We start from the raw sequence: 71,516 nt of genomic DNA, 5'->3' as shown, positions 1-71,516 counted from the left end.
ACCTTGGAACTAACTTCAGGATGAACCTGTCCGGAACCCTTGAGCTCAAGTCGGAGCCCAACCTGCCCAGTGCAGGTGTCCTGGGAGTGCAGTCTCAAGATTCTGACACCCTTCCTGGCAGGCAGATCACCTGGGAAATGAGGAGCCTGATGAGGAAATTGGCTGAGTGGGCTCTAGGAAGTGGCTCTGGTGAATGTCCTGGGAACCTCTTCCAATCAGCATCCCCCAGACCTCACCCTGAGATTATCGGTCCTCTTCCTCAATAAATGGGACTTAGTTTTCTTGGAAAAAGCTCCTCCTGGTAGGGGATTTTCAAGGACCTCTCACTGCAAAAGACAGGGACTTGTCAAGGGTGTCAGATGCAGAAGGCCTTGTCTGATCATGACTTATTGAAAACATCTGACAAGCTGGGCTTCAGGAAAAAGAGGAAGAGCAAGCACACTGGTTTTGAGTGTATCAAGGATGTAATTCCTGGGTGAGACTCATGGTAGAGTCCAAAGACGTCCTCTGTCCTGCGGCGCCCCCTGCTGTCCGAATCCATGAATGGCGTCCAGTAGCGCTCAGGCCTCCACTGTGAGGACAGGGAGACTCGGAGGGCAGACGTAGAATTGCTCTGCCCTTTGGGACTGAGAGCTTCCAGGTCCGCCAGGCAGTCCTCCCCAACATGGGCAGGTAGCGTCCCAGTGGAGGGGGCACCCAACTGCTGACCACAGAAATGTGTGCCTGACATTTTCTCCTTTCCCTCTTCAACGGGCAAGGGTGGCAAGGGACGTGCCAGGTTCCAGGCTGGACCCACCACAGAATGACTGGGACTCTCTTCATTATCTGCCCATCTGCGAGATGGGATTCACACATCTGCCGGCTACACAGGGTTGTCTGAGGCAGGGCATCACAGTTGTACGTAATTCACCAAGTGCTTCTGTAAGTGTTAATTGAGACGGTGCTCACACCATACCCTGTGGGAGCCATGTACATCTTAAATGTGTTGATGTGGCTCAGGTGAACCCCCCTACCATGAGAGCTTTTCTACAGTGAAAGTCTATGATGTTGCTCTCCTGAGGCCCCCATTGCCTCGGGGGGAGTCCCATGCCCAAGGGGCTCTCAAGACTTCAAGACCTGGGACAGCCCTTACCAGCTGCCTCATTTATTATTCCCCAGTAAGAACCAGTCGCTGTCCCTGCCACAACCTCCCTCCCCAATGCCCAGCTGCCTCATGGCTGCCCTGGCCTCACCAACTACCCCCTCCTCATCCCTGTCCCAGCTTAGCCTGAATATTACCTCGCCAGGAAGCCCGCTGACCTTCCATCAGGGCTGGCCAGTCCAGGGTTCTGTAGTCTGGGGATTCCCTCCGTCCTGCCTGTCGTAATTGTCAGCAGCTGGCCCTGATACCCTCACCAGAGTGTGAGCCCCTCCAGGGAGGGGCCCCACCCCCAGCACCGGCACAAGGCCTGGCACTCAGGACGGCTCAGCAGGGGCGTGGGGGTGAAGGAAGCAGGCGGTCCTCAGGAACCCAGCAAGGACAGCGTCTGCCAGGCCGTCTCCTGGGTGGAGGCCACCCATCTTATCTGTGAGAGCTGTGGTCGGAGGTGTCCCTCCCGGGGGAACTGTCTCTGGATTTATTCATTCACACATGTGAGTGCCAGTGGGCCTGGGGCCTGGTCAGCGCTTCCCACTGGCTGCCCCTCCCCAGAGAGATACTGAAGGGACCCCTCCCACATGACTGTGAAGGCAGGGACTGGGACCCAGCAACGGCCAGGGGCTATACCCTGCATTCACTCATTCACTTATTTATTTTTCAGTGAACTTCAATCATCTGTGTTGATGTATAATTCACATGCAATATAGTTTACCCACTTAATATAGTTTGAGAAGTTTTGACAAAGTGTAACCACCACCCCACAAAACATAGGGCATTTCCATCAGCCCCAGAAGTTCCCTGGGGACCATTTGCAACTGATCCCCTCCCCTCCCCCAGCTCTGGCCCCATAGATCCCTCTAACTCTCTATCCCTGTAGCTTTGCCTTTTCCAGAATATCAAGGAAATGGAATCATACAGTGTGTATCCTTCTGAGATTGGCTTCTTTCACTTAGTATATTGAATTTGAGATTCATCTCTGCTGTCGCATGTGTTGGTGGTTCCCTCCTACTTACTGAGTAGTGTTCCGTGATGAGGATGTACCACAGTTGGTTTAATCCAGGCCCCAGTTGACGGACACCCCCTTTATTTTTTAAGGGAGAACAATTAAAGGTCCTAAAGAACTGTGTGGATGTGGTTCTGGGAGAAAAGAGGTGGCAGAGCCCCTTCCAGAGGGGACAGTCAGGACAAGCCCCTCCCAAGGGCTCCTCTAACCGGGTCACTGTCACCATTCCCAGCGGGGCTGTGGAAATGAGTTTTTCCTGGCTGCCTTCCCAGATCTGATCAAGAGCTTTCCCCAACCAAAGTCTTTTGAGCAGCGCATTCATCTAATTTTCTCTGTGTGGATGTTCTTTTTTTCAATGGGCAGGTATTAAAGGTTACGGAGAAGCTGTATCCACTCTCCTGGATTATGCCAGCGCCTCCTGAGCAGGGCAGAGAAGGTGGGGCATCAGCTGGGCCAGTCGACACGTGAGGACCCCTCCTGTCCAAATGGGAGGTGGCTTCTTTCCCTGGCATGGGCAGCTGTGGTGAGAAAGCCCCTCCATCCACAGCCTGGCCCTGTGGGAGTCAGGTCCCTGAGGATGAGACAAAAGGACAGGATCAGAGAGACAGAGAGACACAGAGCCCTGGCTCTGGCCAGCTGTGCCCTCAGCAAGAGCCTTCGCCTCACAGTTCTTAGCTGTAGGTGAAGCTAGCTCCCAGAAGACCGGAGTTCAAGGCCTAGCTTGGACCCATCGCAGGGCCCTGGTCAAGTTGTTTAGCTCCTCTGGACTTAGTTTCCTCATCTGTAAAGTGTGAGGTCACTCAGATGTCCTGTGAGCAGAAATATGGAGTCACCCTTGTCTCCTGCTTGGCCCTGCCCTTTTCCAAACCTCATTAAAACCGTCATAATATGCATCCTGTGCACACACTGGTTGAGTGCCCCCAGTCCTTTACCCTTTTAGGGATTAGGAAGCCAATATCTCAAAAATCAAAATCTTAGATGACTGATCCATTAACAAGAATACCCCACTATTGATTCTTCTTGCCTGCATCTCAACTCCCTCTCCCGCCGCAACCCCGCATGCAAGACTTTGAGCAAAGGACTTACCCTCTCTATGCCTCAGTTTTCTCATCTGTAATATAGAGATAACAATAGTACTAACCCCCGTGAGGATTAAACAAGAAAGCCTTGAGAGATGGGAAGTGTTTCAAACATTGCCTAGCACAAGGTAAGCACTCAATACAGGCTTGCTGCTGTGATGGTGATGGTGGTGGTGGTGGTGGTGGTGGTGATGGTGATAATGTGGTTTTGCTGGTGATGGTGATGGTGATGGTGGTGATAATAATGGTGGTGATGGTGGTGATGATAGTGAGGAGTTTATCTTTCTGCAACCTGATTAGATCCAAGTTGGGGGCCTGTCCCATTGTTCAAATACCTACACCTGGGCTGCTGTGCGAGACTGGCGGACTGGCCACCAGCCACCATGCCACTGTATCTTGATTTGTCATTGCCCTGGGTGCAGCCTCTGAGGGCACCCCACCTTCCAGCTGGTCTCTGCCTCTGCAGGGAATGGCAGTGTTGACAGAATCAGGCCCTCCAAAATCAAAAGGACTGTGGGATGTATTCAAAAAGTTAAAAACTCAACTAACAAAACACGTTCTTAATGTCTTACTCCCTCAATGTCATGCTCTCCTTTGCTCTGGATCAAGACTGATTTTCTTTCTTTTCAAACGCAGGGCTAAATCTCCTTTCAAATATATATTTTGTTATACTGTGTTTATTGTTGCACTCCGCCCTCAAAATGTATGTTCAAAACACTTTTCAAACAGTAAAAATTTGTTTGACTGTAAGAAATGAGAAAAGGCTTCCCTCCCCTGGGGGATCCCAAAACAATTTCTGGAAAGCTGGTGAGGCTGGATCTCGGGCTGGACTCAGGAATAAAAGAGACCTGAAAACTCTATGCCCGGCGGTGTCTTGTTTTCTCTCCCATCCACACACGCAGGGGCCATGTCTTTCCTCCCAGGATCCTGGTTGCCAGGTAATACACGGCACACATGTTCTTGGAGAAAGTGTGAGGAATAACTCTTTTCTCCTCGTTACCGGCTGCGGAGGCACTACTTTGTCATGAACACCTCACACATATTACCTCTCATCCTCACAACACCAACTCGTGCGTGTGACTAGCCTCATTTCACAGTTATTATCCTCATTTTGCAGAAAACAGGCTCAAAGCCCAAACCCAAGTCGCCAAGTTACAACCACAGGCACGGACGGACAGGGCGAGAACTCAGGAGAAGTTTGAATTCCAGAATCCACTGCAACTGAGTAACTCTGTGCGGGAATGAATGACAGGATGATCTGCCTCTGCCCACCTGCCGTGTGCCTTTCCATTGTATGCCTCGACCCCTTGTGCCAAACCTTGTACACTCGACCTCATTAATAGATTTCTTAAACCTAGAATCTTCTTTGAACTTTTTTGGTATGCAGTTTGATGTTTTGGCCTATGTGTAACCTCTGTGAAACCATCTCCCATCAAGAAAGTGAATTTATCTATCACCACCAAAAGTTACCTCGTGCCCCTTTGAAATTGCTTCCTCTTGGCCCCTTCCGGGCAGCCCCTTCCTCCAAGCAGCCACCGGTCTGTTTGCTGTCACCGTTGATTAGTTCGCACTTTCTAGAGTTTCCTGTGTTCTTTTGTTTTGTCTGGCTTCTTTCACTCAGAGTAATGATTTTGAGATTCATCCATGGTGTGGTGTAAATCAGTGGTTCTTTTCTTGGAATCTTCCTAGAATTCATTCTGTGATAAGCCCTATGTGGTCATGGCCTATTATTCTTTGAATACTCTTGGTTTGCTAATAGTTTATTTACAACTTAAGCATCTGTATTCCTTACTGAGGGTAGTCAACCAAAGTTTGGACCCGGAATAGACCCACCAGATAGCCAAGAGCAGCCTAGAAAAAACCTGGTAGAATCTTCAGGGCACCAGCAAGGAGAATTCAGGGAATGACATGATTGCTTGAGCTTGTATCCGTGTGCAAAGCCACGTGGCCCACGACGGGCACCAGTTAACAAGGGACCAGCCGTTGTCCCCTCCCTGGGCACGGAGTGGACTTGTGCTGAATTAACTGACCTGTTTGGGGCTTCCTTAGAAGGAGGAAACAACCAGTCTTTTTTTTTTTTTCCAACTTTACTAATTCCAGAGAGAATTCAGAAGGGTGAAAAGCCAAATAATTATTATAAAATGCTTGAAAAAAGCAGACCCAATCCATGACAAGTTTGGGAAAGAAAGCCATTGTGTGCTCACTGGAGCAAAGTAGAGACTCAGGATTTTTATAACAACTGAGAACATTCTTCCTGCTCATCATGTCTGAGAAAAAATTATGTCCTCTGGGCAGACACCTGAGCGAGGAGAGTGGGGTGGGAGGGGGCCGGGATGAGGAGACGGGGACGTGAGGGGAGAGGGAGGCAGGGCAGAGAGACAAAAACCTGGGAGGACACGAGAGAGGCAGTGGGGAGAAAAGAGCAAAGAGACCAAGAGAGGGAGAGCAAAGAGAAAGAGAAAGATGTTAGGCATTTAAGCAAGCATCAACTCAGGGAAGCCAGGCAGCATCCTCCCTGAGCCTTTAAGCAAAGTACTTGAGCTCTGAAGGCAGGAAGGCAGAGGCATAAGGGGCTGTGTTGACCTGTGTCCTTCAAAAAGATATGTTCAAGTCCTACCTCCCAGTACCTGTGAATGGGATCTTACATGGAAATAGGTTCTTTGCGGGTATAATCAGTTGCGGTCATACTAGATTAGAGGAGGCCTCATAACAAGAGAGAAGTTGGACACAGACACACAGAGGAGAAGGCCACACGAAGACAGAGACAGAGATTGGAGCAACGTGTCTGCAAGACAAGGACTGCTGACCACAGACAGAAGACACCACAAGCTGAAGAAGCAAAGACGAACCTCTTGGAGAGCCTTCGAAGAGACAGTGTTGCCCACCAACACCTTAATTTCAGACTTCTAGCCTCCAGAGAAAATCAATGTTGTTGTCTTAAGCCCTCCAGTGGTAACTGGGGGGTGGTAACTGTGGTCACTGTACCAGCAGCCCTGGGAAACCAGCACAGGGTCCCTATCAACTTAAGTACCAGCAGCCCCATTCAGCTACAGGCTGAACTGCATCCTCCCAGATTTGTGTGTTGAAGTTCTAACCCTCAGTACCTCAGAATATGACTGTATTTGGAGATAAAGTCTTTAAAGAAGTGACTGAGTTAAATGAGGGCATTAGAGTGAGCACTAATCCACCTTATAAGAGGAGGGTATCTGGACACAGACATTTGGAGGGAAAACCTTGTGCAGACAGAAGAAGAAGGCAACATCCACAAACCAAGGACCAAAGAAACCAACCCTGCCCACACCTTGATCTCAGACTTCTAGCCTCCAGAACTGAGATACACTTCTGGTGTTGAACACACGCCATCTGTGGTGCCTGGTGATGACAGTCCTAGCAAACAATACACCCCGAATCCTCAACGTCCATCAGCCCGATGGTGGGGCCAGCTGGAGCTCTTTCCGGCGGATTCCAGGGCCAGCCTCAGTGGCTCAGGCTGGGGCGGGAGGCACTGAGCTGTGCAGGGGGCTCCACCTGGCACCTGGCCAGCGCTTTCAGGAGCACAGTCCTCCTCTAGCGCCCCAGTAACCAGAGGCCACCCCAGAACAGCCCGACTTCTCAGGCTACTCCTATACCTGTCTCCCTGTAGTGCCCTGGCCTGGACCCCTCCTCCAGTGACCCAGAGCTTCCACGTGCGGCTTTGGACACCTCCTGGCTGCCAGCATGATGCGAAAGCTGGAGCTGGAGCACCACAAGGGACAAGGTAATAATGGTCACAATTGGGGGCTCCACACCTGGGTAGAATGTTTATATGTTTCAAGTCTGTCCTTAAGCCTTCATCTCCTGCCAGGTCTGGGAATTCATCTTTCAGAGCTGCCTGCTATAGAGTGGACTCATATTCCTGAGGAGAATGTCAGAGCAGAAAGATTCAACTTCCTTGTGTATTGTTTTTGTTTTGTTTGAACACCTGAGAAACCTAAGGCCCAGAGTGGGGAAGGGGCATGTCCCAGGTCACACAGCTATTTGGGGTTGAACTGAATGCAGAACATCAGGCTCCTGAAGCCAGCCAACCCCTCAGCTTGCTAAACACAAGTGCCTCGTGAGCTCTCCGACAACCCACTTGGGTCACTATTTTTTTCTGCCTAACAGTCATATTAAGATTTGGGGTGGGCGCAGTATTTTTTTTCCAACATTTAAAAGCACTTCAGCGTCTTATTTATTACGGCAAAATCCAGTTCACATCCCTGTTAATAAAACAGTGATTCAACAAAGAGCTTTTATTACACAAATAAATTTCAGTAATAACTGCTCAACCAGACAACTCTGCAATTAAAAATAAAACTGTGCAGTAAAGAGAAATGCAACTCACAATAAACTAAGTTGTTCCCTCTTCCTGCCCTCCGTCCACCGGGGATCCACAAAATTGCTTCCCAATTTCAAACCATTTGCTGGCATTAGGCTGTTTAGTACTGCTCTGTTCTCCAAATAATGGGACAATTTCATATTTTCAGCTCAGGACCGATTCTCCAACAGATAGTCACACATCCTTTCAATCCATGCCAACTAGATCCACCAAGAAAATAGAGACTGGCAATACTCAGCCCCACCAGCCTGTCAAAGGCAATAACCTCCCTGCTTACATAGCCACGGAATATGTCTCTTTGCTTAACGTAATCCTAAATTTTGATCTCATCACTGCCTAAGGTGAAAGCTCAGGGTGTAGGAACCCCATTGTATTAGTCTGTTCAGGTTGCCGTAACAAAACATCATAGACTAGGGGGCTTAAACGTCAGATGCTTCTTATTTTCCCACAGTTCTTGGGACTGTAAGTTCGAGATTGGGGTGCCAGGATGGCCAGTTTCTGGAGAGGACTCTCTTCCTGGCTCACAGACAGCTGCTTTCTCATTGTGTCCTCCCTCACATGGCAGGGAGAGAGGAAGCAAGCTGTCTGATGTCTCTTCTTATAAAGGCACTAATCCCTTCGTGAAGGCTCCACCCTCCTGACCTCATCTAAATTTAATTATCTCCCAAAGGCCCCATCTCCAAATACCATCACTTCGCAGGTTAGGGCTTCAACATATGAGTTTGGGAGGGGACACAATTCAGTCCACATACCCATCTACTAAAACGGCTGACTGGTTATTTGCAGAGTGCTCCTGTGCAAATCTGTGCTTGAATCATGTTAGTGAGAATCCTTTTTTCTCTTGCACGTCTCCCAGGCAAAAACGTTTTTTTCCTCCAAGCAATTTCCCCTTGGTATGCTGGTGAGGACAATTGAAAAGGAATGAACTATGTTTGAATCCCATTTGTTAAAAGCAAATGGAAGGGTTAATTGCTGTTCACAGCTCTGGAACTGCTCTTTTTAGCTGCAGAAGCTCTGAACTACTCCCAGTAGGAGACCCCAGGGATCTCTGATAATTTCCCCCTGATTATTGCTGTAATAATTCCTCACTCCTCCAACCTTTCTGTAGTTTATAGGTAAAATAGCTCTTAAAGAAGTGAAGAAATTAGGCAAAGGCTTTTGATCGTAAGTGCAGATAATGCACATCCTACAGACTCTCTTTTGTGGGGGGTTTTCTATACATATTGACACAGCTAATCTTTGCTTCTGCAGCATGTACATAAATATTAACCAAGATGACTGGCATATGGTACTGTTATGTGTCTTTTAAGAAAATCTCTAGCCGAATCCAATATTTCCCATGTGGCACCTGATACACTGTGGGGGTGGGATATTTATAGAGCAGTAATAATGGTATTTGAAAACACTGTGATGTCTAAAGTCTATATTTCCCTGCAAATTTCATCTAGAAGGCTGCATTTTGCAGACATAAGCTTCTGCCAGCCCTTCACGGGGATTGCTGGAATGCTGAGCTTTGTTGGGATTCACAAATGGCCACTTTCCGTTTTGAGCATCACTGCCTTGGAACCCTTCAGAAGGAGAGTCCCCTTCTCATGTGGGAAATATTTGTAGGTAGGGACTTGCCACCTGACTTGGCCTTCCACTTCAACAAAATTAAGTTTTGGATGCATCTCCCCTTCAAAATCTCAGTAGAGCCTCAGGCTACACGCAGTAGCTCATGAAATTGTCAAATCAAAGAATCTTAGGATCGGATGATCTGTGATCTAGGAGTGAACCTAGTTACCATTTTAACCAAATCTTCCCTTTTTTAAACCAAGGAGAACATTGGTTTGGTGATGGGGGTTTGGTTGAACGGGGGTCTTTTTGTTCCTATCCCAGTGCTTACCCATCACCCCTGGATTCTGGAGCTAATGTAATAATGTATCTTATCAGATTCAGTCCTATTCCGTTTCATTTTAAAACGTTTACAAACAAGCCCGCTGGGATAATAGCTCCCACTTCTAAGGTGGCAATGCAGGAGCTGGATCTGGAAGGATGGTGAGGAGTCAGCCAGCTAAAGAAGGGGGCTGGGAAGGGAAGTAGGCCTGCTAGGCAGGAGACCTGCAGGGAGAGGGAGCCAGGAAATCAGAGGGGTAGAGGGGGAGAACCTGAGCTAGAGTGATTGGCAGAGACCAGATCACAGAGGGCTATGATGTATTGTCAAAGCCAGCGCTAGACTCCACCAAGAAGATCAGGGGAGCACTGAAGGTCATGGATAGAGACAGATGTCTGACTTGCACAGACAACACTTTCAGTGCAGAGGAAGGACTAGAGGAGGGCTCAGGCTGGGGGCAGGGTGCCGTGCAGGCAAGTGTAGGAGCCCAGACCAAAGGTGACTATGGCCTGAACTAGGGTGACCATGGGAACTAAGAGAAGGTAGGTCATCAAGACCTGTTCAGAAGAGAGAATAGACAGCCCGTGGGCAGGGAGAGAGGAACCAAGGTGACTCCCAGGTCTTAAGCTGGTACAGGAGGATGTGGTAGGTGGTGCCAGCAGCTTAGCCCAGGAACATAGAGGTTGAGATTTCCCAGGGAGAGTTGGAGCCAGGAGACGGGGGCTTGGACAGAGGGCTGAGAAGAGGAGTGAGGGCTTGAGTTGGAGTTGGGTGAAATGGGGAGAATGACAGCTCTGAACATCCGGAAGTGCTGAGAGCTAGCAGTGCTCAGCTGCCCAGGTAGGCATGGAGGAGGGGAACCGTTGGGCTGTCCTGGGTCTGGTTTGCCAGGAGGGTGCAGGGAAGATCTAGGGCACAGGTATGAGGCTAGAATCTGGGCCTGGTGAGAAGGGGGGATGGGCCAGGACCTGCTCATAGGCTACAAACTTTGTAGGATTTGAAGAAAGCAGTCAATGCTTGTGTCGTTTAAGTCTCTAGACAGTAACTCTTGGTGCCACGATGACCCGTGTTCAAATTTCTAGGCGGCTCCCCAGTCAACAGGGGCCAGTCCACGAACAGCTGCTTTAAGCACAGCATTTGCTGCTCCCCTTCCTTCCTGAGAGAGGCTGGCTGTGTTGCTGGATCAGCAGGAGCAGCACATCCGATCAAGTGTTTCCCAGGGCAACCACACTTCAGGACACGCATGCCCAGGGCTGCGTGGAGAGCAGAAGGAGCACTGGACCAGGAGTCCAGGGATATCCCAACCTCTGCCACTGCCCTTGTTACCCCATCTGTGACGATCACTACAGCCCCTGCTGGCTCTCTGAAGCCATTAATGCCAACTATGAAAGGAGCATACACAACAGGAGAGGAATTTTGAGAGAAGCAGTCATAGGGCAGATTGCAAGCTCGCTCACAGGGCAAGCTAAGCAAACCCATGACGGAGTTTAGGGCCACACGTCAGGGCCTGGCTGGAGTTTGAATACTGTTGGAAAGCTCAGAGCAAGGAGATTTCCCCATGCACTCTGGAGCAAGGGAGGCCTTTCTCCCTGATGGCCATCTCTGTTTCTGATCTTAGGACGGCCTCTTAAATGCCACACGGGCTGCCTCTTTAAAGATCTTGACAATAAACAAGTCCAGTAAATAGGACACCTGGAGTGTGCCAAGTGCCATGCTGGGTGCTGCACCTGTGCACTTCTCAGCTTCAGAACCACCTCTGGAGGTGAGTATTATTGTCCCCACTTTTCCTATAAGGAAATTGAGGTTAGGATTGGTCAAGGACCTCGCCCAGGGGGCTGTGCTGGAAAGGGAACCCACAGCTGCCTGATCCAGATCTGTCTGCTTCACAGGGAGGCCCAGGGACCGTCAGCCTGTCCAGGCAGAAAAAAAGATCACTGCTATTAGACCACAGAGGCTTCAGTGGATGCATGAGATATTTAATTCACCCTGATGAGCCAGGGAGGTACCCCCAAGAAACTTACAGTGTGAGCAGGACCTTACAGAAGTTTTAGGGAAACTGCTTTTATGGAGTTTAGGCCCTTGGGAGAGGCAAGCCCCTAAACAACCAGCAGCAGGGCCAGGCTTGCGGCTGCTGATAGACTGCCACCCTCCCCTAGAAACACGCCCCACTGCGGCAGCGTCTGGGCGGTCTGACCACACACACATCTGCTGGCCGATCTGCTGCTGACAACAGGATGTGACAGATCAGCCGGAGGGCGTGCAAACTGACGCGTCTAGGAGGAGAGGCAGCGTTTGCTGTGGGGATGCCTCCTTTCCTCCTGTGGGCCCCCGGCGCCCGAGCGCGGACCTCCATCTGTGCGGGCATCGCTCATTACTAATGCAGCCTGGCAGGTGCTCTGCTGAGGGGGAGCGGGATGAGGGTCTGGCTGTAACCCTGACTCATTTTTGTGGCAGGAGATTGATGAGATGTTCAAGGGTGCCTGGATGTGCCCTGGTTCGCCGCCTTCAGGAAAGGATCAAGCTGGTGGAAACAAATTCAGTCATTCTGATTTAGGGATGGGCGTCTTGAGGCCTTTCTCTTCCTTTTTGTGTCACTCATAGAGTCTTAAATCCTAAATTGCTTTTTATTCAAAACAAATTTATTTCTTAAGTATTGGTGCATTGTCATTTCAAAAACTTTACTCAGAGTTGAGTTTAAGGAGCTGGTCGGGTAACTTCTAACCACAACATGGGCTTCAAAGTGCTGTGTACTGCTGTATTCTGTTTTTAGAAGGATAGCTTTAATGTATAGACTGTCTGACTGCCGTGCCTACTACAATTATGGTAATTATTATGTCTTGCTGATATATCACAGTGGAACATGAGCTGTGCAGAAGAAGACAAACTGACACGTTCCCACCTGGCAGATTCAGAATCTAAATAGTTGTATTTAGATTTCAGTGACGGCATGAACTATCAAGAATTCTCTGATGCTGTTTGTGTGGTGTGTTTGGGAGTGGGGGGTGGTCACTAAAAATACTTCTAAAGAAAAAAGACCTTTTCCCAACAGTGCCAGTGGAGGTGATCTATAATCTAAAAGGAGGTAAGATGGGGGAAATAAGTGACTAAAAAATTAGGATATTGTAAGACTGAAAACGAGGCTTTGTTTGTAACATATTCACAAAGAGAATGTCAATTTTTCAGTAAAGGCTGCAATTACCAGAATGACAGGCTTCTGGTTCTCATTCCTTAATACAGCAAATATTGATCAAGTGCCACCATGTACCAGATTCCAAGGATGCCAATTTTTAAAAATAATAGAAAATGCTCAATGTCAAAATCTATTGCTATACGTGTTACAATCACTCACTGATAAGACAAAATTCTTTTAAAAATTAGGAACATTAGATTTGTAAAGGTTAATATGTCTTTTTATTCATATCCTAGAACAGACCCTCATAAGGACAAACTGATTTTAAGAGTATAGTAAACGTGGAGGAATTCATTGTGTAGAATTAATCCTGGCTTTTGACGTCCTGGTGCATTTCCAATGTGGGCCACGTACTCTTTGAAACCGGGGCTAAATAAGGGAGGGGTCCTGCACAGACAGACAGGGGTAAGGAGCTGGGTGAGAGCCTGGATAGACATGGTGGGCAAGGGAGCAGGTAGGCCTGGAAGCAAAACAAAATACAGGAAGGAGAGCAGGTTAGAGGTGCAGAACGGGTGAGCCGACCAATATGATAGGCTCCTCTCAGTTGACGTTTACACATAGCTTTCCAGAGCCTCTATGGACAGAGCCTGATTCTGTCCAAACCCCCACAGTGAGGCTTGACTCACAGTTCTGTGGCTTCCCAGCTGCATGACTTCATCATCTTAGTTTCTCGGGCCTCAATTTCTCCTTTGTAAAATGGAGCCCTTTCTTGTGGACCTGTTGTGAGGACGCAGTGAGTTAATCCATCTCAAGGGCCTGATGCTGTGCTCAGAAAGTGTTAGCTATTATTATTCAGAGGAGTGAGTGGGTATTGTTCATTGTTTGAGTACCTGACATCCAAATCTCTTTCTCTTGTGTGGGTCCTTGTAGGGGGCAGGGCTTACCCTGAACAAAGGAGGCAGAAGGTGGGCCTGGTGGCAGCCAAATGCATGCCCCTTCCTGGGATTTCAGTCCTGAGGGAGTCAGACAAAGGTTCAGACCATTTGCAGAGCTGGCGGCCATGAAGAAGGGGTGGCTGGGCCAACATGATGGGTAAGTTGGCATGTCCTAGGCTGTCCAGCCTCTCTTGCTGCTGCCCACACTACTCTTGCAATAAATTCCTTTTCTGCTGGGTTAGCCTGGGGTTGTCCTATGGTTTGCAGCAAGAACTCTGTGAGGAGCCATGCTCAAGGGTGTTGTCAAATACCACTGGCCCCTGAGACTGGGGGAGGGAGCACTGCCTTCTGGAAACCACACAAACCACAGAGAGAAGATAGCCCTAAAATCCACCAAGAACCCAGGATGACCTCAGAGCTGCCCATCAAGACCCCAGGACAGAAATCCTCAGGAGGGAGATCTTGGCAGAGTGCCCCAAAGGGCCGGAAGCATCATGGCGGAAGCCTCAGGAAGGCACGACTAGGAGAAACCTCTGAACTTGGAAACGGCAGGGGGCTGGGAAGCCTGGGGGGGAGGGGAATGGGGAGATGAGCAAACATTTACTTGGGACCTAAACCGTGGCTTTTTGGTCTCTAATCCTTTATTACTGTTTTTCTGCCAACTGCTTCCTTGCAGGGAGCATGAGAGTTTTCTGCAAGTGGGGCAAGGGTATGTTTATCAGCTTGTTGCAAATTACATGGTAAACACCATCCCCCTGGTTGAGGCAGTTACTGAGTCTCTTTGTTAGATTAATAAGATTACAACAATCTGGGCAGACTTTCAAGTGTTTATTTTCCAACCTTACTTCAGAGGGTGGTAGTAACATAGTACCAGGCCTTTCTGGATTCTGCGCAATTCTGTTCTAAGAGTTTCTCTCCACATATGGAGAGGAGGTCATTAATCCTCAACCTCTGACAATTTATAGTCAGTATCCTACAGCCCGTCTTGTGATCAACGAGTTAATGTTTATTTTAACACCTCCATGGTTGTCACCTTTGTCCCACAGATTTAAAGGTCAGAATGAATTTACTTCAGTTTGTAACTATATGTATCTCAGCAAAATTGACTTAAGGTCGAATTCTGTAACACAGCCCTATTTCCCTGTTGACTTGTATTGCTACATTATGGATGTGGCAGCTCCTTGGCAAAAACAGGCCACCTCTACCCTCAGTGCCATGGGGGAGGGTTCTGGGGGACATGGGGGCACAGCGGGGGTCGGGGCTGGGGTGGCTCTCCTTGCAGCACTTTGGAATGTCCCATCACCACTCGCCCTCCAGACTCGCGTGCTGCAAGGACTGTAGGGGAAGAAGGGGTGACCGAAAGCCATCTCTGCCTTCAAAGCGGTTCCCCGACACCCTAAGCAGTCTCATGCCCCCTGGCCCAGGCTGATCCAGACCCAAGCACAGGGCTGCTCTTCACGAACTCGCCCCTAAGCCCTCAGCCTTCCCAGATTCCACGTTCATATTGTCTCAAGGCTCCCCACCTGGTTTTAGACGTGACTGCTTTCTTCCATAAGGCTTGTGCTCTTTCGGGACATTTCAAATTTCATCTTTATACCCTTCATGCTGAGCTTATGATGTACCAATTATTGGGAATTTAGTAAATGTTAAATGAGTAAATGGATGAATGAGTGGAAAAAAAATGAGTGAGTACCTTAATGGAGATACAAATAGTAATTAGCTTTATCTAAAGGAATTTCATACTCATCAGCTTATATGATCCTCAAGGCAAATTACAAAGGTAGTTAACTATTGTTTGAATTTCATAAAGAAGTTAAATTGTAACAATAATAATAACTCTAATGCCTGAGGACTGACTGTGTGTCAGGCACTCAAAAAACATGCTCTGTTAATCCTGAAACAACTGTGCAAAGTGAACAGTCATCTTTTACAGTTGGGGAAACTGAGTCTCAGAAACTTGTCCAAAGTCAGAGCCAGGATTGGAGCTCACATCTTGGGGCTCCAAAACCTGTTTAATTTCTACTGGCAGAGGGTGGAGCCGATTTAGCCAGACAGAGGGAGTGTGAGCTGACTCTTGAAGGACTGAAGTGAAGATCAGTGAGGGATGGACACCCTGGTCAGGAGGACTGACATGGGCCAAGGATCAGTACTAGTGGCCAGGAAGGACCGAGCTATAACAGGCCTCAGGTGCTCTGGGGTAAGGTGCTTGGCTTTATTTTGTTCTCAGTGGTACCCATGTGGGTGGGATGAATACTGCAGGGCCTCTGAAGTATTCTTTAACATTAGTGGGGGAAGAAACTGGAGACAACAAGACCAGTTACAGGCTATGGTAATAATTTGGATAAGCCATAAGGTGACTTTGCATGCACGGGTAGTGGAGTAGAAATACAAAGCGAGGAACAGATACGTGAGATGTTGAAAATATTTTCCATACCTCTCCCCTTTCTCTGTTCTTAAGCAAAGAAATTTCTCCGATGAGGGACTTCCCCATCTGTTGCTGGTTCAGGCCTCTGTGCCTTTGTACTTACTATTCCCTCTGCCTCAGTGCTTCCCCCCGACACACGCACACCTCTACCCACCTGCAGAACACCTATCAGCTTTCAAAACCTTGCTCAGATAGAACTCCTCCAAAAAGTGTTTCCTCACTGCAAGAGTGATGGAGTTAACAATCCCATCTTTGTGCCACCTTTATACCTTGCACATCATTCTGTTGGGGAATCAATGCCAATGCAGTTTGTTTCCACATCTGCCTCTTCTGACAGACAGTGAACTCAATGGTTGGGACTATTCTCATCTTTGTGTTCCTGTGTGTAGGGCAATGCCTGACACACGCTAAGCACGATGTTGAATGAATGAATGAACGCACACACACCTGAAAGCATGGATGAGTAAACGAGTGAGTGAAGACATTATTCTCTGCTTCTCTTCCAGCCATTAGTGATGTCCGATAGAAGTAAGCTACACCTGTCATTCTTTCTCAGATGAGTTATTTTGTTTTAAAAAATGCTTTTCATTTAAGCTTTGTTTTTGTAAAATTAATGAGTGTCTCATTCAGCAAGTTTGAAACACCCAAAACAAGCAAAAAATGGTTGGGGGAAAGAGAAGGAAAGAAGAGGAGAGAAGGGAAGCCTGGTGGGGCCGCTGGCCTGCAGTTGCTGTTTCCCCTGCGCACCCAGACCTGGGGGCAGTCCTCTGTTACAAATGACCTCAGACAAAGGTTTCATTTCACCTCCTTCCATTAGCTCACAAGACGAGCCAATAGCAAAAGACTTTGAAAATGGTGAGGCACGCCAGGAAAGAGACGTATTATTATTCTGCCTGGGTAGTCAAATACGGCCTTGGGAATGGAGTGCTAGCTTTCCACGCTCACCCAAAGAAAAAGATGACTTTAATGTTAAATGTATTCCTTTCACTTACTAAGACACATATTAATTAGGGAGAAGACATTTTATAAAATATAAACTTAAATCTGTTAATAAGCACAGATCTTCACAGAAAAGTAGAAAGTACGTGGAGACTAGCACCTAACCTCAGACGGGAAGCCATCTGTGACTTTAGAACAAGCATTTTTACTAACTGGAGGTGGTACACTGTTGTGAAATGCTAAACTAATACCACTAAACATTATTATGGCTTCAAAAAGTAGTTACAGGCTTCAATAAGCACACTTTTATCTCAAGAACACACAATCTAAGGCCAAAATAGTTCGGCTTAATGTGCCAAAAATGTGCTCACCCCATACATTGTTAGAAAGAGCAGTAGGAAAAGAAATCTGAAATTTGCCTAATTCATTTGATGGCAGCCAACGTCTCCTATCTTCCTTGGCAAGAAGGCCATTTTTCTATGCTGTATTTTGCACACAGAAATCTGCATAAAGTGATTTGCATACCAAAAACACACTTGTAAAAGAAACTGTTTGCCTAGAAGCCAGGGAGGGATGGGGTTGCCACTGTTGGCTTCTGTACACACCACACCCCCAGGCTATTGGCTTTTCGTTTCCCTACACACTGCATTTCCCACAAAGGGCTATGTACTTGATGATGCATTAAAAATTAAAGCAAATCTATCCTGTCTATAACCAAGAACAACCATAACAACAGTACAACACAACACAGGCTAAATCTTTCCATGCTAATAGCCTTCAACTTTTTACTAAGGGGCTGGTAATAATAAGTGCTATAATCTATTGAGTTTTTATTTTACACCATATGTTTCACATGAATTATTGCTAATTCTCACAGTCATCAAAGGTAGGTGCTGTGGTTCCTTGTTTTTCATATGAGGAAACTGAGGCTTGGGGAGGTAAGGTCACTTGTCAAAGCCATGAAAAGCCAGTGGTGAAGCCAGGTTTGGAAGCCTGGTCTGATTGCTCAGCCCTTTCCTGCCACCACCAGCCCCCACTGCCTGCCTCCCCCTAGTTTTGTCACAGACCATGGTTCCACTTCTGAGGGCCGAGTCTACCAGTCTGGGGTAGTGAGGAGTCATGCTGGGAGAGGTATACCACTTTGGTTTCCTGCTATTTTTTTCTGACTGGAGCCTGGAAGCAGCACAGCCAGTCTCAAGGCTCAGAGAAGGTGCTCAGTAAACTAGCTCAGTGACAGACACGGGGTAGGGGGAATGGGCAATGGCCTGTGATTCAGGAGGTCTGTAGGGAGAGAGGCAGATTGGTCGCTGCACAAAGAAGGTACATGGTTGTTGAGATGCAGTGGAACCCCCTGGCTCGGTGACCGTGCGCCATCACCAATTCAGTGCCAGCCCAGCTGTATTCCTAGAGACACAGACTGGTTTTGTGTGTGCTTAATTATCATGCTACTTACAGAGAATTTATCAGCAGCAAATCAGATGCTTAGTACATTTCTTAAGGAAAAAAATTGGTAGTGGCTCTGAAATTTGCTCATCTGATGAAGCCTCTGGATTCTTCCAGTATGCAGCATTTGAAAGAAATCGGCCATTTTTGGAAAGTCAATGGGGGGAAAGTGCATAATAAAAAGACTGAGGATGACTGCAAAAAAGGTTTATAAATATTTGCCTTCTTTTAAGATGTCACTGTGTGTGTTTTTATTTTTATTTTTCCACACCTGGTTTCTCTTTTTCAGGGCATGATAGCAAAATTTAGATCTAATCATATCCCATCATCCATGGATTGCCACTGTGCAGATTCCTGGCTTTGAGACTTCATTATGGATTAGTCACTGTTGGAAAGCAGTTTTCTTGACACTTTCAGGAATAAATTCCTTGTGATATGATCTATAGTACCTCTGCCTCATAGCAAGTTCCAGGCTCAAGCAAGTAATGTGACAACAAACTGCTCTGGAGGCAGACAAATGTGGTTTGAACCCTGGCTTTTTGTCTCTATGGTTTTACCTAACTGACTCAATCTCTCTGAGCCTCAGTTTCCTTGTTTGTTTAAAAGGGAAAAGAATATAAGGGCAGACCCTGGTTGCCTACCCAACAGCCATTTACCTCTTCTTCCTTGCTAACATTGACAACAAAAAATCTTGGTTTTGTTTGGGTCCCCATGTGCCTAATCCCTGCAGACGTGTCACATCGATCTAAGGCCCCCAGTCCTTTGTCAGTGATTGCTTTATGGGGGCTACAGGAGAACATGCAACCTAATTCTTGCCTTTGAGGCCAAAGGGGAAATCTGCCCCAAGCTTCTGAGAAAGATTTACCTCCCTGATAAGAGAGACACTGACGAAAAAGCCCAGCTGCCTTTTGCCTGCCTTGCTTCCTGATCTGGATACTGTTGCTGAGACGTGATGTTTGGTGTTGTGGCAGCCATCTCTTGAACATGAGGGGAGACATCACAGACACCCTACAGATGGCAGAGCGGAAGGACTGAAAGAACCTAGGTCTTTGGGGACAACACCTATCCATTGAACCAACCTTGGTCCACCTGTCTCCAGATCTCTTGTTAAAAATCAATGCCTTTATGGTTTAACCTGTTGTGTATTAGGGTTTATGTTGCTTGCAGCCAAAACATATACAAGTAACTTATATAAGTAACAAACTCACAAGATGGTTGTAAATAAATGATACCTTGTATATAATGTATTTGCCACAATACTTGGCACCATAAATGGTTGCTATAAATATTAGTAACAACATTTATCAGACAAAGGTAATGATCTAAAAAGAGCAAAAGTTTCAAAACACAATACAGACAAATAAGATGAATGATACTGATTTAGCACAACAAAAAAGCTTTATATTCTTGGTAAGGGAGACATTAAGGTATAAGACAATGATTACAGGGACAAATCCTCATATCTGGGAGTAAGATGTAACTACAGCCAGAAAGCGAATGCTATTAGAGATGAAAGGACTGTGGTTTTTGCCAGGTTTCCATTCACCCTCTTAAAAATGGACAATCATCCTGTCAGCAGCTCTGATTCATGTCGGAAGACTAACAATTACGTGTATGTGAATTACCAGCCTCTCAAGGGGGCAGAGTTCTTTCAACCCACAAAAGCTCTTTTCAGAATACCAAATTTTACTAGTATTTTCTGAAAACATGTTCTATTTCTTTATGGCAGGAAAGATAGGCTGATATGCATATATTTAAAATATAATAATTTAGAAATACCATTTCCTTAGAAATAGCCTATCATTATGGAGTACTGTGTTAACTCACAGGACTACATATAATTTAGATATGAAATCACCAACTTTCCAAGCAACCTACTAGAACACAATGTAAGAAATCAGTAAAATAACATGTGAAAGTACCTGGCTAATAGAGATAATGTCATATAGATATGCCATAAATAATCTTGGAGTAAAACAGATTTTTTTCCTTCACTCTATGTTTTGGCAAAGAGGCAGATGACAAGATTTCAAATGAACACTGAGGATTAAACACACACTGATAGTCACATCCATATCCATTTATGTCTTGAGTCTGTGTACATCCATCCAAAAGCCCTATACTTTCTATTGGTATTCAACAAGCACTGATTTTCATTACTGATGGCCCAGGAGGCCTTACAAGCCCCTACATTATTAATCATATTCAGCATATTTTAAAAGAGAAATTAATCAAGAATTGTAAATAAAAGGGGATTTTTAAATTCCTGAATGGGTTTGGTTAACTGGGATTTTCCTGGATACTATAAACACACCTGCTTTTCTCAAAATCCATCTGCTCCTTTTCTTATGATAAAGGGCAAAATCGTTGGTGGCTCAACTCCTCACATTGTGAAGTGATTTTCCAAAATTAATGATCTCCTTATCATTAGAGATTAAGATATTATTCATTCCTTAGAGGCAATTTCCAGCCTTTACAACATGGTGGATTTTTTTTTTCCCTATTCATTTGTAAGAATTTACCATGACAACGTCACAGTCAGCAGTTTACTTTTGCAGCTGTAGTCTTAACTTGATTGAGGAAGACAGAGATAAGGGCTGTACCTTAGGGAAGAAATAGATATTAAAGGTGCATTTTACAGTCTCGTAATATTTTTATAACAGCTTTATGGAGATATAATTCACATACCATGAAATTCACCCTTTGAAAGTGTGTAATTCAGTGATTTTTACGGCATTCACAAAATTGTGCAACTATTACCACTAATTCCACAACATTTTTATCACTCCAAAAAGAAACCCTGTGCCCATTAGTAGCCACTCTCCATTCCTCCCTTCCGTCTCTCAACCCCTACCCTAGCTCCTGGCAACTACTAATCTACTTTCTATGGGTTTGACCACTCTGGACATTTCATATAAATGGAATCATACAACATGTGGCTATGTCTGGCTTCTTTCACTTAGCATAATGATTTCAAGGTTCATCCATGTTGTAGCATGTATTCTATTCCTCCATTTCTTAAATGGCAAATGGTACTTTAATCCTTTTTTTAAATGATGAAAACATTCCATTCTATGGGATATACATTTTTATTCATTCATCAGTTGATGGGCATTTGGGTTGCTTCCACTTTGGGGCTATTACGAATAAAGTATCTAATGATAGCTTCATATTATTTTTTAGATGAAATTCATTTAACACACAATTAGCCATTTAAAAGTATAAAATTTAGTGGCATTTAGTGTTTTCACAATGTTCAACCACCACCTCTCTCTGCTTTCAGAACGTTTTCATCACCAGGAAAAAATACTCCATATTCATTAAATAAGCGCTTCCCAGTCCCTTCACCCCAACCCCAGGTCATCACTGATCTGCTTTCTGTTGCTATAAATTTGCCTATTTTTGATATATTATATAAAAGGAATCATACAATATGTGACAGTTTGTGTCTGACTGCTTTCACTTGGCATAATGTTTCTGAGGTTCATCCAAGTTGTAACATGTATCAGTACTTCATTCCTTTTTATGGTTGAATAATACTCCATTGTATGTATAGACCACAATCTGTTTATCCATTCTTCTGTTGATGGACATTTGGGTTGTTTCCACCTTTTGGCTTCTCACAGTATTTTAACATCCCACTTGTCATCATCCTGTCCAGGCTACCATTCTCTCACCAGGATTACAGCAACATTTAAACTAACCTCTCCCCTTCCACTCCATTTCTTCCCACACAGCAGCTTGAAGGTCATTTTATGCTTAGTCCTTCACGGGATTTCCCAATGGCTCTAAGAACACTCTAAGTTCGAATCTTCAAGAACTACAGAGCCTGCAGTGACTGTCTTCCTAAACAGTTTTCCTATTACATTTCATACCACTCTGTGCAGCTGAAGGGCTCCAGCCAAAGTGAACTTCTCTAATCCCTCAAAACCGTGATGAGTCTTTCCCTTTCTTCAGGGCAGGTGCACATACCATGCCCACTGCCATGTTTCTTCTTCTCTTTGCAACTCTAACTCCTACATATCCTCTGGGTATCATCTCAAATGTCACTTCGATGTACAATCTTACAACACACTCTACTTCTTTGCAGCATTGGCATAATTATAAATTATTTTTCTTATTAGGCTGTAAGCTCCACAAGGACAGGGATCATGTATTATGCTCCTCATGAAAACCCTTCTGCTTAGCACGATGTTTGGCACATGGTAGATGTTGATCAATAGTGTTACAGCCTGGGACATGAGCATAATTACCAAACTGCCTCTAAACTTGTGGATACTCTATCACTGAAGGTCTCAAAATATGTTAACTAAAATGGATAGCCACAAAAACAAATTTTACTTATAATTACATTGTTAGTACTCTCTCTACTCACCTCCCACCCAAATAGCAATCAGGAAAATAAGACAAAGCTTTCCAAATAATATTGAAATTAAAATTTCCTTTCAAACAGTTCTTTGTTCATGATTAAAAAATAATTGATCTTTAAGACCACATAAAACAAGCATGCTACAATTGAATGGTTGCCTATCAAAATGTGATCTTCTGACTTCAGTGATAATGCTTGCCTTTGAAAGGATCAAAAGAAAAACTTTCTAAAGACACACTTGCATAGCAAGGAAAAATGCATAACATTAATACTTTGATTCTTTCCAATCTTTACCAGAGTGGTTTAACATGTAAATATGGCCTTTGTTTTTCAAGATCTTACCTACTCTCTTTATTCACTTCTCAAAGGACAGATCAATAGATGAGATTACAGCTCCCTATGATATAATTAATAAATTAATATCATACACTTGAAAAAGCTACTTTTAATCACCACCTGGGGGGAAAGATAAAGAGCCTAAGCCAGGTTTTTTTAGCTGTAGGAACTAAAGATTAGAGGGAAAAATTAGAGAATGTGATAGAATAAATTCTCCTGTTGAAACTGCAGTACCACATATTTTTTTAAAAATTAAAAACATAAATGTTTTTATGATCATCAGTCCCTTCAAGTTAGGACTGAGGAAATGACTTGGTGTAGGAAATGATTTAAATATTAAAATTAAATGTATTTAAGTATTTTGCAGTTTGATTACTTCTAAGTAATTAGGCCATAGGTTTTTCACAACTGAGACACATTACAAACTTTCCACTAGTGCAAAATTAGGAGTTATGTAGTATATACAAGTAGAAGATTTTAAAAATATATTTTTGAAGTACTATAAAGAGCAATTTATGAAAAGGATAGTCATTGGTTATGTCAAGGTACTGAGCTAGAGTAGTGAAAATGTGGACTCTGATTCAGACTACATCATTCATTAGCTTTATGAGCAAGTCACCTAGTTTCTGAGTCTTGTTTCTTTACATAGAAAATGGACTAATTCAAGGATTGAGATTATGTGAAAACGAATATAAAATGTCTAACAACACCAGATACACTGTGGCTTTTCTAACAGACATGCACAATATCAGAGGGCTAATTACAGATGAGGTGAAACACTGACCAGAAGTTTAAATTGTTCCAAAGGAATAGTAACTAGAAAAAAATGCCTAATGACTTTGGACTCATATTATCTTTCTTAAATTACATTTTTTCTTCATTGGTAGCTACCAAGGCCTATTTATTCAGACATTTGTAAACTATCACAAACAAAATAAGGCAAATAGAAATCTAGGGACTGAATACAAAAACTGCTGACCCAAACAAAGCAAATCAATCCTCTTGACCATGCCCATGGTAGTCAGATTCATGCCAAACAGTTCTCCTTAGATTATCCTTGTCTAAACATTGTATATTACAGGAATTATCTGGTGTCATCAACAGATCATGAAATACCACAGACCAGAACAAGGGGTCTCTTACTATCTTGAAACTCCATAGATTTTGCAGCAATTCCTTAAATTATGGTAGAAAATAATTTACTTAATAAATTGTTGACCAAAGAAACTTCCTACACACATTTTATAAGACAACAGTAATCAGAAGTTTATTTTTATTAAAATTTTGCAAAAACGGGGCAGGGGGAAGGTATAGCTCAGTGGTCAATTGAATGCTTAGCATGCATGAGGTCCTGGGCTCAATCCCCAGTACCTCCATTTAAAAAAAAACCTAATTACCTCCCTCCCCCAAAAAAATTTTGCAAAAATGAACCTGCACAATTTAGTGCCTCAAAATTTATCATTTGCCTTCCCTGAGAACTTTTCTTTTCAACAAATCTGGACACTAACTGCCTAAGAAAATTCAAACTGTCTTAAAAATACATAATCATCCTTTCTCTGTATCCTCCCTAACAAAAGAGAGGCACTAAATGTAATTTCATTGCATCTCATTCACAAGTTCTGACTTTTTTTCCAAGCTCTTTTATTATCCAATCAAGACAGTTCAAACATACATGGACACTTTAAAACTTTTGTTAACCACTAAACATTTTACTATTACATAGTTAAAACATTAATATATTCTGAGTTTGTGACTTTTAATACAAGTTGTTAAGGCAATCATGTAACATTTTGGTAAACCATATCAAATAACATATTGAAGTTCATTTCTTATTCACATTCTACAAACATCTCTAATTCACAGAATTTCACTAATTTTAGAGTTTCCTGAATTAGAGATGTGAAGGCTACAGAAAACTGAAAAAGTGCCTTATAACCTCAATATATTTTATGAACCTCAAGCATTGTAAAGATTACTGAAAAATCTACCAAATGAAATGAATGGCATTTGTTACATTAAAAGTGAAATTTTCCTTCCAAAGTCACCAAAACCATTCCTTAATATCCAACCAAAAATTGTTGTAATTTGTAGGGTGTGTGTGTGTGTGTGTGTGTGTGTGTGTGTGTGTGCGTGCGCGCGCACGCGCTAAATGTCACGGTGGTATAATCTTCTTTGGATGTATGGCTGTTGAAAGCTGAGTTGTACAAAAGAAATCTTTAGAGAACAGAGGCTTTTCTTTACATATTTATTCCCAGAGCCTGCCCTTCATCTCATTTTGGTTTTCCACACTGATCCAATTGTAGCACTTCCTGGAGCGAGCTATGTTCTAATCAGCAACATCAGGAAGAGAATCGGACAAAGCCAAATGAGAAAATGCAGATCTCATGTCATGCTCTTTGAAAACAGTGAAAGCTTTCTCAGCTATCAGGCAATATTAAGTCACAATTTAACTTTTAATAATTTTTACCTGTAATGGCCATGAACAGGAAATATGGAATGAGTCCTTCATCTATTCAAAGGGGCACGATTTCTATTGAGATGAGCACCATGTAGCAGAATTCCACTTTGTTCTCTGTCCTATATAGTTGCACTGACCTTAAAACCTCATTAGAAGGCTATTCAGTAGTGATGCTTGGGTATCTCCATGGAATGGTGAATCAAAGGACATACAACCTAGAGGCACTAAATCACCTAACATTACTTCCTGTTAAGAATTTTTTCCTTATAATTGTTGAAAAGCTACTGAGTTAAAGCAACCATGCTGACTCCCCAAAGATAATGGTTCAAACCCCCAAATGAAACAGTTGCAATCTTCTTGAATTGCCAAAAAGAAAAAAAAAAAAATCAATCACTTAAAGACAACTCGGACCGCATGTTAAGTCACCTCTCCAAAAACATTAACATCCTACATACTAGTTTTGTCCGAATCACCCACCGGATCGAAATACTGGCAGGGGTGGCTGCAGGAGCCGTCCCATCCATACCGACTTCCTTTTCTTTAGGGATTCGGGCGCTTGCGTGACCGGAGGGCGAGGCAGCTTGAAATAGACCTTGACCGAGTCATAGATGAACCACTGCAGCGCAGTCAGGGTGCCAATCATGATGATGCGGGCGAACAGGCCCTTCCACACGCCCCCGAGCCCCAGTTTGTGGAGAACCGCGAAGGCTGTGCTGCCTTTCTCCTTGTTTAAAACGGACACGACGGAATCGGCGGGGTGGGACACGACGGCGCAGAAGGCGCCAGCGATGTAGCCGGCCACGAAGGTCACAGCCAGCTGCTGGGCTTTGGTGCACTGGCTCTGGGGCTTGGGCACGACGTACTTGTAGAGCGCCTCGACGGTACGCTCAAAGCAGGCGAACTTCATCATGGTGTAGGGGATCTGCCTCATCCAGAGCGGCGCCACGCCTTTGTAGAAGGCCCACAGGCCCTCTTCGCCGTACATTCTGGGGGCTGCGGCCCGGAGAGTGCGGGCGTAGCCCCGCTGCGTCTGCATGCGAACCTTCACCGCTTCCATCGGCGCCAGGGCCACGTCGGCGAAGAACTCGGCGCTGGCCGAGGCCGCCAGGTACAGGCTGGTTCTCCACTCGTAGGCCTTCTCCTGGCCCAGGAGCTGCGCATAGCGGATCTTGAAGACCTCGTAGAGGCCGAACTTGAAGAGGCCCTGCAGGGAGTAGCCCAGGAAGGTCGGGGCCCAGCCTCGGGCCAGGCCGCGCAGCCCATCGTCCCGCACCGTCACGCCGAAGCCGCTCAGGATGCCCCTGTACTTGCTGGGATCCACCTGCATGCGGCACTTGACCAGGTCCAGGGGCACGACGGCCGTGTGCGTCACCCCACAGCTCAGCATCCCGCCCAGGCCGCACAGCCGCAGGTACTTCGTGGAGCCGTACTCATAGCCGGCTTCCTCCGTGGCCGCCGCCGCCCAGGGCCTGCCCTTGAGTAGGCCCGCGCTTCTCGCCTGCAGGGCTCGGTAACCGCCAGCATCACACATGGCCAACACTTTCCCCAGCCGGAGCTCTTCCCTCCCTCAGCTGACGTGGCGCAGCGCGCATGCGTCTGAGCTTCCCGCGAGAGCCTGCCAACCAAACGGTCCGGGTGAGGGACGGGACCCACCAGTGCCCCACAATGCTCTACTGGCGCCTGCGCAGCCGCTACCTGCGGGACTGCTTTGGGGTCGCCACCCGGCTCTGAAAGTTTAAGTAGGAGAACCGCCCCGCCCCTCACCTCCAGGACCGCTCTTCGCCCCGCCCTCACGCCTTCGGGCGAATGGGCTTCCGGTGCCCGCAGGAACCCCGCCCCTCAGCCTTCCCCAGCCAATGGTTAGTGGTCCTTAGCGCTCACCTTGGTAAATCTTCAGGTGCTCAAAGCGGCTTCTGTCCAGTTCAGCGGCTTAGTTCTCTACAAAGATGCTAAAAAAATAAATCAGCAAGTACAAACATGAGTAAACACATGAATAGGCAAGTAAATAGATAAGGAGGTGAGTGAGAAGACGAAGAGTCGCCATGCACCCTTGCCTTCCTGAAAGGCCTTTCCTTAGTCTTCACTAAACCGTGCCCACTTATGGTAATGGTCAGTCATCTCCATGGCCACAGATGTGTTCTATGGAGGCAATGGGCAGAGAGAACCAAGAACCTAGCATTGGCGGCCCAGCCTCTCAGCTTCCAGCCTTAACATTCTTATCTGGCAGATTGGGAGGGTATCTCCCCCAATACCCACACTCCACTCGTTTCCCTCCAGGAGTTGTGAGGGCTTAGGAATCATGGAGGTACTCACTAAATTGAGAGAAGGGTGCTGATTATTTTCATTCAGTAGGTGTTTTTTCATTGACTACTGAATCCCTGTCATGATTTTGGAGATTAGGAAAGTCAGTCAGAAGTCCTCTCTTTCTGTAGGGAGTGTGCAGTCTCACTGGCCTGGAAAATGAGAACTAAGTGACTCCACAGGTAAATCAGTAGCAGACATTCATTCATCAACCATTGTGTGCTGGGCCCTGTGCAGGGTTAGGGGTTTAGCAAAGAGTCAGACATATTCCTGCTTACTTCTAAACAAGGAGATTAAAAAATCAGTATTGTGTGATAAGTATTATAACAGGAGTTTGATTAAAGTTCTGGATGAACAATGAGGGGCAACTAATTCTGCCTGATGTGGTTAAGGAGACTTCCCAGAGAAGATGACAATGCAGCTAGCTCCTGAAGGATGAGTAGGAGTCAGCTATGTAAAGAAGAATGGGAAGGTAATTCCAGCTTAAGGGAAATATGAGTGCATGACCTATTAAGGAGAGGTGAGTAATTCAGCGTGATAGAAACCAGCAAGGGTTGAGTCCGGAAAAATAGAATTGGGTCAAATTAGGGAAAACCTTAATACCTGTTTAGGACTTTGACTTTTATCCTGTAGGGAGGCTAGTGTTTCTTTGAGTGTGATCCATAGACCACCTGCATCAGAATTACCTGGAGTGCTTTATTTAAAATCCCAAACTGACACAACATTATAAATCAACTAAACTTCAATTTTAAAAAATGAGAATACAAGGGTAAGACTATGCAATTTTAATAAGCTCCCTTGGGTGGATTCTTCATGAAACTTCACTAAAGTCTGAAAAACGCAATATGTGAATATTGGGAGGTCAAGAATTTTTTTTAAGATTCTCTGATTTACTGCTTATATCCTGAACTGGATGTGTACATAACTCTGAAAATTCATCAAGTTGTACACTGAAGTTTAGTGCTCATTACACACTTTAAGCATGTTACACCATAATTTTTAAAAAATTGGCTGGGATGATGGCCAGAGGGAGAGGAGAGGCAGATACAAGACTTCTCAATTAACAAGTCTTACTGAACTCCTGTCCTTATTGTTGTCTTATACTAGCGTTAAAATTAAACAAGGCCATTAGACTGAGGTGGCTTTAATGCCTTAGCAACTTCTGTAAGGAAGCTAAAACCTAAATTGTAATGCCTCAAGGCTAAGAAATTGAAACCAATTATAAATGGCCTAGTTGTGCCAAATAAGGCAAACACTTAAGCTACAGCCAGTCAAATAACTTCCTTGTTTTGCTCTGACATCTCTATAAAAGTCTTTCCCCAGCTCCTGTCATTGGAGTGCTTCTAACTACTTCCTGTTTGGTGCCGACTGGAATGGATTTTTGCTCAAACACACTCTTAAAATTTTTAATATGCCTCAGTTTATCTTTTAACACCAGGAATTACAGTAATAAAGAGAAGACTGTCTTCTTGAGTCATAAGAAAACAATGAAGTGTTAAAATATTCCATGCTGACTCAATCAGGGCTTCCCAAAGTGTGTTCCCAGGAATATTGGTCTACTTGAAAAAGGTCAATGGTCCAAGAAGTTTGAAGGGCATTTCACACTAGAGTGTTCATTCTCAACTGAGATGATATCATCCCCAAGGGGGTGAAAATTGGTTCTTAGGGGGCAAAAAAATCTTAGTACAATGGTTTGTGGCCTTCCAAAGCTCAACTCCACCCAACAAAATCTTACTCATTATTTAATTTCAGGTTGGGGAAGGGGACTGGAGAGTGTCAGGGGGGACAGAAAAGGCCATTAGGAAAATAAAGTCTTAAAAGGCTCCTGGGGAAGGAAGGCCAATAATGAATAAAAAGTTGAGGAACACTAGAGCTTCCTTTTAAAGACTCCCATATTAAAGAGAAGTTCCATAGTAAAGAACTTCAACTTTGTTAACTTAGGGTTCCATAATCTTACTGGATCTGAGAACCCATATTTTATATAGTATCTATTTACTTTTCACAGGCATAATTTTCCAGAGAGCATATTTTGGGAAATGCGGGACTCTATCAAAAATGGAGTTTAGAGAAAATAAGGAGAAAAGAGGTCTAGAGTAAGAATAGTGGCTCCTGTTTACCCAGGCCCCTAGTTCCTTAAGGTACAACTCAGATATTGCTAAAGAAAATGAACAAGTTGAAGAAACCAGTCTAGAAATCTTCAGGGCCAGAACTTTATTAGACAGTTCAATGACTTTATTGAAACACAGCCATAAAATCAGAAACAACTGGAAGGAGCCTGTAAAAATATTTTGCCATTACAGAGAACACAGTTATCACTATTAAGTTTATCTCCTTGGCAATTATGTAATACAGGGCAACATTTCTGTCTTGAAATCATTACTACACATTTGCTGTGTTCTTCTGCTAACTTGAATTGAGAAGTAGACCTTTCCACAGGGCCAGATGTAGACTTTTATGTTTTCTTATTTGTTATACTTACAGAGAAGAAAGTTAAAATGTATTCATTCATTCAACAGATTTTTATTGTTTCTATTATGTGCCAGGCACATTTTAAATTAATACACCAAAGCAGAACATTAAGCCCATAGTGTCCTCAAACAGATATTTTCCTGAGTTCTAAAGCAGAATCACCGATGGCCCAGATACAACAACAGCAAACCCTTCTTGGGCACCTGCTTTTTGCCAGGTTATTTAAATGTCCCTAATCCTTACAACAACTGTATAAGGTAGATATTCTTCCCATTTTTAGATATGAGTGGCAGACACTTTTCTACCCAAAAGCCAACTGCCTATTCCTCTTTACTACAGAACCTCTATTTGTTCAGGTGTCTGGCAGATATCCTTTGACCTCTACATCATATTTGCTCACTTTCCACTCATGACATTTTAATTTGCATGTAGGACATTTGATTTTCATCCATAAATACTTAGGCCCATTAGTGGTTTCTCCACTCCAATTACATAAATATTTATCTGTGCACGATGTCCCCACCCCTGTGTCCATGCCTTTGTGTGTGTCTTTCCACTTTCCTCTACCAGTTCATGTCATCGTTCAGAATCAGGGGCAAAGTATGTATGCCAGAAAACGTTCCTTTATTAACCAACCTCTTTTGTGTTTTTCTGGTAATTACTGTTTCAGTAGTTTGCCAGACATTCATGTGTATTTAATCTGGACTGGCAAATTGCCATTTTAAAAAACTGTATAGGAAATACTTCGGACGAGACTGTAAGAACTCTGCTTACTTTGTTTGTGTATCAGCTCATGGTTCACTGTCCTATCCAGTCTCAGTGAGGGTTGGCCAACTCACTTATCAGTGAAAGTGAACTGGAGTAGTTGCTTGAATTATTTTCTAGCTTCAGCGTGTATAGTGAACTTAGGCAGGTAATCTCATCCCCCATCATGAATCTCTATATCCATCATAAACATTTGGAAAATAGTTTTTGGTATGTCATTTTAAAAAAAATCACATGAAGGACATTGGAATTAATAAATTTAAGTTCTTAGGAACTGAATGGGAGGGGGAATTCAATGTTTATTAAGCACTGCTGTGTGTCAGACACTGTATAATGGAAAAAGTCACATGCTTTGAGCAGAAGTAAATTCTGAGTTCACCTTTGTTTCTAGCTGTTTGACTTTAGACAAGTTATTTAGCCTCATTCTGAGCTTTATTTATTAATTTATTTTCAACATCTGTAATTAGGACAAATTATAGCTTTTTAGATTTGTTATAAGAATAGATAATGTGCCCAAAATACCTGGCCCAGTGCCCTGGGCATTAATGAGCATCCCATGAATGTCAATTCTGTTACTCACCCCTCTTTCCTGCCCTCCTTAATCCTCTCAGAACCCATATTTCTGTGATGCCACAATCTCTGCTCTTTCCCGTCTACTTGAGTGGATGATTTATTCAGTTAACTAAATTCCAACTGACTTAGATGATTTAGGGCAGGAACTGAGGAAATCCTAAGTGGCAGAAACGTGAACTTCTTTGACAGTGCCCCAGGACATGTCATGGTATTAGACAAGTAGAACAGAGATTGCTCACCTGTGGCACAAAAGCCGGGGCCACAGAAAGGAACGGGACTGAGGACTGGGCAGCCTTTCTCCTTTTCCAAACTGACCCTTTCAGCCTAATGCTTTATTCAATTGAATTCTAGCAAAGGCTACCAACTCGTTCCAGTTTGCCCCCAGGTTTTCCTGGTTGTAGCTCTGAAAGTCCAGCTTCCCCAGAACTGTCTCAGTCCCAGGCAAATCAGGACCATTGGTTACTGTACTTACAGGAGTCTGAGCTGTGCCAATGGCTTCCAGCCACTGCCAGCGTGCTGTGGTGTAAGAATCACTGACTGGCCTTGGAGCCAGGCACACCTGGGCCCAAATCCTGGCTCATTCCACTTCTGGCTATGATTCTTGTAAAAATCATGTTTCTTGAACCTCGGTTTCTATATAAACTTCATCCTATTCTTTCCTGAATTTGTAATAAACTTCATGTTATTATTAAATTAAATGCTAGCACAGTGCTTGCAATGTTATACACCCTCAGTGAATGCTAGTTCTTTCTTTCCTGACTTCCATACACTTAAGAGGGTTTCATTATCCCCTGGGGTACCATGTCTCTAAAAATGCCTAAGATTCAGGGAAGGGGAGTGACCACCGGACAGCAGGGGGCACTGTTGCCACTATTCCTCTCTACCTGTTTGCACCTTTGCAACCCTTTATCCTCACACCAAAGCAATTAAACTTTACTAAACCACTGATCAAAGATGGCTTAACTTTAAACCCACACTTGGCTTTAACTTATCTAAATGTGTCCCACATGCCTGCAATAATGTTTAGGGTGTATCTGGACCATTTTAAATCTTGTACATTTAATTTATAATCCTTCTCACTCCAAGAGGTTTGTGATGTGCCAGGAGATCAAATGTTTATTCTTAGAATTATTTAACCCCAATCAACTAATTATTCTGATGAATTGTATACTTTTTCCCCCTTTTTGCTTGACCAGGCTGGAAACATTGACAGGCATTTAACTGAGATTTATTTATAAAATTGTGACAGATTGGGAATTACGAAGTTCTTTAAACTGTCTCTTAAAATAAATATTTCTGATTTATCTGGCAAGTTAAAGAGGAAAAAGCAACCATCTCCAAACTCATTAAACTAAGAAAATCTAATCATGTTTAAAGAAAATGTGGTGGCAGGTAATAATCCCTATATGTGTAGATGAAAATTGTTCATAACAAATCTTCATGACTTGTTTGTTTATTTAGGGAATTATTTGTGCAAAGCAACATTAGTAATCCTAATGGTAATGATTGTTTACCTGTGGTGAATTTTGGGGGGGAGCACATATATCAAATAATTTTTAATTAAGTTTCTAGAGTTTTTAATGGTATAAAATGTCCAAAGAACTCCATTTACCAGCAGCATGTAAATAATCTACCCATGGGATCTTAGGAGAATCTGATGGACTATGTAACACAGTAATGGTGTAACTTCAGTATATAATGACACATTTCTTTCTTTCCTAGTTTACACAGCACTTTACTGGTAATTTATACCTAACAAGATAAACATGAAAATATTCCTATAAAAATAACAACAATGCATTTGAAGATTCAAAATGCAAACTAGAGTTTTATTAGACTCTGCTAGCTAACATATTCTGGTAGTCAGATAAATATTTCCAGTTCTAAAGCATGAGTCAGTGTTTTGATTCCACTAGAAAGGCTCTAAATGACAAAGAGTGCATTCAAGTTACTGAAATGTAGCCAATATGAGGAAGGGATGTATGAAAGTGGTGTACTCCCCATGACAGCTTAAATTTGAGCTGCTGTTGAAAACCTGGTGTTAAGAAGTGGAAGGAGGATTGAGCAGACAGATCTTTCAGGGCTATCCAATAGACATATAATGTGGGACATATATGTAATTTAAAATTTTCTGGTAGCCACACTTTAAAAAGTACAAGGCCACATTAAAAAATAATGTTAACTCAATAACATCCAAAATCAAAATATTTCAAAATATAATATATAAAAGTATTGAGATATTTTACATTTTTTCATAGTATGTCTTTGAAATCTGGTGTGTATTTTATACTTTCTGCATATCCTAATTTGGACTAGCCACACTTCACGTGTTCAATAGCCACTGGGGGTCATAGCTATGGTATTGGACAGCTTGCTCTTAATCTATGCTTGGAGAGCCTGATGCCACAAAAGGTTGTGCAGCTGAATCAAATCTTCTGGTTGGTGGTGGCCTTGGATAAGTCAGATACCACTTCTCTCTCCTCATTCCCTTGCCCTTTCCTCCTCCTTGATATAGTGTAGTGGGTGCTAACCATGTGCTGGATACTGGCACTTTGCTGGATATTCTACATGCCTTGTCTCATTAATGCTGCAAGAATCAGAGATCTTATTTTATAGTTGGAGTAAATAAAATAAATGATGGTAATATAGAGTAGGTGTTAAGATAGAGACTTTGAGGCTATTCATACATGTTTCTCACATTTCCTGTATACCTCGCGAAAGAAATATCTTAATTTCTCTAAGCTTCAGATTTATCATTTGTCAAAAGAACAAAATAAAAGCACTCTTATATATGTTCTATGGCTTAAATGAGAACACGTTGTCCATTTTGTATGTTTCACATTGCCTGCAAAGCTGTAAGCATTCGTTAAATCTTAGTATCATTAAATGAGACAAATGTGGGACACTTTATAATTTGCAGCAATTATAAAAATACTGTTACTACTGCTACTACTACTGAGGTGCAAAGAAGTTAAGTGACAGTCAAGGTAATGCAGCTAATACCTAGTGATCAGGTCTCAAAGCTAGTCTGCCTGTCTCTAGAACAGTATTTCTTACCATCTGTTTACACTTATAATGTGGACTGATTTTTGTACTGATTCTGTGACATAAAATGAAAAGGTCTCTTGAAAGAAATTCCCAATATCTGCTTGCCATTCTCATAGAAGCAGTATTCAGGGGAAAATTCTGGTGAGTTTTGTTTAATAGGTATTTACTGTTCTAGAAACCAGACAAGGAACATACATAGAAGAAGGAAGCTTTAATTTTCTTTGCTCCTTTGTTCTTTCTGACTTTTACTAGGGAACAGTGCTTTATGTATATTGGCATTAAATTCATGCATGCTGTGTTAAACCAAATTTGCATTTTAACAAAGGACAGAGATATTAAAGCTATTAGCCCCTTTTTATGATATATTTATAGGGACATGTGCCTCTCATAAGACGAAAAACTTGAAATTTATGGAAATTTGATAGTACTATCAAAAGTACATATAACCAGTTATACACACTGTGAAAATCTGTGTGTGTAAAAATTTTTTTCCATCAAATTAGCAAGTCAAAACAAAACAAATGTCAGTGCTACTGGGTCTAGCAATGCCACTGTGAACATGCCCTCTCTGCTCACATATACTTCTTATCTGCTCCACAGAATTGTTTGTTCCAGTTTTTACCTACACAGCCTCTTCAACTGCTTTCCATTTGATTTCGTCTCACTCGTCTCTCACTCCTTTGTCTTCCATCACTGTTGCTGCTTTGTGCCTAGCCTGTTTAGAATTCCTAGGAGAAGTCACATGAAATCAGTCAACAGGGACCCAGGGTTAGGAGGAACCCTGCCTAGTGTAGTGCTAGTTCAGGGGCATAACTGGTGTTGAGTGTGTGCCCCACCTGGAACAGCTTCCCCAAAGAAAACCCCACTCTATTCTAATCTTGTGAGTCCTAGTTACTATTTGTTCCACTTTCTGGAAAAAAAAAAAAAAAAAAGGAAGAAAGAAAGAAAGAAAACCAAGGGCAGAAACTAGATGTCTGGATATGTGGATTCTAGTTTGGCCTAGCTCTGCCACGTCACTTCCACTCCTTAGTCTTTGATAGTTACTGATCCCAACTTGGTCCGCTTGCCCACCGCACAGCAAAGCCAATTTACTGACACCAGGTTGTGGTGAAGGAAAGTAGTGTTTATTTACAGGGCACCAAGCAAGGAGTACATGCTCAAAAGACCCAACTCCCTGATGGCTTTCAGGGAGATGCTTTTAAAGGCAACATTTAGGGTGAGCATTGCAAAGGGCATGACTTTCTTCTGATTGGTTAGAGGTGAGGTAACAGGGTGGTGTTTCAGGAATTTTAACCATCAGCCTTCTGATTCCAACCAGCCTGGAGTCTAGTGGTCAGCATGCGATCACCATCCTCCACCCAGGTGGGGGTCTTAGTTCCAGTTCCTACAGAACAACTCAAAGATACATGTCAGATTGCTATGTATACCCCTTGAGGAGGAACTAAGACTCTGTTTTATTGTGGAACTATTGTTTTTTAACTAGTTTTCCTTTGTTTCTGCATTCCCTCACTTCCCTAATTAGTAACTGCTTGAATCTGCTCTTTGGAACTCAGAGAAGGCCTAGGAGACAAAAGCCTTTTCTTTACAAGAAATAGGAGACGTGGAGGGAGGTTTTGTATCCAGGAGGGCCTTGCAGGGTCCTGCTCAGTTTCAATAGCGACTCTGATAATTTTCTCTAAGGACTCCCTCCACATGGTTACTGGTTAACCTCCACATCTCCTCTCTCTCCAGTCTTCTGCCTTCACTGTACTACAGCCACAATGCAGCCTTAAACGTGCTGTTCTCTCTGACTGGGACACACCTCTCCTGCTTCTGTGTCTGTTTAATTCCTACTTATCCTTTAGGCCTGAACTCAGGAATCAGCCTCTCAAGGAAGTCTTCCCTGATTTATTGATCTAGGTTAGGACCCTCGTATGGGTTCCCATAGCATGCTGGCTCTCCTCCGACTCCTTCGCTTTGTTTACTGTCTGGTTTGCCAGCTGGAATGTATGCCTAAAGGTGAGGATCCTGCTTTTTTATTTACTTCTGTGTCCCTTATGCTTAGCACATAGTTGGCACTCCATAAATATTGGCTATGGTTGGAGAAAAGCAACTAAGCAGTGCATCCTAGGAAGTTTCCCCAGGTTGCTACCACCTTCACTTTCACCTCCCTTTGTCCCAAATGTAACGGGGTATGTAACAAGATGAACATTTCTATTAATCACCAATGCTTTCCTGGGGAGAGCACTGTGTTTGCTTAGAAAAAATATTCAGTTAGCACATATATGGTTAAGAACATGGACTCTGAGGATAGATTTCCTGGTTTTGAATCATGGCTCTGCCACTTAATGGCTGTAAAACCTTAAGTAAGATACCTAACTTCTCTAGACTTCAGTTTTGTCATGTGTAAAATGGGGATGAAAATAATAGTAACTTAGAGGGTTGTTTTGAGGATTATATGAATTAACACACATAAAGGACTTAAGAATTCCTGGCACACAGAAACACTTCGTAAGTACTAGCTAGTATCATTAAATTATTAAACCATCAGGGGCGGGGGCTGAGGTAAAGGAACCAAAGTTGATCCCCAAATTCTGCTTGTCAGGAGAGTGGTCCTACTCACTCCAGGATTTCTGTTTTGTAGGATGTTTGGGAAAAGTTGCTGGATCCAAGTTGATTTACTATGCCAGTGAGAGAGGAGATAACTTTGACACTGGCAGGAGAGGGAGGCAAGATTCATTAGTACATCTAACAAATATTTACTGAATTCTATACTGTGCTAGACATAAAGGAAAGTAAGACAGTCACAGCTGTTACAGAGCTCTCAAAGAATCAAGAAAGTAGAGAGAAAGTAGAGAGGCTGGCTCCTGGGGTGGGGAGAGAGGAGTGGCAGAGGTAGGGGAGACCAGAACAGTTTCTCTTCAGTAAGTGTGGCACAGGACAGGAGGATCTTGAAAGAACAGAAATGCTAAGGCAGGATTTTTAAAGCATCTGCTATAGGATGTGTCATGTAAATCCTCCCTTCTATTCCCTACAAAATCTTCAATAAAGTTTTCATTGCTCACTAGAGAGAGAGCTTGAAGAAGATAGCAAGTATCTGGGTTATAGCTGCTAGGGAAAAGATGGTATAGGCAAAAAAAAAAAAAAGCCCTTTCTTACTCTTGTGTGCTGCCAGTGAGGAAACATTATACTGTATGCAATATTTAATGATTATAAACGGTACCCCCGTGCACTGAATAATACAAGGCTCTTCAAAATGAATATAAATTAACAGTATCAACAGCAATCATATTAACCAAAGAGAAGCATTATTCAAGGTAGGAAACTTGAAACTCCGAGGAGAAAGGGGCCATATCTGAAGCTGGAACTCAGATATGACCATCAACCAGCCCCTCTGCAGTTAATTAGTCAAACTGGTGATTCCTCAGCAATTACAACTTGTCATTTTATGAACTATTGTTTATGATGATGCAGACTTTCTTTTTTATTTTTTTGGTGTGGTGGGGTAATTAGGTTTATTATTTATTTTTAGAGGAGGTACTGGGGATTGAACTCAGCACCTTGTGCATGCCAAGCATGCACTCTACCATCTGAGCTATACCCTACCCCCTGCCCCTGACTTTCTTAAACATAAATGTCCAAAGGTTTAGGTGAGGGGAAGGAAGGGGCCCACTATGTACTTACTGCTTCCATCTTTCTTTGACTTCCAGTTTTTCACTTTTACATCTTACCATCTTTTTAAATAATAATTTAAAGAAATATATATATACATATATATATATATATACGTGTGTGTGTGTGTATATATATATATATATATATATATATATATATAGCAGCAGCCTAAGAAGTAATCAGTCATCAACCAAAATAAAACAAAACTAACAATTTGCCTGAATTTCCAAGAGTGAAATAAATAAAGCTCTGTTGGAATTTACCTACACAAATTGAGCCTTTGGGGGGAAAAGAGAAATAAACTACTCTTTTTTTTTCCTATTTGTTTACTGTATAAACCCTGGGGTTTCTGCATCGTATAATGTGACCACTGATTAGAAAGATATATGGTTGTCTATTAATGTTCTCAAAAGCACTATGCAAATTCATAACACCTTGGGTACATTTTTGCCCCTGAAGTTATGAAGTAAATACGGAAGCATTTTGACGTTAAGGTTAAAATATGTTAATTCAACAGTTGTCTTTGAAGAGGATTTTCTTTTAAATCCTTAATAGGAAAACAAAGAGAACTTGGGTGGTCAAGAGTGAAATGTAAATGAGAGTAGTCTTCTTGTTTAGGCCTTATCAGCTGATGTCACCTGATGTTAAAATTTAAATTTGATAATGCAGAAAATGACCTTACAAGTTGCAGTATCATGAAACAATGCAGCTTATGCCCCAGATTTTTTGACAGTAGTATTGAAACTATGATTTTTAAGTAACATTTGCAAATGACAAGGTCAGTGAAAAAATTAGACATTCTGAATTGAGTGGAGTCAGAAAAAGAGCTTGCCTGCCCTTTTATCAATGTATGGGGCCATATTTTTTTTAAACATAAATTAAGATAGAAGAGCAAAGCAGAGACAAACCTAGATCTCTTTAAATGGATTTAAGTCACCAGTGAAATTCCTAAAGGGCCAAATAATACAGGAAGCAGATACTTTTGCCCTCTTATTAAGATGAGGAATATATTTAAAGCAGAAAAAGACTTTACAAACCTCTTTTCAGCTTTCCAGTATGTAATCAGCCACAGAATGGCAACCATGTTCTATTGTCAGACAGCTGGTGATAAATGCAAAGTACAGCTGCAACTAGAGGCTCTGGGGGATCAAGGTGGACCCCAGGCCTTGGCTCTCAGCTTCTATCATTCTGCTACCAGAAAGAGAGAACTTCAGAGAAAGGGCAATTAAAAATACATACATTTTAGCTAGGTAATAACCATAACTACCTCCTTAAAGATAATGATTCATCCTACGATTATAAGGATTATATACTTTCAATTTAGGTGTTAGTGACCCTCTTTTTTTCTTCTTCTTCTTCTTTCAGACCTAAGGAGGGTGGGGAACAAAGACATCAGGGTGCCACAAATTTCTATCAAACAAGAAAATGAACAAATTTAGTGGCCTTGGGAAACTATGAAGTTTGTGGCAGCTTTTCCCACGAATGGAGTCTTTTTACAGGGATAACTAAATTCATGGTACAGTTAAGCAATGATTCAAGGTCATGCTAAAATATCCTAAATCTGTTTTACTTTAAAGCATTCTAAGTATGCTTTACTTTGGAAGGCACCACCAATAGCAATACACCATCTTCCAGAAATGCATTTCTGTACCAACAATACACTTAAGTAATCGGAATTACTATAAAGGCACACCCCTGAGCAACTATCATAGTGCACTGAGCTCCTAGGAATATTCTGGAAGCATCACTGTGAACGGCTGCCTCTCTGTAGGGGAAATAAATGAAATTCAGCAGAAGTAGCAGCTTTTGGAAGGAGAAACACGGTCTGCCTCTCAGAATGCTTTTCTACCAGAAGAGGTTTACTGAGAGCTACGGTCGTCTGGCGCTTTAAGTCTCTGGACCGTTGAGTATCACTCCGCCTTTTTTGAAATTACAAAATACCTTCTATGGGATGGCGGGAATAGAAAGTTTGGGAATTAAATGCCTAAGACTTCAGATAACCCAGATGTCATATATGCAATAGCATTCCATAAAGAACTTATTCAACTCAATCCCTTGCATCTTTTTAACTAAGGCACAGAAACTCCAAATTTTGCACCCAAAAACAGGAGGGAAAATGCAAAGGTCTTGCTGCAACTACTGGGACGCACTGAGAGCCACTTTGTTACAAGTGTATCCAATGTCCCCAGCACCAGGGACTTGTGGGGCGCTGCTCATCCCTGCTCCATTCGCTCCGCAGCTCCCAGAGGTGGCGGTTGTACTACGAAGGCAGACCTTGCCAAACTGGCCGACAACATGCTGCGCACCCCTAAGTGCTCGCGGTGCCGGAACCATGGCTTCCTGGTGCCCGTCAAGGGCCATGCGGGCAAATGCCGCTGGAAGCAGTGCACCTGCGAGAAGTGCTACCTGATCACCGAGCGCCAGAAGATCATGGCCGCGCAGAAGATGCTGAAGAAGCAGGCCTCCGAGGAGGAGCACGAGGTGGCCCTGTGCGCGCAGGGGCCCCAGCTGGCCTCCGGGGCCAGGGCCGCGGCCGCCGTCCCTGGCTCCAGCTTCCACTCGCTGCCTCTGCTTGCCGCTTCCGGAGACGGGCAGCCGGGCCCCGAGGGCCGCGCAGCCGCCTACTTCCCCGAGAGACCCCCGCGTGGTCCGAGCCCCGGCCCGAGCGCCTTCCATCCAGTTCTGGGCGGCCGCGGCCACGGCCACGTGGGGCCGAGCGCACTTGCCGCCGCAGGCGTGCCGGGTTCTATGGAGGACGCAGGTCGGAGAGGCCCTGGCCGCCTGGAGCTGCGCAGGCCGCTGCGGCCTGTGCCCAGCCCACCGTCTGCCGACTTTGGTAAGATTCCCGGGCCCCGCGCGGGATCGGTTCCTCTGTGGGCTGCCGCCTCCCCGCTCCTCACGCTGGCGTCCCAGGCCAGCTCGGATCCAGCGGGGATGCGCCCTTGGGGTGGGGGTGGGGAAGAAGTTTTCTAGAGATAACCTTGCTTTGGTAAATCTTTCTTTGAATAGGCATTTGCATTCCGTGCCTTTTTGCAACAAGGTAAAAAGAGAGAAAAGAGTGGGTGGTTCTGAGGGCTTTTAACATTTAGCTACACTTTCTGCCTTTCCATCTTGCAAGAAAAAAATGGCCCCCAGTGGGCTCAGCTGTGGCTCCTCCACGGAGACGCCCTAGGGAGAGGGGCCGTACTGCGCTTGCGCACGTCTTCCCGCCCTTTTCTTGGGCTGAAGGCTCCTCCCCAGGACGTCCCAGTGGGTGGGCTAGCGCAAGACTGCGCCTGCGTACCATTCTTCCCTGCCTGTGCCCTAGAGGCCCCGCCCCTCAGCCACACTCTGACCCATTGAGTCTGTGCAGCCCTTCCCGCCCTTTGCCAGGCGCTCCCTACAGGTGAGCAGTTATTCTATTGAGATGTCGTTGCCCTTCTTTTCTCCCCTCCCTCCACATGCATAAATTACATTGTTATCCCCTCCCTTCATATGCATGAATCACATCGTTCCCTGTATCTTGCTCCTTTCACTATTACAGCTTAAAGTCACGTGTAGATTTGAGGCGTTTTAAAAGGAACTCTTTTTGGGTGCAGACACATATTTTCCTGGTTTTCCCTATGCCAGTGTGATAGAGCACAAGTCTGAGTCAGCATGCTTGAGGGGGCTGCTCACTCTGTAAACTTAGGCAAGCTCCTTCCTTCTGTTGGGGTCTCTCCATATGCTAAGGGCATTGACCTGGATGCGCTGGGGCCGTTTCTGCCTTCCGGGACATTCTAGGAAAATCTAGGTCCCTAGGGAACTAGATAGGGAGGACAGATCTGAAACAGCAATCCTAGGAGATGGATACCTTTCCAGGGACACAGGGCCTTTTTTTGTTCCATCTCTCGAAGGACAGGGACTGAGCACTTACCTATGTGCCACATACTAGTGATGAAGAGGTAAGGGAGTGCAAGTCAGATCCCTTGACCTCAAGGATCCTATCCTTGTAAGAGGGACAGCACTGACCAAAAGAATCACACCAATTGATGTGTAGAACTCTAATAATCGATGGTTTAGATGTGATCTGAAGGAAGATTAGGAGCTGTGTACTGAGGATTTAAGGAGGCAAAGTGAGGTTAGGAGAAAAAGCCTTTCAAGCTGAGGTAACAGCATCTGCAAAGGCTCTGAGGTGCAGGAGAAAGAAGCAGCCCCTAGGTTATGGGACATCAGGAGGCTGGAGTGGAGGCAGGAGCCAGCCTGCATGGGGCTTTGTGGCTGTGCTGAGGACTTTTTCTAACAGCAGTGGGACGTGGTAGAAGGGTTTAAAAAGCAGGCAGGATCAAAAGCATAATGGATGTGGGAGTTCTCTGTAAGTGGATATGAGTATTTATTATACTGCTACCTTTGGACAGTAATGTGCCCCCTTTTTTCCTAAATCCATGTGTCTTTAACATTTCCCTCATTGCTTGTCTCTTCAGGGCTGTCTCTGAGCATCAACTCAGATTATGTGGTGGGGTCTGAGTACCTGGAGAGAGAGCCTTCCAAGCTGTACCCCAGCTCCTCCAGCATGCACCCCTACCGCCCGTTCCCGCTGGGCTACCATGATGCATCCCTGACTCCAGGGGTACCCCTGCAACGGGGCTTCCGCCATGTGTCCTGCAGCCAATACCGTGGAGGAAGCTTGGTGAGTCCCATCCCCAACTTTTTTTCCAGGTTGCTCCTTATCCCAAATGCCCTCGCTGCATTTACAGACCATCAGTCCCAGAAAGCCAATTGATATGTCCACTCCGTACCAGGCCCTGAGCACAGGTCACAGGGATGCAGTATTGACCTTGTACAGTGTGCACCTCTGGGAACACACACATGTAGACAAGTCTGTACATGTGTAGACAGGTCGGCCTGGGCTGTGATGTGGGCTAAAGTCTCTGGGAGCTCAGGCAAGCAGGAATACAGATGCATCTCAGATGAGCCTGGGGAACAGCTGCATGGTGACACTGGCCGAGTGACCACCAGCCTTGACTCCCAGAATGCTGGCGCTAGAAGGGCCCTTCATTTTGCTGGGAAGCGGCAAGGAAGTATTCTTTCCTGAAGCCACACGGTTGAGGGGAGAGCCAGGAGCAGACATAGGTCCTCTGCCCCGAAGGTATGGCTCACTTGAGACAGCAGAGGGCTTTCAGGAGGACGTGGCACTTAAGCTTAGTCATGAAGAATATGGAAACTTTCCCCAAACACCTGTCACCTTACGAGACAGTTGCTGAAAGAGCAAATGAAATTTACTTCTTTTATATAATCAGTGGTCAGTTACTACCTGGTGTGCTTTTGGAGCCTGGAGTTTTGAACGCTGGGTGTGTAAGAGTCAGGCCATCCCTGTTGTGTGAGATACGAGTTGGGGTGACCAGGTTTTGTGGCCTTGGTTACCAGCTCCTTCACCCTTTTCCATTTTGGCAACCCTTGAGGGCCACCAGGACTGCAGGATAGCGAGAGGTCTGCGTGACCAGTCCTGACTTTAGCCCATAAGACTGGACCTGTCTGGGAGGCTGGTTCATACAGAGCTCAAGTCCATGGGAATGTAGACCATTGTTACCTTTACTCCCTCCCTCAGAGCTACAAGCCTAACCCTGGGTGTAGCAGAGGTGTTTCCCTTGGGTAGAGGGTGGAGAAGAGTGAGGAGAGGGCAGGCTTCTTTGGTTTAATGTGGAAAGTGAGTAAGAAAAAGGATAAAATCTTGACATTTACGTAACGAGGTCATTAGCCACAGAGTGGCACATGGGGGCCGGATCCTACTCCTGCTTCAGCCTCAGCAGCCTCTCCTCTGTCTGTTCGAGATATTTTAAAGTTTTATTTAGAAAGCATTTTCCATTGATTCAAGGGAAAAAAGTTTGACCACCACCGGTCTTCATCATTTCCAGGGTGCCTACTGGCCCTTATGTGATTCTTTGAGGAGTGTGTTATTTCCTCAGTGTCCGGTAGAGGATGAAGGCGCAGAGAAGTTACGAATTTGTCCAGGGTCCCAGAACTGTTGAAAGAGGGCCTGGGATTCAGCTTTCCCACCTGGTCAGTGACAGAGCCAAGACAGAGGACAGCAAACATGGCCCTTGATTCTCACCACCACCCCTGCCCTGCCTGAAATCTGTGGGTGCTGGTCCCCCCACTGCAGCCCAGGGAGAGCGCAGCATCTATAGCCTCTACACAAAGAGAGGGGCCTTGGCCAAATGGAGCACACGCCCACCGTCTGCTCACACACAAGCCTGGGGCCTGGCGTCCAGGGCAGGGCTCTGATTGACAGGCCTGCCAGACGGCCTTTGTTAAGAGTGTGATCTCAGTCAGTTTCTCTGGGCCTGAGCTGCCACCACAAGCCCCAGGCAGGAGCTGTGATCCAGGGAGAGACTTGGCTGAGCAGCTTGGAATTAAAGCGCTAATAATCCCCCTTCCCACCCCCTTCACGTCTGGATAGAGGATCAGGCATTTATTTGTGAAGCTGTTGCAAACCCAAGAGCCTGTGAATTGCTTTCCTCCTTGTCCTGCAGCTCCCTGCCCAGCCTCTGGGATAATCCCTGAGCCTTCTTCCGCCTTCTCTTCCTGTCCTGCCCTACCTGCTGCTTCTTTGCTTCCTCTTTTCCCCTCCCACAAAAGAGCACAGGCCTGAAATCAGACAGACCTGGAGTCCAATCCTACCTCCATTGTTTACTAACCAGCTGACCTGGGGAGGTTACCTAACCTCTGAGGACTCATTCAGGTTCTTAGTCTGTACACTGGTGCTAAGAGTCCTATTGCACAGGGCCGTTGACAGGTGCTAGCAATGAGGTTGACTGCGTATAAAGTGTCTGGCACAGGGTCTGGGACATGGTAGGTACTCAAAAGTGGGCTTTCTTCCCTTCCTTGTGGTCAAATTAAGTTAGGAAATGCTGGGTTAACCTAAGGAGAATTTTGCAGACTGCCTCAAGGCTTTAATATTGCTCATGTGTTGACTCAGCAATGTGGGGGCAGTATGCAGCATTTCTCAAACTCCCTGGACAAAGAACACTTCTAAGATCACTTAAAAGCATCTGGTAGGATGCTCCGGTTCTCTGGAACACAGCTTGTGGTGTGCTGCTCTGAAGTCTCTGGATGGAGAAGTGAACAATAGGAACTGCACCTGAAATTCATTATTTTCTATTACATTCGCGTCTTTCTCAGCTAGGCTCTGAGCTGTGTAGTCATCATTCCTCCAGATCCCCTCATTCCAGTCTTGGGGTCCTGTGGGGTTAGCGTCCATCTTCTGAAAAAGGAACAGAAACAGAGAAGGGGTGGATCGCAGAAGCCACCTTCCTGAGGTCACCCATCTTCCCTTGCTGCAGTAACAGCTGCACTACCCCCAAGTCTTCTGTCGTGTTGGAATGGGGACCCCACAGGCCCACCGTGCTTGAGTCTAAGTCCTTACACTGTCAGAAGATGGGACCATAAGCATTTGGGATGCATCTGGACCTTCCCCCAGTGCAGAGCAGTGGAGTCGGGTCCACTTGGGATCCAGGCCTACCTCTGATGCTCACCTTCATCTCCTGACGCTGTTTTTCATCATTACAGTGAGGATGGTAATAGAACCTCCCTCCTAAGGTCATAAGGATGGAATGAGGTTGTGGACCGAGGCATATTCAGCAGGGCTGAGTCCACGTACCAGTGCGGCGTTCCCCAGGCTTACCTGAGATGTGCCTGTATTCCTTCTTGCCCCCAATCTTACGGCGGGTGTTTGGGCCGCAGAGATGAACCTGCTCCATGGGGATCCCCCCACGTGGGAGAATGAGACGTTGGGTCGGCCATCAGGCTAACCCTCTCCCCTCTGGCACTCTGCTGTGTGTGTCCCGCAGGTGGTGGAGCCAGCGGGAGACTTACAGCCAAGCTACTACCCGCCGCCGCTGCCGCCACCGCCGCCGCCGCCTCCGCCGCCTCCGCCGCCTCCACCTCCACCTCCACCGCAGGCGCCCTTGCCGCAGCCGCAGCCCCAGTTCCTCCCGCCGGGCTTCCTGTCGGCGCTGCACTTCCTCCCGCCACCCCCACCGCCGCCGCCGCCGCCGCCCTTCTCGCTGACCATCCTGTCTGATACAGACAAGGAGAACACTGGTAAGTGAGCACCAGTCTTCCAGCTTCAGGGGGAGCCAGAAAGACTTCCTGGAGGACCGGGGTCCTAACAGGAAGTGGATGTGCAGAGAAGGGAAATTTAAAGTGTGCCCGACCCTGGGGTAAGCTCTTTCCTTACAGCCCTCCCGAAATTCCATGCCTGAACATCTCCGGGAAATGGGTCCCCATTCTCAGGTGAGGAACCCCATAGAACCCTGGTTACAAGGCCAAGCTTGGATTTCAGTGGAATTACCCATCTGGCTCCAGGTCCAATGCTGAAGCCCTCACCTGATCGGTCCCAGTGGGCAGAGATGTGGAGGACGACATGTATGTGGTGTGTTCATAAGACCAGAGTGTCAGGCCTCTCTGGCTGGGGAAACAGCATGTGCTGACCCTGGAACAGCAAGTAGAACCAGTTTGGGGCTGGTAGAGATGATCCCTCTCCTCTGCCCCAGCCACTGGGGAGAGAACCAGGCCAGGGGCTAAGACCCTGGCCTTCACAGCTCTGCCACTGGTGCACTGGGTGACCCTGGGCACTCACACCTTCCTCCAGCCCTCAGTCTTCACACCCGTAAATGGGCCCTGTCACAGGGTTACTGTGAGGGTCAACTGAAACTGAATGTGAAAATGCTCTGGGTTTTCTTTTGACGGCCCTTGCAGCTTTAAAGGTTCTAGGATTTTTTCCCCTTTCAATCCTCCCTTGAGGCTCCTCAGGCAAAGAAACCTAAGACCTGCTGCCCAATTGCTGTGTGTGTGACACCTAGATCTATTAGCTGGAGAGATGGTACAGTGTGGCTGGAAGCATGCTGGCCCTGGTGCAGGACAGCCTGGGTATAAGTCCTGGCTCCAGCATTTACCAACAGTGTGACCTTGGGCGGGTTCATTCACTCCTGAGTGCCTCAGTTTCAATATCTGCAAAAGTGGCTACTAAAGGCTCCTTACCTCACGAGGTTTTCCTGAGGATTAAACAGAACCTGAAATGATGAAGACTAGTAAAAATTAGTTCTCAGTTACTGTTTCACCTAATCCCCACACCAACCTGATGCTGCGAGGTAGGTATCACCTCCTTTGACGGAAGGAGAAGCTGAGATTCAGAGCCAGGAGAAGCTTACTTCCTGCTACCCAGCTTGTGACAAGCGGAGCCAGAGTGTGAACTTGGGTCTGTATCATGGTCAGGGCTAGAATTCCAGTCTCCTGACTCCTAGCAAATTAAAGGTGGGAATGGGAATAACTCATTCTCTGTAGGGACTGGGAATGATGAGAATGCCTTATGGGAAATTTACATTTGAAAACAGGTGATTTTCCCTCTTTCTCAGTCCAGCCCCTCTTCTTTTTCCCTCACAGATGACCAGGATGTGGAGGGGCCGGGTGAGCCCAGCCAGCTGTCATCTCAGGAGCAGTCTGACTAGGCCCAGGCCCGCTGGCCAGCAGAGTGGGGCATTGGGGGTGTTACAGCAATGATTTTCTTATCTCCGTTCAGTGAAGTGTACGGAGGAAGGATAGTTTTAGGCATAAGATGGCAGTTAATTCCCATTTGAAGTCAGGAGGAAGGAGGGTGATTGCGACAGTTTTCTCAGTCATGAGTTGAGGGGTTGATGAGGAGCACAGAGGATGAAATTACCAGGGCAGGGCCAAGACTCTGAGGAGTGGGGGGCTGGTGGAAGCTCACATTTAGGAATGAATTGAACCAGCTCTGGGTTGTGCTTCTGTTATCAGACTCACTCCCAGAGGCAGCCTTTGATTTCTTCAGGTCCTGTTCCAGAACAGGGGGCACCATCTATTTCAGCCCGTGGTTCCCAGCTGGAGGGCGACATGGACATCAAGCACCCAGCACCGCCAGGTGGCTGGTGCGAGCAGCCGCAGCCGGGACCAGGGTGCTGACAACAGGTTCTGCAGTGTCCTTCCTTGCTGCACTGTCCCCCATGGTCAGCCTGGCTCCTGCCCCTCACCCCTTCTCCAGGGCTCTGCCAGTAAGCATTCTGGCTGTTGGAACTGCTTCGCTTCTGTCCCATAAAGTTTAAGCCATTAGAGGCCTCATTTTTGGTTTTAAAAAAAAATCGATTAAAGTTTGACTCTTTGGTGTTTTTACAGTGATTGCCAACTTTAAAAAGTAGGCTGCTCATAAGCACTGATGCAGTTCTCAGAGAATAGAATGGTGCTTCCAGGTCATCTGTGACATCAGCATTTTCTTCTCTGGGGACAGCTGACTGTTGAATAAAATGAGCAGTGGAAATGCTTGTGGAAGGTGTATTCTCTCTTCAAATCCTTGTGGAAGGCAGCGTTCGGTAGGGGATTCAGGGGCTGGGTTCATGGCCTGTCTTCTCTGTACTTAGACAAGTCCCTCCCTTTACCTCAGTTATCAAGGGAGAGGCTTGGGCCAGGCTAGTAGGTTTTTATTTTTATTTATTTATTTAAAACTATCATTAATGTTGTTATTTTAAGCAGTAGAGACCTTTTAAGGAAATCTGACGCAGACACATTAGATAAAAAGATTTCTTTTAGTTTCCCTTCCCCAACTCCTTTCATGGGCTCTGCAGAGTGACATGGTTTTAAAAAACAGAACTTGATCCCATTTTGCTGTTTTAGGGTCCTGGTTCTCTTCCCTTCATTTCACTTTCTCCTTTTAAAAAAACATCCAGTATCTGTACTGGATTCAGAGCCCGGCCATCAGCTCTGCCGGTGAGGAGCATGGAATCTCGTGGCACAAACAGACAAATAAATAGACAGTCCAATGGGAACGCTATGGGGGCAGAGAGACATAAAGGGGCTTTGAGAGGGGTGGTCAGAGAAAGCCTTCTGGAGAAGTTGGGGCTTCACCTACATCTTAAAGGATAAGAATGAGTTAGGTGAAGATAGGCACTCCCAGTAGGGGGGGGCAAAAAGAGGGTAGGAGACCTGGAGGGAAGGATTTGAAGGTGAGGATCCTGTTCTCTGGGAAGGACTGGCACCCAGGAAAGCAGGCAGACCTGCCTCCTGTCTTGCCTGTAGACCAGGGTGGCAGGAAGATCATTGAGAAGTGATAATCTAACTGTTCTCTTATCATCACTCTGGTGGCTGTGGGACCTGGGTCTGGGCCTGCACTGCAGGAAGGTATTGCAGTGGGACAGCCATGGGAATTTTTCAGTTACTGCTTTATAGTCACAGTGCTTTCAGCAAAGCCAAATCAGGCATGCTGAGGCCCACGTGTCAGCACTGACTTCAGTCTGGACCTGAGGATGCAGTGATTGTGGACTAGCCTGGCTTTGGGGCTGAAGCTATCAGCCACCCCAGTGCTAGCCATTCCCTGGGCAGATGGGAGAAGACCTGGCTTCTGGTTCCACTTGGCCTCACTCACCTGCCCTCACTGGACCCCTGATCTTCTGACAGTATGGCCAGGGGGGCTGGATCAGTGACCTTACTTTTTCATCTCTTTGCTTTACCTTAGACTCCATACTTTGAAAGATTTTTCAGTCAAGCTGCGTTAATCATAAAGCTGTTTTCCCATTTCTGATCAACTGAAATATGAGACAGTCTGTGACCACCTAAGCTCCACACCATTCCAGACCAATGTTCAGTTTGCCTATGGGGTTTGAGATGGGAAGGTCTGTCGTGTGGTAAGAGCAGAGTCCCGTTGTCCTGTGGGGCTCCATGTCCACAGGACTCCTGGAAGAGGAGGCAGTTCTGTAGGCCTGTGATCTGATGATTCTCCAGAGACTGGTCAGCATCTTTCCTGCAGCCTTGAGCGTACCCCTGGGGCGGAAAGACCAACTGTGGGGCAGAATGGGAACCTGCCTAGCTCCCTTCCCCTTGTGTGAACCCCAAGTTCCGAGAGCCCCAGCCTGTGCTTTCCTGTGAGTTCTTACCACAGTTACTTGCCTTGGTGGGGTCAGCAGACCCCTGCTCCCTGTAGCCTTTCCAGTTTAATCCGTGCTCCCTGAATGCCCTGCTCCTCCAGGCTGGCTTCCAAAAGCTTCAGCATGAGCACCGAAACACCAGATCCGCGCATGTTGCTGGCCTGCTCACATGCCTTCCATGGCTCCCTAGTGCTTGAGACCAACACTCAACACAACCGGCCCGCCCATCTCTCCTGCCTCCTCCCTTAGGGGCTGGCCCATCCCATCTCTGGCAGGGGTGGAGACAGCCAGGTCCAGGCAGAAAAGAATCCGGAGCAGAGAGACTGGAGGCCAGAGGCAGCACTGCCCAGCCAAAACAGCCAAGGCTTGGCTATGAGCTAGGAGAACATTCTGGAAGGCAGCAGGCTGGCATGCCCTGACGCCGAATGCACTGGCAGGGCGCCGCCAGGAGAGGGCGCGCAGGCAGCAGCTGTGGGTGTGGCCCGCGGAGGAAAGACTACCACAGCGGCGGGTCCTGTTGCCTAGCGACCGGCTTCCCTAGAACTGCGCAGGTGCATTGCTGGAGAAAGCAAGCCCAGCTGGAGAAATAGGCTTGAAGCGCCCCACGGAGACCTGGGATGTCCCTGGGAAATGAAAATGATGAGCCTCTAGGCTGGGCTGTGTGATCACCAACCCTCTCAGCAATCATCTGTGCGCTGACCTGCCCGTGAAATAGATGCGTACTACTATCTTTGTTTTCAGAAACCAGTCCTAGCTCCAACCCCTGTGTCCCATGAAATATCCCCCTGCTTTCTCTCCTTTTAAACTTTTGCACATGCTGAGCCGTCTGCCTAGACGCCTTCCAGGTTCACCTAGTCATCTCCTACTTAGTCCCGGGGCCCCGTCCTCCAGGGCCCCTCAGCCTGGCTTAGGAGGCTCTGTAGGGCCTGCCCAGCCCCTCTGTCACCCTCTATCACCCTGACCCCACCCCGAGTAGATGTCTCTCCCACAAGTCTGTGGGCTTTCTGGAGACACTGACAAGGTCCCATTTGTCTCTGTGTCCCCACTCCCAAGGTGAGCTCAGCGTTGGTGAGGACTGCAGTTATCCAATGCCTTTTGCAGAATGAATGGCTGAATTTTAGAGCCATTTAGTGCGTTATTGGGTGGAGGGTTGAGTTGCCCTGTCTCTATTCACTCACTGCAGCATCTTCTGCCTTACACTTGTGCTCTGTCTGCTCAGACATCACACAGGGGACCAAGTAACAGGGAGTCAGCCTTCACCAAAACTCTATTGTCTGCCAGGCACTGCCCCTCTACTCTCATTTAATCCTCACAAAAACCCAGGGAAGATGTACACTATCATCCCTATTTTACGAAAAAAGTGAGGCACAGAGAGGGATAGTGATTTACCCAAAGTCACACAGCTTATAAGTGGCCAAGAGTGTGTAGAGGGCAACATATATCCCTGGCACCAGTTACAGAATTGTTAATATCCCCTTTGCCCTGAATTACCATCTTGAGATTTTTTTTGAACATGGACCACCTGAATGCACCCTCATTTCTAGACAGATTCTGGCATAGCACAGGGAGAGCAGCCTGAGGACATTTGCCTCCTGAAACCACTGCCCACTCTACTCACTGACCCCAGCACACAAAGTCTCCTGAGAGAATGTTAAAACAGGCATCCTGGTGACCAGTGTGGGAAGGGCCCTCGGGGTCTTTGGGCAGAAGGCAATCAACATCTCCTGTTTCTCAAGCTCCTGCCCTGGCCTGGGCTTCACCATAAGCCCCATTGTGCGAGCTGGGACTGACAGAATGCTCGTTCTTGTGGCCAGAGTGGAGCAAGGACGAGTGTCTTCTAAGGCTGCACCTCTAGGTTTTGGTCCCTCAAGCCCTACTGGAGGGAAGCCCTCCCACCATGACACCCCCTGTTTTCGTGGAGAGTGGGGTGGGGTGCTCTGCAGACCAAACACCCCCCTCTGTGCCTGCGCAGGGGACAAAATCCTCTCCCTGCTGCCCTGGGGATTCTCACAGCTCCTTCCACTCCTGGATGCTGTGGTCTTGGTGGGCCCAGGCCCAGGCCCCTCTCACTGGAGAGCTGCTCGGAGACCCTAGAATGAGCTGGGGCCTCTTTTTCTTGGCCAAGGGCCAGGGTCTTTGGGCCAAGCTCTTCCTTCTCACCTCTTCCTAGCTGTGTGCTCTTGGTCACATCACATAAGGTTTCCAAGCCTCCCTTTACCCTCTGTAGCGCTGGTTCAGGGTGTGCTAAGGCTACAGGGAGCTCTCACATGAAATACACCTTTGATGACGCCTCTCGTCTCACAGTGTATGGTACCTATGTGTTCAGAGGATTGAAGGCAGCGTCCTCTTTGAGACCATGTCAGGAGGCTAAGCTCATAATTTCCTGGCGCTCCCACTGCAGGGCCCTGTACTGAGTGCTTTCCACATACTCTTCCTGTGAATTCTCACAGCGACTCCTCCAGGCAGACACCTAATACCCCTGTCTTACAGATGGCAAAACTGAGGCCCTCAGAGGTTAGCATCCTGCTCTTAGTCACACTGTCCATAAGTGGCAGAGCTGGGATCAAATCCGAGTTCCTCTTGAGCCCAGAGCTAAGTTCCCAATCACATTTTCCTCTCCTGCTTCTCAGCAAGGGGGTCTTGTGAGTCTTGGGGAAGTCGTGGGCCCCCAGGACCTGCTGTTCAATTGCAGTCCCCCCAGCCCAGCTGTTTTCAAGGCATGTGGACAGGCTGAAAACAAAGAACTCCCTAGCTCAGGTCTTACATAAGGAAGAAAATCATTAAACAAAATTCAAACCCTTTAATTTCATTTTGAAAATGAACAAAGAAGTATGCAGTCATTTTTTAAAAAAATGAGTACTAATAGTATATTAGAATTTAAATATACACCCTTCCAAAAGGTAGACAGTAAAGTTATTAACAGTTGTGGTTTTAATTCAAATGTAATCTAGGAAACAGTTTTGATTTTAACTGGGATGATTTTCTTCATGCTCATTTCTTTCTTTTCTTTTCATTTCTTTTTTCCCCCTCATTTCTTCATCTTTTTGGTTTTGTTTTTAAATAAGTAATTAATTGCGAATATAAGTAATACATGAAAATGCTAAACAATTTAAAACTTTAAACCAGAAGCAAGTATTTTTTTCTCTACTTCTGTTAGCCATTCTCGTTTCTTTCTTCAGAGATGTCCCCTCTTTTTTCTGTCTCCTTCCAGAGGTGATTTGTACAAGCTTTTTTTTTTTTTTGGTTTAACTAAACTTTAATTTTGAGGTAAATATAGACTCACATGTAGTTGTAAGAAATAACCCAGAGAAATTTCACGTACCGTTTACCAGTTTCCCCCAACGATGCAATATTGCAACTAGAATAACTTTGTAACTTTGCTACAGTCCACTCAATTTATTCAGACTCAGTGTTACATTTACATTTGAGTTAATTTTTGTATAAGGTGTGATGCTGAGGTTCACTTTTCTTTTGCCTATGGATGTCCAGTTGCTCCAGCACCATGTGTTGAAAAGGCTATATTTCCTCCATCAAATTGTCTTTATACCTTTGTCAGAAATCAGCTGAGCCTATTTGTGTGAATCTAAGTTCTCTAATCTGCTCCATTGACCTGTTTCTTTATTTTAAACACACAAACGATAGCATACAATCCACACTATTCTTCCACATGTCTCTTCATTAACATCAGGTCAGGCCTGGCCTCCGAGCCTTTTTTGAGCCATAGTCCCCTTTGTCAGTCTGGCAAAGCCTGTGATCCCCTCTCAGAGCAGGACTTTAAATGGATAAAATAAAACACCTAAGGTTACAGAGGAACCCGGTTATGTTTAATATACTTGTCAGAATAGAGAAATAACACTTGTGGTTTAGTAAGACACCTACTTCGTTACTAACACGTTAAATAACAAAGTCTATCGGTGGATCGAGTCACTGTTAACAGTTTCTAAGCAGTGATATAACTGATATTTTGAGATACTTGCCACCACTGTAAAGTGATACGAGAAAATCTGTGATTTTTATTAGTGATCAAGTCACTGCTAATTCTGCTAGGGTTTACGGCCTGAACTCATATGGAAGGGAACGCTGAATGATAGTTAGGGGTTAGTGGAAATCAAGATGTGGTTCCCCCCCAGGGTTCTCAGAGCCCGTAATTGTCTTCAGGACTCCGGTGATGAACTTCTGCATCAGAGCTTGGAGCGCCCCCTGGCGGCATTCTCATGAAGTACTTCATTGCGCGGATGCACCTCCGTTTATGTGACCAGTGCTCTGCCACGAGACTTTTAGGTTGTTTCCAACCATTTGCTATTACTATTACTATTACTGCAACTTAATTTTTAAACGGTTTCTTCTGCTAAGGTTTTCTTTCCTTCTTCTCTTCACAGGGCCACCAAGCTGACCCCTTTGCATTCAGAGAGACCGTTTGCTGGTCACACACACACAGCCAGTCTGCAGAGGGCATCTTAGCAGGCTCCAGCCCTCCTCTCCCTCCTTCTGGGCCCGTCCACCCTCCACACCATCAAGTCCTTTGCCCCTGCCCCCGAGCCCAGGCTGGGGATTCCACTCCAGCCCCAGTGAGCCAGCGGGGAAGGTGGGAAGGGGAGGGTTCCCCAAGCCATGCAGCATCCTGTGAGCAGATGTCCAGCTCCTCTGTGCCTTTGTGCTACGTTTAATTAACAGCAGATCGCAAGATGCTAACATTCTATCATGTCAGCTCTTGAATTTGAGCTAGCACAGGCATTGGCCTGCCAGTAATTAGCTGTTGGGTGGTGTCTTTTCTTCATCTTTTTTCTTTTTTTAATTGGAATCAGAACATCTTTCTTTCTTTCTTTCTTTCTTTCTTTCTTTCTTTCTTTCTTTCTTTCTTTCTTTCTTTCTTTCTTTCTTTCTTTCTTTCTTTCTTTCTTTCTTTCTTTCTCCCTTCCTTCCTTCCTTCCTTCCTTCCTTCCTTCCTTCCTTCCTTCCTTCCTTCGTTCCTTTCTTTCTTCCTTTTTTTTTTCGTGGTAGTAGATGCAGCCCATGGAACACTCTGTGGAATTGGCTGTTTTTCCACATTCATGGACAATTAATTTCCAGCTATAATCCAGTTACCCAGCAAACACTGAGTTACCTGCCGACATTGTCAGCCATTTGCTGAAATGATTCCTCCTCCCACCCCCCCACTTGGGAAAACAAGAGATAATAACACGTCGTTCTGAAATGTGTGAAACATAACCGGTTTTAAAATCCTGGCCATTTCACTGTTGGCCTTTAATGAAGTCAGTGTTTTTGAACATCTGGCTTTGGATTTTTTTCGATTTAGAGTGAATTCTTTTGCTAACACAGTATATTAATGTCAGTCATAGGGTGATGCCAACCACCATCTTTAACATCAGCAATGGTCCGCGTTCTGTCCACAGAGCCAATAAGCATCTATTGGGTGCCTACGATGATCCAGGCCTTGTGCTGGACTCCTAGGATAAGATGGCTGTTCCCTCCCACATCCTGGCCCTAGCATCCTTAGAACCTGATCTGAGCACTTACCCACATAAAACTCTTCTCTGGCTCCCCCACTGCTTAAAGGTCCAGCTCCCCAGGCTGGCCTACAGGCCGTCCACAACCCACAGTCCAGCTGACCATACCAGAGTCTTCTATGCTTCTTTGTCCCCTTTGCACTAGAAATTTCACCAAACGCCTTGCTCACGCATCTTCTGCCTGGGCCACCCGTCCCCAGGGCCTCATCAGCGCCTCCATGGAGCCTGCTCCGAGCCTCCCCAGGAAGCCTGGCCTTGTTTTCCTTTGATGCCAGGTGTACCCTGCACTTCTCCCTCTAAGACTTTACTACAGTCACTTGCCTCTTCTGTGGGCTCATCGCCAGTAAGAATGACATCTGATTCACCCATTGAAGTCACCAGTGACAGCCTCGTGGCCAAATCCAGTGATCAGTTCTCTGTCTTCTGCTCCCTCGACCTCCTGACACATTTCACACACATTTCTCTAGACTTTCGGGATGCTGATTTCCCCCACCTCCCGCCTGCTCCCTCATCCATTGCTGCCCCTTCCTTGCCTACTTCCTCGATGTTGGTGCTCCTCAGGCAGGTCCTGGACCCTCCTCTCTCCTTGTCAGTGCCCTTTCTCTGGAGTTGCTTGTCCAGCTCCACATCCTCATGCTCCATCTAGTGGCCCGGGCTCTGGCCACGTGTCAGCTCTGACTACACAGCCTCTCTCCCTGCATGTCTAAAAGGTGTCCTGGCAGGAAAACCGAAGTCAACCTGGAAGGTTCAAGATCAGATTAGAAAACAATGTTCCCAGAGCGAGCGGGAGCCAGTGAAGATGAGTCTGCCATGCTCAGGCTGTGGTCAGGAAGGGATAAAACTGCGGCAAAAAAAAAGCCAAGGCCATAGAGGGAATTGGGTAGAAACAGCCCTACCTCACTCTCCTCCCACCCTCTGATCTCCTCTGGTACTTCCATTGGTCAAACCCAACCAGGTGCTGGAAGGCAAAGGGGCCAGGGGGTTGCCATTCACAAGGCTCTGGCTCGGCCCCTTGGGCACAGAATAGAGCAAGAGGGCAGAGAACTGGGGGGGACAGGCGGACAGAGAGTCACTATCACAGTCCACAGTTTCCCACCAACTGTCTTCAGAGGTTACGCAGACATCCCTCCCCGACCTCAGTGGCTCTCCAGGTTCCAGGCACAGTTTTCTTTGCCCTGTTGCGCAGCAGAGCCCAGGTGCCCTGTGGTAACAGGATCACCACTCAGGCCAGCACGGCCGTTCTTTGCCTATTGGTTCAGTAGCAAGAGTGGCTCAAAGCGGCCAAAATGAAGCCCGGCTTCTGACTTAGTGGAACCATGGCTGCATTTCCTAGTGGAAGCCCTTGAGAAATAGCACCCCCAAACCTGCTGTGCCCTGAGGCTGCTGTCGTAGTTTGGGTTTCTCAAAAATAGACCCCAAGGTGAGGGTAAGTGTAGAAGTGATTATGAAGGAGGAGCTCTTGGGGGAGACCATTTAGGGAGTGGGGAGCAGAACGGGAAAGGGACTGAAACCAGGGAGGATGCCATTCAGGCGAGCTCTCAGCCTCAGCCCGGGAGCTCTGCAGGGCACATCCTGCCTCGAAGTTATCTGGATGTGAGGCCAGACAACTGGGGTCTCAGACTCCTTCATCCTCAGTCACTGGTTACAGGCTGCCCCGAGGGTGATGTAAATGCCCAGGCACCTCCAGCTGCCTGAGCCTGTGGGCCAGGCAGGCTCTGGAAGCCCAAGGGATGTTCTCTGAAAAGGACTCTGATGCGCCGGTTGGCAGCAAAAACATGTCGAACCCAGGAGGGGCCCAAACATGGAAAAAAGGAATCTAAGGGAATCTGGGCAGAGCTCCAGCGTGATCTGTTATGTTGCAGAGACGGGAAGCAAAAATTCCGTCACGTAGGTTATGGAGGTGTAACCGTGAGTGGGCTGTGGTGATGGTTGCACAACTGTGAGTATACTGAAAACCGTTGAATGGTAGGTACACTTTCAATAGGTGAGTGGTATGGCATGTGAATTACGTACAATAAAGCTGTTATTAAAAACAGGTGAGTGGGGATGCTCCTGCTGGGAGACGGCACCGTGCACTGGTCACTGATTAAGGCCCACGCCGCATCCTATGAGGCAGATCCCCTGCATCCCAGGGTGCTAGCTCCCAGCTGGTGCTCTGACCGAACCTTCAGCAGGCCAGTCCGCCATCCCCCCAGGCCAGCTGCTGGGCGCGAGCCCAGTGCCGCACTCCTCTCCCTATTAATTGCATCTCTGGGTTGGAGGCAACATAGTGCGACACACCACGGCAACGGACAAAGCATTCTGTATGGCCACAGATGGTGGTGCTGGCAGAAGTATCCAGCAGAAAAGGCAAATCTGTTCCCAGATTCCATGAAGATTAATCGATGCAGTTCTCATGATGGAAGGTAATCAACTTGCCATCATCGTGGTTTCATGGGGAGTGGTGCCATTCAGGCAGCATTGGCTAATGTGGTTGGCAGACTGGGCACTCAATGTGGGAGCAGCCAGATCAGCTTTGGTAAGGGGAAGTCCATGTCGTTGAGCCTATGGAAAGCCTTCAGCCCTGCTGTTACGAGTGTTTGTGTCTTCCCTACATTCATACGTTGAAGCCCTCACCTCCAGTGTGGCTGTATTTGGATATGAGACTATTAAGGAAGTAATTAAGGTTAAATGAGGTCATAAGGGTGGGATCCTGATCCGATAGGAACAGTATTTATAAGAAGAGACGCCAGAGAGCTCCCTCTCTCTCTCTCCATGCATGTAGAGAGGTCATGTGAGCACACTGCAAGACGGCGCTGCCCACGGGCCAGGAGAAGAGACCCCAGGATGAAACCTACCTTGATGGCACCTTGGTCTTGGGCACCCCAGCCTCCAGAGCTGTGAGTGGTAGATTTTTGTTGTTTAAGCCAGCTAGTCTGTTATGGCAGCCCGAGAGACAAGACAAGACCTGCTCTCACCCTCACTTTGTTCATGAGCCCATCGAGCTGAGGAAGGAGATCACCTGACGTCTGCAGAATGAGTCCTCTTGTTCCACTAGTTATTGGGGGCCTCCCCTGCAGGGGTTCCCCTCTGGTGCACATTTGCCTAGGAGGTGACTGTCTTCACACATGCCTATCTTGAGAGGTCCAGCCACATACTTACCTCCTGGTCACCAGTTTTCCAATCTTGTTCCTTCCAAAACCCTGAGCAGCCAGCTAACCCATAAACCTCTGCCCGTGGATCAGTGTAGATCTGCACCTCGGGCTATCCCTCCTATCTCTGAAGTGGGCAGCGGGTGCTGGTTGAGTCCTGCCCTTAGGAGCAGTTCCTTTCACCACTGTCTCTCAGGGCGCCGCTGAAGGGGGTTGTAATGCAGTCTCCATCCACTCTGGCTGGTAGTGACACACCACGCACAGCCATTTGTAAGTCAGGCTCCTAGTGGCTCCTCTTCTGCTAACTGGCCACAGAGGATTCCCCAAAGCAGACGGCAGAGCCTGGCAGCAGGTTCCATGGGCATCTAAGTCAAATGTTGGCGTGATTTACTGTCGCCTCTGAACCTGCTGCAGCCCAGTGTCATGTATGCATTTGTGCTGAATGTGGACGTGCTGCTCACACTCAACTTTATGGTTTGGAGGAGCAGATAAAATCCAGTATGTTCATTTTCTATGACGGCATAACAAATCACTCCAAACTCAGTGGCTTAAAATAGCACCTGTTCATTATCTTGCAGTTTCTGGAGGTCAGAAGCTGGGTAACTGCATAATGGGCTCTCTGCTCAGGGTCTCACCAGGCTGAAATCAAGGTGTGGCCAGGCTGCAATGTCATCTGAGGCTCAGGGTTCTCTTCCAAGCTCATTCAGGTTGTTGGCAGAATTTGATTCCCTGCAGGTATAGGACTGGGGCCCCCATCTTCTTGCTGGCTGTTGGTTGGAATCACTCTCAGCTCCTAGAGGCCACCCTCTGGTCCTAGGAATGCGGCAGCCTACCTCCTCAAAGCCAATGGGAGACTCTCTCTGCAGTCTGCTATGAGAGGGTCTATGTAACGTAATCACAGGAGTAACTTCCCATCATATTTAGGCTTAAGGGGAGGGGATTCTACAGGACATGTATACCCAGCGGTGGGGCTCTTGGGCTCATTTTAGAATTCTGCCTTCACACCTGTCATACCGGGTCCCAGCAGGAAACAGCATGCTCAAATTAATATATTTTAAGGGGGCTCAATAAGGGAATTAACAAAAAGTTTTGGCAAGGAGTAGGAAATCACAAGGATAGTGCAGTCCCCAGAGAGCTCAGTTAGCACCCCTGGGGTGGCAGAGGGGTGAGGGGACAGAGCAGCTAGTGGGGCGTGCAAGGAGAGAGTCATGCAGAGAAGTCTGCTGTGGTAGAGCAAGGACCTCTCTCAGGGACACCCCCCAGGAAGGGAGCTGGGAGAATAAATGCTCTGACCCCCCTCCCCTCTCCCCTCCAACCTTCTGCTGGGACTCCTCAGTGCTGAGCCCAGTCAGAAGTCAGAAGGCAAGGGAGCCTGTTGGTACATTCAGTCCACACAGGTCAGCCTCCAGGGCGCAGAGCAGGGGAGAAGACAGGGGCGGCGAGGGGGAGGCATCAGGAGGACATCCAGCCAGCACATCAGGCCACATGGCCCTTTGGTGTCCCATGGCCATGGGGTCTGGTCTCTCCCAGAGCCAGCAGACAGACTGAGCTGCTTTTCTAATGCAACAGAGCTGTCAGTAGAGGAGAGCAAGCTGGGCTCCCAAACCTCAGTGTTCTGCACTGTGATTCTGTGGGGGCCATGCCAGGGACCCCACCCCACCCCAGTCTGCCCCAGTCACTCCAAGTCCTGTTGGATCTGCTGGGTCATAAGGCTGGGGCAGCAGGATGGCTTGTTCCATAGTCTGGACCAAATGCAGAGCCTGCTCTTACTTCAAGTCCATTCAAAACTGGCAGCTGTACCAGTTTCCCAGTAAACGAGTCAGAACTGCACCCCCAGGTGTTGTGTACACAACCTCCAAAACCCAAAGAGGCCCCTTCAGCGCCATGCGTGTTATAGCCACGTATCGTTCATTCTAGAGGAAATAGCCCAGGTTCTATCTCCTCCCACCCTCTGGTCTCCTAATGGAAGCCAGAGAGCAAAGGAGTCCAGAGAAGCTGTCCACAGAGGTCAGCCCCTCTGGACACAGAGCAGTGTGAGAAGGAATCTGTGAGTGTGAGATGCAAAGGGAGAGTAACCGGCCCCACATCTCAAACCGAACATGGAAAAACAGCTCTCAGCTTCATCAGCCACCGCTGACCCCAGCCCCCACATCACCTCCTGCCTGGTGGATGGCATTGGCCTCCTAACTGGGAGCCTTGCCTCCCATCTCCTCCGCAGCTCTGACTCCATTTTCCTTAAATAACTAGAGTGATCCTTATAAAATATGGATTGAATCAGGTCACTCCTCACCCCAAACCCTGCAGTGGCTCCTGTTGGTCTTCCATTAAAACACCAACCCCTTGGCCCGGTTTCTGAGGCTCTGAATCAAATGGCCTTACCCGGGCTGGTACATGAGATACACTCATCGTTAGTTCATGCACAGCCCACTTTCATTTGCTTGCTTGTTTTTAACAACGTGATAAGCACCTGTGAATCCATTGCTCCAGACAAAAGCCAGGCTCTTGACAGTCTCCATCCAGCCATCTGGTCCCCAGTTCTGTCACCTCCCCCACCCAGTGTAACCAGCCTCCCAGTGCCTCATTCACTAGCTTTCCTTTTTTTTTTTTTTCATTTCATCACATCCATATGTTTTCTTAATTTTTTAAAGTTATTTTAGGGTGTAGTTTTGGGGGCTAACTTTTTTCACTGAATTTTATATCGCTTGCACTCATCCACGTTGTTGTGGGCTGCAGCCCGTTTGTTTTACCTGATATGTGATATTGTTGTGTGGCAGCCCAGGTTTCTCACACTGTCCCTCTTGCCGGCACTTGGTGTATGGGTTTGGCTGTGGGGAGCAGTGCTGCTGCAAACATCAATGCCCAGGCCCCTGCTGGTCTACCTGCTACCACTCTTCTCCTCACCCACTCTGGCCTCTTTGTACATACTCTGAGCTCATCCCTGCCCCAGGGCCTTTGCACCTGCTGTTTCCTCTTCCTGGAATGCTTTTGCTAGTCTGGCTCTTCTTCATCATTCCTATTTCAGTGTCATGTCACTGTCTCAGATGCCTGTCCTGGCCCGCCTGGGTCTGCAGCCCTCCCCTCCCAGGAACTATGCCCATGAGACCAAAATCTTCCTGGGGGACTCAAGAAGGGGCTGCTTTGGGTGTGGCTGGAGCACAGGGGTACAGGGGTAGGGTGAGAGATGGATCAGAGAAGTGGTTTGAGAGCAGATGTGGGAAGACCTTCAAAGTGTGTTAGGATCGGTGCCCCAAAAGAAGCCTAGTGCATCCTGGGTGCTTCCCGAGGTCTCTCGGGGGGGCAGCTACCATATATGCTTGAATATAAGGAAAGTGGGTATTCTCCCAAATTTATCCCTCAGAAAAGAGAGGTTGCCTCATATTTGAGCCTTTCCACATTTTATGGGGCACTTGTACAATTACTTTATTTTGAAAAACCAAGTTCTGGTTAGGGAGTGCACGTTAGACTAAAACAACCTCTGTGTTTTGGACGCGTCTGAGGGTTACCTGTAAAACTGGTAGGCAAGAGACACGGAGAGTCTTATCACTGGCAGAGTCAGCATTCAGGGCTGTGACCAGACAACTGTGAGGGCTGCCTGAGGCCACACAGCCATGCTGTTTCCTTGGAAGGGTGGGGGGCTGCAGAGCTCAGTGGGCCCACCCCCTTGTTCTTCAGAAGGGGAAACTGAGGCCTGAGGAGGTGAGTGGCTTCCCAAGGTGCAGAGCCAGGCCTAGAATGCAACGTCCCTGCTGCCTAGAGTGTTAGGCTTTTTCAGAACATCGTGCGTGGAGGACAATGTGTCAGGTACCAGGGACACAAACCTTTCTGCTTTCTTGACCTTGAAGGCAGGGATGATGTTGCTGGGGGAGCACCAGCTTTGGAGCCAGGAAATCTGAGTCCTAATTTCTGGCTTCGCCACTAACCAGCTGTGTGACCTTGGGTAAGGCACCTCCCCTCTCTGAACCTCAGTTTCCTCCTTTGCTGAGTGGAGATGATAGCAGCGGACTCTCCTAGGATGTTGTGAGGCTCTGGCTGCTGCAGAGTGGGGAGGAGGTTGTTCCCTGGAATGGGGGAGCCGTGATATGAAGGGGACGCTGGCAGGGGTGGGTGGGGGTCAAGGATCTGCGGAAATGAAGCTGCGGCCTCTCTCTCCAGTGATCCGAGGGCAGCGGGGTGTGAGCCTGCCTGAGGGTGTCTGCAGCATGCAGACGAGCAGGGGCAGGAGGAGCAGGGCTGGCTGGCTGGGCCAGCTGCACTCACAGCCCTCTGCCCAGCAGGTCCAATGACTCTCACCACGGGAACATGTGTTTGCCACCACAGGCCTTGAATGTCTTATAAAACTCACAATTTGTTCAAAAGAATAAACAGCATGAAAGGGTATGCGGAGCCTTCATCCAGGGCTGGCGGGGGGAGGTGGGGTGGGTGGGTTGGGTCGGGGGGGGAGCTGCTCAGAGGCTGGTTTCCATTTAAACCAGATTTGGAGGCATTGGTTCTCAGCTCTGGGTCTGGGAAGCTCTGCCTCATGCTGACTGTGCTTGGCTCTGGCCTTGGCTGAAGGACACAGGGCCTCATTTTCTCCACCTGTGAAACAGGGACAACAGCAGGATTATTTCATACAATATAGGATTAATATATGCAAATGCTTAGAACAGTGCCCAGGAATGAGAGCCGTGATTCTCAGACGTACGCATTCCGTGACATCCAGCGGGATCAGCACTGTGACAGAGGAAGCCTGGGGCCTTGGAAAACTGGGGAGGCCTCTGAAGAGGCAGAGAGAGTTTCCCGGAGGAGGAGACACCAGTTTTCCAGATACAAATTGGGGACAGGTAGACAAATATGGGTCCTGGCAGAAAAGCAGCACATATAAAGGTTCTGAGGAAGGAAAAAGGTTTTCATATTTGAGAAACTAAAAGAAATTCCCTGGTTCTAAGAGGGCCAGGGGCCAGGTCCCATGGACTACCTTTAAAAAATGTGCCAAACCAGCCTGGGGCATCAGAGAAGGCCTCTTTAAGGGAGTGACACTCAGGCTTGAGGTTGAGGAATAAGAAGGAATTAGCATTGAGAGGAAAGGAGGGAACGGGGTTCCAGGCAGGGGGAACAGCATATGCAAAGACTTGGACACCCAAGAAAGCAAACATGGTGGGTGGACCCGGATCAGCTGGGTGAGCAGAATGGACCAAGAGTGGACTAAAAAGTGCCAAATGGATTTAAGAACAAAAGGGCATTAGAGTAAGTGTGAGGCAGAGTGAGTGAAGGGAGAGAGACAAGTGAGTGTAAACTGGTCTTTTGAAAACTGGGCTCTGAAGGGGAGGACAGAAATAGAAAGTAGTTGGTGAGGGCATGGGGTCTCTGGGTGTGTGTGTTAAAATAAGCTGAGAACTTCTTTAAGTGCTGATGAGAAAAGAGCAGAAGAAAGAGGCTGCAGAGGGAGGAGGCAGAGGATGGGGGGTCGTTGGTAGGTTTAGGGGTCAGCTGTCACAAGAAGGCCATCTGATGGTCACAGAGAGCCATCAGTACTCCCTACTCTGGGAGTAGAAGGGGGCCTGTGTCTGGGGGTCCAGGAGGGTGGAGACAAAGGAGGTTTGCTGTGGGCTCCAGGAGAGTCTGTCACCGGCACCCAGACAGGACTGGCCTGTGGGGTCCACAGTGTGAGCTTTGAACAGGTGGAGGGTATGGAGCTGGGAGGGGCCCCAGGGGCAAGGCGGGGGCAGCACTGAGGCTGGATATGAACTCCGGCTTGCCCTCAAGCTGCCCAGTGACCATCCTGGCAGTGTTGGGGGTCTGGGGCAGGAGGAGCAGCCAGGACTCAGGCTGTGGGGAGGGAGGACAGTGGGGACAGTGAGGGGAGAGGGAAGTAGCTGGGCCCTGGGCTGGGGGGTGAGAGTCGGGAACCAGCCAGTGCATGATGATGTGCCTTCCCCAGCACCTCCATGTCCGCTCCTTGGGCACGTAACACACCTGCTTGACATCTCTAGTCCCCCTTGCTCCCCTGTGAGATGAGTTGGGGTGGTTTGTAGTCTCCAGGGTCCCTTCTGCTCTGATCTCCTCTGACAATTTGGTTTGGTTGTGTTCAGGAGCTTGTCCTAGGTTTTGCGGTGAATCCAAGGGGCATTCGGGCCTCTGGCTCCTTCCTGCACCCGGGATCACCCCCTGCAGCTGGTCAGGACCCCTGGGTCTCCTCCCACCAGCAATTCAGGCAGCAGGACTGCAAAGTGCAGGTGGGGAAAAATGAGGGAGCGGCCACGAGAGGGCGCCAGGACTCAAGCCAACCAGCTGCTCCAGCACAGAGGGCTCCGTCTACTTGTATTTCGAAGGAGCTACTAGCTGCAATGAGAGTTTGAAAGTTTGTCATGGGGTAGGGCTTCTCCTGTCCTGGAGAGGAGACAGGAGCTCCGGCTCAATTCCCAGCTTTGCCAGAGACTTCAGGTAAGTCCCTGCCAGTGCTCCCTGGGCCTGTTTTCCATTGGTCAGTGGTGGTGCCTTCTTCACTTGGGTGGGTGTGAGAAGTGGAGGGAGGTGGGCCCAACGGCAGCGGGCCCATCAACGCCTGTGCCTCCCCACACCCCCCTGCAGTGACTTGTGCCCAGCCCCACCCACTCACTGCCCTCGGAGGCCTCTGTTGGCGTTCTCGGTCTCGAGGCTGCCTCCTGGCTCTGTAGGGTGGGACGTTTGCTGAGATGCTTCCACACTGGCCCGACTCTCCCAGCCCTCTGGGAAGGCAGGGCAGGAGTCCTGCCTCTGCTGGTATGGAAACTGAGGCACAAGGAATGGAATGCTTTCTAGGCCACCTGCCCAAAATGCCCACAGCAGGTGTGGCTGGGCCTCGGGCTCTGTTTCTTCCCTGCTCTTTGAGTAGCCAGGAGGCAGAAACTCCTGGGACCAGGGTTGGGGGCCACAAATGGACTCAGCAGCCCAGTAGAAGGCTGCCATGCTGGAGGAAGGGTACTGAGCCCTTAAAAGGCCTGAGAGGGGGCCCGGGAATCTACATTGTACCAGTGGCCCCAAGTGGCTCGGAACCAGGGGCCCGCAGATAACCTTATGGGACAGCACTCTGCAGGCGAGGGTAGCTTATCCGGGCACTGGGTTAGGTGCACCTCTGATCCCGGCAGTCACATGTTCATTCCTGTCCTCGTCTGTTCAGCATTAACTGCCTCCCAGCCCAGGCAAGACACTGTGCCCAGGGCGCTCAGAGAGCCACCACACTGGGCCAGCTCCTGAGAGGCTCACAGCCTAGACGGGTGGATGCTTACCTACAGCAGACAGTGCCATGCAGCATGACCAGTGCTGGGACCCGGAGAACTCAAAGGAAGAGTGTTCCAGAGTGTACCAGACAGAGGAAACAGCATGACAGAGGCCTGGAAGCAAGAGGCAGTACTGAAAAGAATGAAGTCTGGCAGGAGAGGGGGGTGTGGCGGGAGGAGGACTGGGGCTCTGACACCAACAGGCCTGAGGCCTCATCAAGACCTTTGAACCTCTCACAGCCGGTCGATAGTTGTCCTTTTGCTCAAAAGCCTCCCACTGACCTGGGGGCTCCCGCTGCTGACTAACTGTGGGCCCAACCCTGGCAGCGACCCCTGCACTCCCAGAACCCCACACCTTACAGCTGAGCTGCCCCCTTCTGGGAGGGCGGCTAGTGGGAGCTGAGGCTGCAAAAGTAGGGGGTGGGGATGGGGTGGAGGGGGTGGGCGGTGGGGAGGGGTAGGCGGGGAGCATCTGATTTGTTTTAGAGCAAGAAGCTCTGGGCTGCTTTCTCAACTGCAGCATCAAAGGCTGCTTGGAAACGTGGACAGAATAAGGTAGAATATTATGGAAATTGTCTCCTCTGCTTTGTGCCCTGGGAATTTATGGTCATTGAGAAGAATTTCCCCTGGTCCCATATTTCCCCCTCTTTGAAAGTAAAGCTTTTGGATCAAATAAATACGAATTATGGTCATACGTTTCTTCTGAACTCAACGGGCTTCACCAGCCATAACATAAATGGACTGAACTTTTTACAAACTGTCCTTCCAGTGTTCGAGGGTTGAGCAGAGTTGCCTCTTGAGATTCCATGTGGTAATGTTCCAGTTTTCATCTTTCCCGTGACCATGGCTGGCAGTCATGGGTGCCCGAGAGCTGCCTGGCAGGGGGGACCCAACTCCTGTCCTATCTTGGCCATGCTAGAATCTTGGGCACCCGCTTAGACTTAGGGAGCATCAGTATCTTCACCTACCAAGAGGATTGATTATACCTACTGCTCATTCATTTTAATTTCTCTCAAAGTAATATAAACACATTTTTTTCAAAAAATCAAAATAGTATCATTTGGGCTGAGAACAAAAATTGACAGTCCCCAAATTATCCCAGTCACAAGAAGCTTCAGTCCCAGTTCCACCTTCCAGAGGCAGCTACACTCAAATCCTGAAGCTCTTCCCTCTATATTCACTTCCATAGCAGTATAGTATTTTAGCTGCTGTTTCTCAACTCTTCACTGGGAGATACTTTCTGTTGGCTTCCTGGGGAGGGCAGTGATGACCTGGTTTTCTCCTGATGCTCCCACCACTTCCCTCTTCCCCAAACTCCCAGGAGTTATAGCACATAAATTTTCATTAAATAGATATTTGGGATTTTTGTTATTGTGACCATGTAAATATTTACTAATCCAAGTACTGTACTCTGACTAGTTTCTTTTTCTCATTCGTCTACTGTTTTCTGGAATTAATAATTGCCTTGTTCCCTCACTTGTCTAGTTGTCTATGTTCCTATGGCTAACTCCTCCCAAATGCTCTGACAGCCACGTACACCACCTCTCCGGAGCACCGTCCCGCTGCCAAGTGCGTCAGAGCCTCCGGTCCAGCCTCTGCGCCCTCCAGCCCTGCTGTGCAGCTGTCCGCCTGGCCTTGGCCCTGAACTCTCCTGCACTGGCTTCTTTGTTTGCAAGATCCTACGTCTTCCTCGTTCTTGGTTATTCCCTTAGTTTGGCGGAGCTTGTTCTCCTGGAACTTTTTGAAAAACAGTGGGTAGAAAATACTTTTTCCTGTAGTTCATGTCTGAAAATATCTTTATTTGACACTCATCCTTGATTATTAGTTTAGCTGGGCATAGAATTCTGGGTTGGAAATTGTTTTCCTCCAGAATTTTTAAGACATGGCTCTACAGTTGCCCGTCTTCCAGTCTTACTCTGAGGACTTTGATGACTCTCTGAGTCCATATCTTTGTATGGGGCTTTCTTACTCTTTTTATCCTCCACTTCCTCCTTCTCTTTTTAGGATCCCTCCTTTGTCCTTGGTCTTCAGAAGTTTTCAAATGACATGGTGGTGTCATTTGTGGTGAGGCTCTGTTTTCCGACTGCTGTACTGGGCTCTCTGTGAGCCATTTGGGAAATTTTTCTCATAATGCTTCTTTGATAACTTCCTTTCCTTCATTTTCTCTTTTCTCTCTTTCTGGAACTTTTATTAGTCAGTTGTTGACTCCTGGGATTGATCTTCAAGCCTTCTCATTTATTTTTTCCTGCTGTCTATTTCTATATCTTTTTGCCTGCTCTCTGAGTGATTTCCTTAATGTTACCTTTCCACTTTTCTGTCCAGGGTTTCATTTCAGTTATCTTGTTTCTTCCTTGTTTCAGTTTTGCTCTACTGGCTGGTTGTCTATTTCCTCCAGGTGTTTTTTTGTCCCTGTTTGTTCCTGGTGATCTTACAGGCACTGAAAAAATGACGGTAAGCCATGTACCTGATTTCAGGATGGAGGGGCTGGGGACACAACTTGTTGGCTGTGGGCTTAATTGGGGTGATCTGGTAGCAAGTCACCTTTTTGGAGGAAGATTCTAGACCAATCACTCTATCTTCCTGTCCTGTGGGGGGCCCAGGTGCTTGGGTGTTTCTGGGTCAGGATCCTCCCTGGTTCTGTATCTCTGAAGAATAAACCTTCATCTCCCGGTCTCCTGGGAGAGGAAGGGAGTGGTAGGGGGAGGACTAGTTGCCTGGCTGTAGGGCTGGGAAAGGGGGTACCAGGAAGTCCAACAGCTTCCGCACTGGCTTTCCCCCAGCCCCCTTCTTTTCTGTCCACCCCTCGCCCCCACCTTCCTCAGCATCTTGTGCCTCTGAGTCCTGAGCGTTTCTGGGGCTCCGTGGGAGAACTTGTTCACGTCTGGCAGTGCCCCCTCCACGGACTTCTGCCCAGTTGGTTCAGTCTCCATGGTCCCTTCAGCCCCGTCTTCCACTGGCTCCTCTCCTGTTCCCACAGCCTTTCTTATTTCTGTCCTGTCCCCTTAATGGAGTTTTAGGAGGAGATGAGAGCTTATCAAGGCTCCCTCTTTCTCCCGTTTCACGCAGACTTTCCCTGTGTCAGACAATCTGGGGAAGCCAGAGAAACATCATCCCATTGTAACAGTGAGTATTTACTCCGTGCTTGCTCGGTTCCAAGAGCCCTCTCAATCCCATCATAATGTATTATCTCATGGGACTCTTACTACCACCCTCTGAGGGCATTTGCAGATGTGCAGCTGGCCTCAGAGATGTCAGTGACTTGCCCAAGGTCACCCATTGAGACCACCCAGATTCCTCAGCCGGAGTCGGATCCCTGGGTGGTCCTGGTGCACTGACCTCTCCAGTCTCCCTCCCTCCCCACCCTACTCAGTGCTCTGCTCGGCTCACCCCTTGGTCTCTCTCCCACTTCCACACCTTTGCACAGGCTGTTCCTCTGGAGAAGGAACAAAAGGTGCTGGGAAAAAACTTGCTTGTAAGAGCAAAGACTACCCAGGCTCCCAGGGCAGCTGTAGAAGCCCCCAACTCAGCCCATCAGCCCTGGTGTCTGTAAGAGGGTTTCTTTGTGGTTTCTCTAGATTTTCAACCCTTTCCTTTAATCATTTTGGTTTGTATTAGAGGTTTGCTACAGAATGCACCTGGGATGTGCAATCTTCCCTGCAGTTCCTTTTTTCATTCGAGGAGGGTTTTTTGTTCTGTTCTTGTTTGTTTGTTTTATAATAAGTACCTAACCTGTGAGTTTTCTCTGAGGTGAGACAGCTGACCAAGCAAGGGACAGGATTCCATACTGATGAGAAATGCAGAGCAAGTGGGAAAAATAATAGATTAGTCATTTAGTGCTGCTGCCAAGACAGTCACTTAATTAGACTGCATGGATTCTGCCACCATTAAGAGGTTTATAAGGACAAATTCCACACACAGATGCTCTTTTTTCCAAAAATAATGGCCTTATTGAGATATGATTTACATACTATACAAGTCACCCATTGAAAGTGTACAATTCAATATTTTTTAGCATATTCACAGAATTGTGCAACCCTCATTATACAATTTTAGAACCTTTTGATCACCCCCCACCAAGGAACCCCATACCTATTAGCAGTGACTCCCCAGAGCCCCTCAAGCTCTCATTCCTGGATGAGCACTCATCTATTTTCCATCTCTATGAATTTGCCCATTCTAGATATTTCATATAAATGGAATCATACACATGTGGTAGTTTGTGACTGGATTTCTTCACTTTTTCAAGGTTCACCCATGTTGCGGCAGTATTAATATTTTCTTTCTTTTTATGGCTGAATAATATTCCATTGCACTGATACACCACATTTTGTTTATCTATTCATCAGTTGATGGACATTCATCAGGTCGTTTCCTTTTTTTTTTTTTTGGCTTTTATGAAGAATGCTGCTATAAACATACAGGATTCACAGGATTCTGTGTGGACATGTTTTAATTTCTCCTGGGTTTTTACTCTATCTAAGAGTAGAATGACTAGATCATACGGTAACTCTGCCAAACTCTTTTCCACAGCAGCTGCACTATTACATTCCCACCAGCAGATATGAGGGGTCTGCTTTGTCCATATCCTCACTAATATGTGTTATTATCTGACTTTCTGATGACAGCCATCCTAGGGGGTGTGAAGTGGTATTCTGTTGTGGTTTTGATTTGCATTTCCCTGATGCCAATGATGTTGAGCACTTTTTCATGTACTTTTTGGCCATTTGTGGGTCTTCTTTGAAGCAATGTTGATTCAGATCTTTTGCCCATTTAAAAAATAGGTTTTGTCTTTTTATTATTGAGCTGTTAAAGTTCTTTATGTATTCTAAAATGTCTTATCCAATATATGATTTGCAAATATTTTCTCCCATTCTGTGGATTGTCTTTTCCCTTTTTTGATGATATCCTTTGAAGCACAAAATTTTTCATCTTAGTGGGGTGGGTTTCAGTTTATCTTTGTTATTATTGCTGTTTGTGCTTTTAAGGCCATATTTAAGAAATTATTGTCTAATCCAAGGTCATGAAGATTTACTCCTTTTTTTCCCTTGGTTTTATGGTCTTTAACTCTTTCATTTAGGTCTTTGATTTATTTTAAGTTAATTTTTTTATTTGATGTGAGGTAGGGGTCCAGCTTCATTCATTCGCATGTGGATATTCAGTTGTTTCAGCACCGTTTGTTGAAGAAACAATTCTTTGCCCATTTAATTGTTTTGGCATCCTTGTCGAAAATCAATTGATCAGAGATGTGATGCTCTGTTTTTGAGACCTCAATTTTATTCCATTGATCTATACTCTATCATTTTGCCAGTACCACACTGTCTTAATTACTAAAGCTTTGTAGTGAGTTTTGAAATTGGCAAGCGTGAGTCCTCCTGCTTTATTCTTCTTTCTCAGTAGTGTTTTGACAGTTCTGGATTCCTTGAATTTCCATACGAATGTTATGAACAGACTGTC

The 71,516-nt window shown here is 46.6% G+C and overlaps 1 protein-coding gene and 1 pseudogene across 1 annotated transcript; one reads left to right on the top strand and one right to left on the bottom strand.

Annotated features, from left to right (window-relative positions):
• Positions 1-24,644: 24,644 nt before the first annotated feature.
• LOC102532071 (solute carrier family 25 member 3 pseudogene) lies at positions 24,645-27,159 on the bottom strand (annotated as a pseudogene).
• A 13,375-nt stretch (positions 27,160-40,534) lies between these two features.
• Positions 40,535-48,586, top strand: DMRTB1 (DMRT like family B with proline rich C-terminal 1). The gene is made up of 4 exons (XM_031684114.2): positions 40,535-41,131; positions 42,738-42,943; positions 46,104-46,356; positions 47,698-48,586. The coding sequence occupies exons 1-4, from the start codon at positions 40,591-40,593 to the stop codon at positions 47,760-47,762; spliced, it is 1,065 nt and encodes a 354-aa protein (XP_031539974.2). The 5' UTR covers positions 40,535-40,590; the 3' UTR covers positions 47,763-48,586.
• Positions 48,587-71,516: the final 22,930 nt, after the last annotated feature.

The sequence above is a fragment of the Vicugna pacos genome, chromosome 13, assembly GCF_048564905.1.
Source record: "Vicugna pacos chromosome 13, VicPac4, whole genome shotgun sequence".
NCBI lineage: Eukaryota > Metazoa > Chordata > Mammalia > Artiodactyla > Camelidae > Vicugna > Vicugna pacos.
This window is presented reverse-complemented; position numbering and strand designations above follow the sequence as displayed.

What these genes read in the sequence shown, in the direction of transcription:
- DMRTB1 (XM_031684114.2), top strand. Translation starts at nt 40,591, where the DNA reads ATGCTGCGCACCCCTAAGTGCTCGCGGTGCCGGAACCATGGCTTCCTG. An exon ending in CCCACCGTCTGCCGACTTTG is followed by an intron (nt 41,132 to 42,737) that starts GTAAGATTCCCG and finishes TTGTCTCTTCAG; the next exon opens with GGCTGTCTCTGAGCATCAAC. An exon ending in TACAGACAAGGAGAACACTG is followed by an intron (nt 46,357 to 47,697) that starts GTAAGTGAGCAC and finishes TTTCCCTCACAG; the next exon opens with ATGACCAGGATGTGGAGGGG.